Here is a 72,089-nt window from a genome sequence, read left to right on the forward strand (position 1 = left end):
ATAAAATATTATTAAAAAACTCAATAATTGAAAGAAATATTATGATAAAAATTCAATACATACAAAAATCAATATTGATAAAAAATTAAAATAATTATAATTAAATTTATTTTTAATTAATACATAATTGTATTTTTATATATTTTTTTAATTATTATAATTGTATTAAAAAAAAATTGGCACATTTTTTTAATTAGAACGAATCTCCGATATGAATGGGCCGGCCCCGCAGATAAACACAAATGTATAATATATATATATATATATATATATATATATAAAAACTATCAAATGACACCAAGGTGTCAAATTTTTTAACATTACATTTCTAATAACTCTTAATCCTATATTCGTATAACAAATTCATTGTTAGATTGAAAGCTATTATCATATAGATCACTCATATAAAATTTTAGATTACTCATAAAATTTTAGATCAATCAAAAATCATTTGATATATTAAAGAGAATGATAAAAATTAACGATTTTTATAAAGTTTTATAAGACGTTAGTTTTTATATATTTCATTGACATGTTAAATGATTTTCTATTGATATTAAATTTTATAGACATTAACTATATGATAATAATTTTCAATTCAACAATGAATTTGTGTATACGAATGTGATGAATGTGATAAAGAGTTGAAGGAGGAGTCCTTTGTGAGCACTATCAATCACCCTGAACTCACGAGCCTCTAAAGAACTCCTAATTTCTTTGATTTTCATGATTTTCACATCTTTGGATTTTTAAATTGCCATCAATATAAAGTCAAATTTTAAGGTCATAGATCTCATATTTTTTAAACTATTTATTAATCAGAAATAACTTCATCACATGTCTTCATTTGATTCATCACTCTAATACACTTATAGAAGTACCCCCTTATCTTTTGCCCTTCTTAATTTCATATGCATATTGAAGCTTCACTTGCTTCACTTTTTCTCCACTATCATAATATTTCTCTAAAATATATCATGCCTATTTTTGATTTTGTCACCTTTGAGATTTTTTTTTCAAAATAAAGAATATCCACGTTTTGTTGAATATAGAATAAATATTTTCAATATTACTTCTTCAGATCTTTGAATGTAGCCCTTTATAGTTTATGCTTTCCGTTTTTCATAGTCATTTTCCACCATTTCAATTCAAGTACTTCTTAAACTCTAAAAAGTAATTTCATCAAAGCACTCGATCTTATCCAAGTTCTTTAATAAAAAACAAGATGTTGGATGAAAAACCACCCTTTGTATTCATGATTGTTGAGCAAGAACACTAAATTCACACACCTCATAGTGTGCTTTCCAATTTAATGATCTCTCACAAATCTCTCGTCTTTCCCTAGTATCAAAAACTATTTCTCTCTTTAGTTTGGAACCAATTTTCTCTTGTATTGAAACCAATTTCCTAGTATCAACCTAGTCTCTCGATGTCAATTAACATTTATAAAATACAAATTCTGACACGAACACCGAGACACGACACAAACATTCAGAGACACTGATAATACTAAAATTTAGGACACCGACATCATTGTATATAAGAGAATATTTAAGCTATGATTTAAAAAGTTGAAAATATTCTGATCAAAATTAATGTATTTAATTCTTTATTGATAATATTTTTTAAATATATATGTAACATTTTTAAATTTGTTTGAAATTTGTCCAAAACATATATAAAAGTGTGTTGAAGCAAAGAAAAAAATAAAATTTTGTTTGAAACATTAGGACATATATGTTATGTGTATCGTAGGAGTGTTAACTATGGATTCGAAGAGTGTCGAAGTAAAGAAAAAATCATTTTTAGTGGACATTTGTACGACTTTTCCGACACTTCTTTGACTTTTCGACACGTGTCGTACGAGTGTCGTACAAGTATCGAACACCGATGCGTATCAGACATCGCAACACGCATACTCCTAGAGGTGTCTCTGCTTCATAGATTAGTGCAACTCTTTTAGTTTCTTGCAGTGCAAGCAATCAAATACATACACAATGATGAACAAGATGTATGCAGAATGTGTATAGATTGTGATTGAATGTAAACTGAAATTAGAAACAACTTTTATAGCTTAACCAACCCAAATAAATTTCAGGTGTTTCTCTCTCTGATCATCCATTGAGATTGTTTTAAATTAATGCATGTATAAATTTACTCAAATTACTCAAACCAAATATTCAAACAATTTTACACTAAAACAAAAAGGAACAAATAAAGTTCATTTCACACACCAACAACAGAACAGACGGAAATAAACTCCAAAGAAAAAGTAAAGGAAAAGAAATATGGTTAACTATTTCAGATCATTCATATGCAGTTGCCAAACATTGCCACTGCAACAAAAGCTGCTCCAATAGCCTTCAATGATGTTCCTTCAATACCAATTAAACTCACAGCTCCAGAACTTTTCTGATCTTGTGTTGTTGTCTCATCCTCATCTTCTGCCGAAGATGATTTCCCCTTACCAGCTTTAGGTGCTTTTGCCGCAACAGGAGCAGAAGCAGGAGCCTTAGTCCCAAAGAAATCAAGAGGAAGCAAAACTTTATCCAAACGATATATAGCAAGCTTGTTATCTTGATAAACTACACCAGTAACAGTAGCATTAACCACACCTGTTGAAATATTAACACTGTTACCCAACGATTCAAAATTCAATGGACGCTTTAAAGGGTCTTTCCCTGCCACTGTCTCAACAGGGTTACTAAGAGAATCAAAATTATTGCTATCAACAAACTGTGGAAGGATGTGGAACTGTAAGAGTTCGATTTTTTTGTTTTCGTTTAGAGAGTTCAAGAAACCTGCTTTGAGGTTTGAGAAAGCTGAGTCGTCAGGTGCAAGGATTGTTAGTCCTCCGCTTTTTCCTGTTATGAGCTGTGAGTTTATGCTGCTCATGATTTCTGTAGTTTTTAGGAGACGGGTTAGGATGTTGAATGTTTTGGCCTTTTTGAGGATTCTGGCTATGTCATCTGGGGTGGAGTCTGAGGTGTCCGGTGAATCAGGTAGTGTTGGGACTAAAGGTTTTGTTGATGTTGGTGATGCTGCTTTTGGTGCCAGGGCTTGTTTTGGTGATGCTGCAGACCCGGTTGCTGCTATATTGGGAGAATACAATGATGATAACATGAGTAGAAAAAGTGAGAAGGAAAAGAGAATTTGTTTCATGTCTGTTTTTGGTGATTGGACTGTGTTAATGGTTGTGGAGGAATTAATGTAAACGAATGGAACTTTTATTGATTTGTAAGTTGGATGAAGGAGGAGATGAATATATATATATATAGAGAGAGAGAGAGAGAGAGGCGAAGGAAATGATAGGTAGGTGTAATGTTATAGTTCTATAGTTAATCTGTCATGGAGACTGATTGAAGATCTCTTATCTTATTTTTATTGGCATGCCATCTTTTTTGATTAGATGAATTATGGTATGATGTTTTGATGTGGTGAGCCGTTAACTCTTAAATGATATTAGGATTATTGTTTCTGAATAGAGGTTTCATGAAATGTATAACTCACTAACAAATTACTATCATTACTTGCATTTGCAAATATTCTTTAAAAAATAAGTTTTTTTTTTTTTTACCATGCAGTCCCTATTTTGAAAATTTATTCTCAATCTATCATAGTTAAATTTTTTTTTTCGAGAATGTCCTATTTCTAGAATATTTTCGTCCAATGAATGGACGAGTCCGTGAAGGGATTTTTTCGAGTGTAGGAACTCGGCCAGTGGATGGCCGAGTGGTTGAAGGGTTTTTTTCGAGTGTAGAAACTCGGCCAATGAATGGCCGAGTGGTTGAAGCACATTTGTTTTTTAGTTTTTTTTTGTTTATTTTAAAAGTTTTAATTAATTACTATTATATTTAAATAATAATTTTATCACCCATGATATTCATGGACCCATGACATTCATTGATCGAGGGATGCCACTGTTAGTAGAGTCTCGACCAATGAATGACCATGTATTCACGTCTTAATTTTCTATAAGTGGCTTGAATTGCAGAAATGTAATTCAGGTCACATAGCAAATTGTTTTTGTAAGAATGTCTGTTTGGGGTCTTGTTTTATGAGCAAGACAAAAAAATCAGTGTCTGCCTAGATTCGCAATGGAATTTCAGAATACTGATTGCAGCCATCAACACTGGTTTTCGACAGTTCGGTGGGCGTCGTATGAAGGTGAGAAAAGTAGAGTATCATTGTCCATACATAAAGTTGACTGATGCAAGCCCTGATGGTACGTACATGTATTGCTTTGACCATATAGAAAATGATTTAGATGTTCAATGTATGTTTTCAGCACATAGTGGTGAAGTTAACAGATGAGTTAAAGGTCCAATTGTGTTGGTTGTTGTTGTTGATTAGTTAGTTAATAAGTTATATGAATTTAAGTTGTTGTGATTGTACTTTGTAATCATAAGTCTTTAATATTAAATATATTCCATAATGTTTGTTTCCAGAAGACATTAGAAATACATAAGGGTTGATAACATAATACATGCTTACAAGTTGATAATAAAAAAATAGCATAATCATCCAGAGGGTCCTGCAACAATTGGACATTTCCTACGCATTTGTCCTATTTCGCGACAAATCCTACACCTTCTCTTTTCCTTTTCAACGTTGTCCATTTCGGTTCTAATTGGGGTGTTGGTTGGGCTCTCTTTCTTCCTCCTTCTCATAGATTCATCATAGCAAAAAGTAAATCCTTCATATCGTGGTCAGTTCTCCTCATGAGGAAGTCCAAGGAAACTCTCCTTATCGATTCATGTATGTCTGATATAAGACACATATTTGGTTATGGAGTTACGTGTATTCTCGAATTCCTAAAAAAGAAACTCTAAGCATCATTTGTGTCACCTTCAACTAATTCGAAAGCTATTGGGAAAATGTTCTCGTTCCCATCCTGTTCCACATCCATTAATAAAGTTTCTATATAATTTCCATACTAATATGTTCCATCAACTGACACAATAGGTTTACAATAGGCGAAGCCACATATTCATGGTCGAAACGCCCAAAAGAGACGATGGAAGATCCTCTTGTCACCCAATTGGGATCCATCGTATGAAATCACAAGTAAGGCTTACAATTCTATAATAGTACCAGAAAGATATGTTTTCATACAGCGATTCTATTGCCTTATGTAGCGGTAAATTCATGATCATCAACCTATGGATAAGCAAGACATCAAATAACAAGAGTCGCCACTGCGCTTTTATTGTTTCCAAGGGAAAAGGGAAAAGGTACGAACAAAACCCAAAAAGTAAGAAGTTTTCAAATCAAAACTAATAAAATGTCAGAGATTACAGGTAAGGGGGTTGGTTACATAGAGGGAAGGTGTTAGCACCCAAAGTGTCCTAGGTACTCCTAGGGAGCCCTTTTTTGTGTGCATATGTATTTTGTACAAAGTGATGTTTACAAAAAAATAGAATGAGGGGATGAGAAAAGAATTCATTAATTATATTTTTTGTGTTTGACAAGACCTTCGGACTTGTGCCTACGTGCCAACATAAAAATGAGGGGTCAAAACCTCGTAGTTCGTGATATAAATTTCAAAGTGGATGCATTGTTTTTAACAAATATTAAGTTTGAAAGGCACAAAGGCCTAAAAATGGTTTGAATGAGTTAGTTCTTTTTGGGTTTTTTGAAAGTTTAAGTCAAGTATAATTAAGTTTATTTACAAGTTTGATTAAGAAAAGAAGTTTGAAAATGCAATGGCATAAGGCCAAATTTTCTAGTTTGCAAAGTGGTCAAAGTTTATAACAAAACTAGTTCAAGCAAAGAAGAATTTTTAAAAGGAGGGAGAGACTTTGAAATTAAAGAAGTGGGGAGGAGATGAAGAGACTAATCCTATGCACAAAATTAAAAGTTAAGAGTTGAAAAGATCTGACCAATGGATAGCAATCCAATAGACAAGAATGTCTTATAGAAATCCCAAATTCCTTTGGACATTAGAATAAAGCCACAAATAATGCATATAATATTATCTTGAATAGCAAGGCATCAAATAAAGATATCCCCATCCAAGCCTTAGCCACTCCATGATGTCTTTCAAATTAGCCCATGTAGCAGATGAATTCCACAAGTCACGGGTTCAAAATAACAGCTTCACAATGATCATGTTGCAGATGAACTCAGAGGGATCTTCAAAGATGTATCAGATGAAGTTTCAAATTACAAGCACTTGGTTACATGATAGTTGGCATTGGCCAAGTCCTTATTGCATAGGGATGTTGCCTAGATTCTAAGTCCAATTGTTCAAGATCAAGCCAACAGTCCACACAAAAGTTTTTTTAGGATTTTTGTTGTTATTATGTACATTAATGGTCAAAGACCACACAAACAAACAAAATATACACAATCAAGATATAGCACACAATATGGTCCAAATGGACAAAGGGAAAATGACATTAACATAAACAATTAGAATAGAATGAATAATGGTAAATGAATAGAACTTAAAAAAGTTAAAATGCATTAAAATAAAGGACTAGAAATTAAATGTTAGTTGTTAATAAGTTAGAAGTTGGTATTGTTTTGCTTTTTCTTTTTAAGTCATTCTTTGGAGAACACCCAACCCACTTATCACAAGCATGGATCCTTGAGCCAAGACATCTTCCTAAGGAAGGAAAAAATCCCAAGTTTCCACACAATACCATGAAAGAGGGGAGACTTACAATCTCACTAACTAGAATGTTTTGCCTTTTGTGTCAAAAATTTAGCACTATGTTAAGCAATCGTAATTGGACTTATGTAGAAGTCACAACTATTTGAGGTCGGGCAATAGAATTTTGGTGTTAATGCATGTTAGAGACATAGTATAACAGACTATGCTCATGAAATATACCACGCACAAAAAGAATATGCAAAATAGGTGGCCTAATCTCATCCATACTTATGTCAATTTTGCAATCAACTAGCCTTAGGATTTAGAGACATCATGGACCAAATGAGATGGATGCATAAAGAAGGGGAATTAGATGAAGAGGGAGGGGAATGGATCAAAACTCAAATTGATCAAAGGAGGACTTTTACCAAATTAATATCATTCATTCATTTTGGGAGATAGAATTAACCTAGCAAAGTCAAATCAACCTTGACCAAGGCCCAACAACACAAGTCAAACTTACACAAACCATCACAAGAGGTCAACACAATTATTTGGCACTTATTCAATTAAAAAATACTAAAATAATGCATTTAAATTAAATATGGTTTGTCAAATTCCTAAAACCTCATCAAAACACCAAAGAAATTGTCATGAGACTCATCATAGGTCAAACAAGGTCAAAGGGCCTTGGAGAAAAAAAATTCAGAATTTTTAAAGACTTAAAAGTATTTTTAAACAATTAAAAATAATCACAAAATCAATTAAATCATGAAAAATATTAATAATGATCCAAAAAATAATTTTAATTCAGAATATGAAAGAGGAATTTATTTAAATTTTTTTGGTGAAACTCTCATATTTTTTGGATCAATATTAAAATTAATATGAAGTAATGAAAATCAAATGAATTAAAACAAAAATCAAAAGATCAAAAAAACGTGAGCCACTTGATCTCCCTCATTAATTGAGGTGGCGGATCAAGTGGCTGAGCGTGCGCAATCCACCTTGCACTTGAGTCAACTAATCACACGCGTGGTAACCAGCATGTACGCTTAGGATTATAACATTTTGAATGGATCATGTGGCTGGGAGACATGCCAACGCACTTCCGGAGCCAGAGCTCCGGTCTTCTTCTCTGATGGACCTCACCGGACTGGTCCACCTCAACCATCACCAGAATAAAAAAGGAGGACATGGTCTGAAAGAAAAATGGCGTAGAGCACGAATCTGGCCTCAGTTTCAACCAACTCCAAATATATAAAAAGATATGAGGAGTTGGATTTTGAGGTGTGTTAACTGAGTTGCTTCGATTTGACCTCAAAGCAACTCAATCTTCTTGCCTACATTGGTAGGACTTCAGACAACCAAAGATTCAAGAGAATTGATGAGAATTGAGTGAGAATAGAAGAGAAGAAGTTTTCTGAAATTTACCTTCAACGTTGTGCAGAAATGGATCTTGCTTGCTTCAACCTTGATCTGATCACACTTGAGAAGCTTACATGAGAGGTTTGGCAATGGTACAAAGCTTTGGATCCTGGAGTTCTTGAATCTCCAAACAGTGAGATTCAAACTCAATTTTCAAGTTGAAAATTATCAGGTTTTCCTTTGAAATGTGAGGGTTTCAATTGGGGGGCAAACTGGCGCGCAAGGTGTGTTGGAATTGAGCTCCAAGGGCCTGTATCTATAGCAATTGGGACTGATATTTGCACAGTTGAAAAATTGCTAAATTTGGACATGGTGATGCACAAGCTTGCATGGGTGTGTACAGGCCCATGAAGAAATCCAATTTGGTCCACTTGCATATGTTCTAAGGTTCAAATCATGCTTGGATGTCAAGGCAATGTGAAATGTGATTTTTTGCATTTGATTTCTTCCATTCATGCAGCTCTGTTAAAGCCATGTGCAGACCTAGCAAACTTTGTCCAAAATGCATGAAATTGGGTTCTTTGGAAAGCTTAGATCAAGGGGAACAACTTTTATGTTGAACACTTTTTCATTTGGAACTTGGATCATGATGAATTTTGAGGTGGAAGTTTGGAAATTTCAACATGTTGAAATTTGTTTCTAAGTGTCAAGCCATATATCTCAATATTCCACCTTGCTTAACCTTTTATGTGAGCTTCAAATGAGAAAAATGTCTTTATAAAAGTTGTAAATCTTTCAAAGTCCTTCAAAATTGTCACCAATTTCATGTCATTTGGATTTAGAATGATAGAGTTATGCATTTTTGAAGTTTGGAAAAATCACTTGCTCAATGGTATAGGTCAAAAATGACCTATAATGTATCCTCATATCACATGCTCATAAAAGTTGAATTATATCTCACTCCAAACATAAAAGTTGAATTAGACATACTGAATTTGATTTTGCAACTTGGAAATATTTCATCTCATAAAAATTGAGAAAGTTATGGGCTTGGGAAGTTGACTTTCAAATTAGGGTTTAGACAAAATGACCTATAATGTTTCAACATAGAAAATGATTTTCCAAGAAAAACTAGCTCTAGGTATCAACATGAAAGTTGTTTGGAATGTCATTTAAAGTAACGTTTCTCTTGGAATCATTTTCATATAGTGACAATTGTAGGAGATAGAGTCTAGGGAGACCCAGTTTTGATAAGATGAATCCATCTGGCCAACCACCATCAACCAACTTGCTAGCCTTCAATTCTCTTGACTTTTTAGGCTCATGGTAGATCATATATGCATAATATGATTAATTTTGAAGTGTCCTTTGAGATATTTGATCAATTGGTGAGATAGCTTGTTGGAGAAGTTACTCAAGATACCCAATCAAACTAGGGTTTCAAAGGCAAATCACCTCCAAACTCTTGAAGAATACTTGATCAATATGACATGTAGAGATCATTGGGACTCATATATGATGATTATAGACATTGTGGATCAATCTTTGGTTGTGCTTTTTGTAGCCATGAGGGTCTTAAACCCTAGATATGAACTTGATGAATTTTGATGATCATGCCCTACCTACAAAAGAGTTAGGCAAATACAAAGACATATTTTTGGTATTTTGGTTAGTGAAATGATAAAATACAAGTATGATACAATCACATAATGCTTGGTGATCTCTCCCAAAATAAACCCAATGAAAGAGGGGTAAGGAGGATGCCAAGGTATGATCCCAATGCTAATGCATATGATGAAATTGCATGAGGGATCTTAGGGTCAAAATTGGGGTCTTACACCTTACACTTTGCAATCCATGCCTTTTTGTACGATACTATGTACCTATATTTTTATGCAATGTGAGTGATGATCACCTTCATCTTAAGAGAAGCCTCGCGATTAACAAGCTCCATTATGCTCTTACTAATAATTTCGGAATTAAGTTTTCTATGGTCTTGTGACATAGAAGTGGTTGTGCATGTGTGAGGCCCGCAAAGCTTACAAATCTTCCACTTTTAGTTCCCCTTATGCAAAGAAACCCTGCATTTGAATTTGCATTATGAATTCTTACACTTGATTATCTATCGTGCATTATCAGATTTAGTCACTGAATAATCAAGATTATGTTTTATATGCCAATGTTGTAACGCGACAACACAAGCTTCCTTGTTTTCAAACTCCATGTCCTCAGCATTGTGGTTTGATGTGAAACTTACAAAAACATAGATCCGTTAAACATCTTCCAAACTTATATTTTGCATGTGAATAGGTGGGTTGTACAAAGTAATCGGTTGAGCTCTTACTACTACGGTATGCGTGTCGATAAGGTCTCCATTTCCATCGTCATCGCTAGTACCAAATAGATCTTCAAAGCAGACCTCTTCTTGACCATCTTCACTGTCTTCACCAACCTCTTTATTGGGTATGAAAGATTCATTATTTTGAGTCGGTTCGTCGTCAGTGGTTTGAATCATTCCATACTATTGTGGTTGTATGGATTGAGTCTGATATGTTTCAAGATGTTCAAGTAGACGAACATATATCTCAATGGTGGATAATTGAGAAAATGTAATGTGACACTGAAACATTGATTTAACTTGTTTGTCATTATCAATAGGTGTCATTACGTAAAAGACGGTATCATCGTCTCCACTAATTAATGGATGGCGATAAATAATTTCTTCAACACGACTTTGCAACTTTTTTTCAATTCGATCTTTCAGATGAAGGATATCAGAATTGATATGGATTTTGAATAAATGGATATTTGTATTTCTAAATGAGAATCCCTCATAAATATCTGCGAAAATAGTTCCGTTATAGTGAATGGATACTACTAAATTTCTCTCAGCCATTTTGATGTTAGAAATGAATGAAGTGGTGGTGGAATGTGGAATGAGGATACTACTAAATACCTATTTTATAGTCAAAAAACGATTCCCAATGGATGGAACAAGACCAAATTCGGTCAAAGCATGAGAAACATCAAGGCTTAGCTCGGGAAATGGTTGGACGAGGCATAATATGTGTAGGCTTAACTCGGTCAATGGTTGGACGAGGCATAATACGTGTAGGTTTAACTCGTCCAATGCATGGCCGAGTTTGAAGAGGATAGATGTAGCTCGGTTAACCAATGGATGACCTATTTGTTTTGCATTGCAATGTCTCTTCACTCGGTGAATATTGCATGCAATGCTACAAGTCTAGGTTTGCATGCATGCATTGCTATGTTACATCAACATCAAACCATAATATCTTCTCCCCTTGATCCATGCATCCATGTATGAGAGTTTTACACTTTAAGGCTTGCTGCAAAATTTCTTAGAGAAAGACACACAAAAAACCATAATATCTTCCCTCCCTTTGTCATTAACAAAAAGGATGAGAAAAGGGTTAAAAGTTAAGCATTTTATCATAAACATAGCAAAACATAACCAACCAAGGCATGATGTAACCATAACATTTTTAACAAAACAAGACATAGCATAACACAATATAATAAACTAAGTTGTTAATCATGCAAACAAAACATTTAGACACACATTGTCTTAAAGGAACTACAACATAACAGAAACATAAACGAAATAGAGCATAAAAGAATTAGAACATCATATGAAAACAATGAAAATCATTTTAGTCACTTTCTTCCATCTCTTCATTCTCTTCATCCCCTTCTTCCTCTTCCTCTTCTTCTCCCTTACTATGATGTAGTTTTTGTTGCTTGAGAAAGTTTAAGTTGGAGCGCATGGATTGAAGTTTGGAAGAGTGATATATGTCCATTTCATGTATCTTGCTGTAGAGAAGCTCAAGTGTATATCCACCTTCGGGAGCGGGAGGAGGTGCATATACGTTTTCCGCATTTGTATGCTTGTAGGTTCCATCAATATCTTTAAAAAATTCCCATATTCTTTAAGCAAGTGTTGCTAGAGATCATGCTTGTCTTTCCCATATTCTTAGATGGTTCCCTACACAACTCAATCCCACAAGTTACCAAGATTTTTGTAATGGCTATCCCATAAGGAAAACCACTTGTCAACCCTTTTAAGTACTCCATATGACAAAGGATCACATACGCCCAATTTACCTTCATGTTTCTCTTCATAGCAAACATAAGTTGCATTTCAGTATTCCCAATTTTCGCGTAATTGTTACCTTTTGGAACAAGCACATATGCAAGGAAGTAATGAAGCATTCGGTCACTGAAGAACAAATTCTTGCTTGAAAGGAAAAACTTTATTGAGTTGGAGTGAGCATGACGTGCATAAAACTCTTGTTCAGAAATCCTACTCATACTGAAATAAAATCCCAAATTGTTGAAATTTTCCCAACCCTCAGTGTCGGGAGTAAAACCATGTGAAATTATTCTACCTTCAGATGGGATACCTAAACATGCACCAAAATCTTCCAAAGACATTGCAATTTCAATACCTCTAACCGTAGAACTAAAGGCACAACCCAGAAGTATCGTAAAATGAGCATAAAAGTCTCTAACCAAGTCTTGATAGTACATACCTGAATCCGACACAAAATCAGCAACCCATTGATATTCTAGCATAGCAGAAAATTAGAAACTAGAAGAGGGAAAAGATTCAAGTTTACCGAATTTTGAAAGGAGCACAATACATTGTCTGAAGCTTGTCATCACTCTCCTCTACTTCAAGGTGGGTTGACATTGTTCTGGGTCAGAGTCAGGGGCATTTGAGCCTTCACCCATCTTTCCTTTTCCTTTGGAGTTCTTAGGAGAAGCCATGGATGGAGTTAGGAGAAAGTTAGAGTTTATATAAGGATTTTAGGAATGCTTTTGGAGTGAGAAAAAGTGATTTTGAAAATAGATTATTTGGGTTTAGGTGTGAGAGTATTAATATATAGTGGGTTTATGATAGTGAGATTTAAAGTGGATTGTGTTGGTAAGTGGAGAGATTTGAGTGGGTAATAAGGGATAGGTTTGAATGAGATGGGTTCCCAAGGAGAGTAGGTGGAAGGGTTGAAGATGAGAGAGAGGAAAGTTTGACTATAATTGAAAATAACTCAAACAACTTAAATAAAAAAGCTGAAAACAAAACAAAACAAAAAAGCAGCAATACAAACAGGAAATCGATTTCTCCAGGAAGGGGAATCAATTTCTGGCCTGCGAATTAGAAATTCCAGAGGCCTATGAAGTTGAAATTTCGTTACGGAAATCGATTTCTAGGAATTGGGGAATCGATTTCTGATGGAATTTTTTTGCCAAATACCAAAAATAGTAACTATGGCACACGAAATTTAACAAAAGTAAACACATATAAAGACACATAACACATATATAACATGTTTAGGCATCATATGATCATACATTTTCATACAAAAACATATTATAACATAGTGTCACAAATGAGATTGTGAAAAAAACATGTAAAATTAAACATATAAATATGTGTACCATTCATTATATGTCTTTTTCATCCAAGATTCCCAATTATATTCGGATTTTATAGAATGATTCTCGTGCCAAGGGTTTTGTGAATATGTCAGAAAGTTGATTATGAGTATTCACAAATGTAAATTCTACATCTCTTTGAAGCACGTGATCACGAAGAAAATGGTGTTGTATGTTTGGTTCTTAAGTGCATAACCAGATTCTTTGTAATATTTATCAAACTTGTGTTGTCACAACATATAGGTATGCATCCAAGATCGAGTCCGTAGTCACGAAGTTGATGCTTAAGCCAAAGTATATGTGAAAAACAACTACCTATTGTTATGTATTCCGCTTCGGTCGTGCTAAGAGCAACGCATGCTTGTTTCTTGCGAGCCCAAGATACTAATGCATTTCCAAGAATGTGACATGTACCACCATTGCTTTTTCTATTGCTTTTACTTCCTGCATAATCCGCGTCAGAATAACCAACTAAATTGCAAATACTACCTTTAGGATACCATAGTCCAACATTTTTTGTCCCTTTGAGATACTTCATGATCCTTTTAACGATTGTGAGATGCGATTCCTTAGGATTTGCTTGAAAGCGAGCACATAGACACACATTAAACTTTATGTCAGGACGACTTGCCGTCAAATATAATAAAGAACCAATCATACCTCGATATTTAGTGATATCAACTGGAATACCGGATTCATCAATCTTAACATACGATCCCAAACCCATTGGAATGTCCATTTCTTTGCAATTATCCATATCAAATCTTTTCTACAATTCTTTGCAATACTTGGATTGGTCGATGAAGATACCATCCTTTAATTTCTTAATTTGGAGTCCAAGAAAGTACTTCATCTTGCCCATCATAGACATCTTGAATTTTCCTTGCATCATCGATGAAAATTCTTCACAAAGGTCTTTGTTTGTTGAACCAAATATGATGTCGTCAACGTAGACTTGAACCAATAAATTATTACCTTTGATATTCTTAATGAATAAGGTTTTATCAACTTTACCTTTTTCAAATCCTTTTTCGCATAGAAATTGCTAAGTCTATCATACCATGCTCTTGGTGCTTGCTTCAAGCCATAAAGATCTTTCTTCAACTTGAACACATGTGAAGGATTCTTGAAGTCTTCAAAATCGGGAGGTTGTTTGACATAGACTTCTTCATTGATGTAACCATTCAAGAAAGCGCTTTGACATCCATTTGGAAAAGTTGGAAATTTAGTGAATACGCATAAGCAAGTAATAAACTGATAGCTTCTAACCTTGCAACTAGAGTGAATTTTTCTTCAAAGTCGATTCCTTCTTCTTGATTATAACCTTTAGCTACCAAAATTGCTTTGTTTCAAACAATTATACCATTCTCATCAAGTTTGTTTTTAAACACCCATTTGGTACCTATAATGTGTTTGTCAGTTGACCTAGGAACAAGTTTCCAAACTTGATTTCTCTCGAATTGATTTAATTCCTCTTGGATAGAAATTAGCCATTGATCGTCTTCTAAGGCTTCATCAATCTTTGAGGTTTCTACTTGAGAAACAAATGCCATGTTCAAGCAAGCATCTTTGAGATTTAATCTTGTCGAAAATCCTTTGCTTATGTCACCAATTACTCTGTCTATTGGATGATCACGATGGGTTCTCCATTCTTGAGGAAGATCACTATGTTTAGAATCTTGTTCTAAAACTTCTTGTTGTTGTTCCGGTTGACTCACACTTTGATCATTAGAAACTTTTTCTGAGGGTAATTATAATATCATCATCATCTCAAACAACTATGTCCTCCTTCGAGGTGTTAGTCTCATCAAAGGAAACATGCATATATTCTTCAATAGTTAAAGTTCTTTTGTTATAGATTCTATAAGCTTTACGAGAGAAGGAATAACCAAGAAATATACCTTCGGCGGATTTCTCGTCAAACTTACCAAGATTTTCTTTATCATTGTTAAGGACAAAGCACTTGTATTCAAAGATGTGAAAGTGAGAAATATTTGGTTTTCTTCCTTTGAAGAGTTCATATGGAGTCTTTTTTAAGATAGATCTAATGATGACTCGATTTCCAACATAGCATCGTGTACTAACTACATCCGGCCAAAAGTATTTTGGTAGATTTGCGTCACTAAGCATTGTTCTTGCAAGTTATATTAGAAATTGATTTTTCCTTTCTACTACTCCATTTTGTTGTGGAGTCCTTGGTGATGAAAAATTATGAGAGATACCATGTTCTTCACAAAATTCTTCAAAACATGCTTTTTTGGAATTCTCCACCGTGATCACTTCTTATAGATACAATCTTTAATGACTTCTCATTTTGAATTTGCTTTGCATACTTCTTAAAAGCCTTGAAAGCATCACTTTTCTTTGAGTTTTACCTCATTGGTGACTTCATCTTAAATCAAACATTCATCTTTGGTGAACTTGATCTTGAAGCCTTTGTCACAAAGTTGACTTATGCTTAGAAGATTATACTTTAGTCCTTAAACATAAACTACATCTTCAATGGATGTGAAAGGTGGTGCTCCAAATTTGCCTTTGCCAAGAATCTTTCCTTTATTGCTGTCTCCATAGGTGACATATTCTTTGGCTTTAAGCACTAGATTTGAAAATTTGTTTATGTCTCTCGTCATATGCTTTGAACAACCACTATCGAGATACCATAGATTTGAAGTGGTCTTCAATCATACCTACAAAAAAAATTAGGTTTTGTTAGGTACCCAATGTGCCTTGGGTCCTTCATAATTAGTATCTTTCTTAACCCACATATAATGCCCACTTTCCACATTAAATTTTCCAACATAGCAATCATTAGGTGTATGGCCACTTATACCACAATAAAATCATGTAGGAACAAGATTACTTCTATACCTAGGTGTAAGACCCCAATTTTGACCCTAAGATCCCTCATGTAATTTTATCATAAGCATTAGCATTGGGATCATACCTTGGCATCCTCCTTACCCCTCTTTCATTGGGTTTGTTTTGGGAGAGATCACCAAGCACTTTGTGATTGTATCATACTTGTATTTTATCATTTCACTAACCAAAATACCAAAAATATGTCTTTGCATTTGCCTAACTCTTTTGTAGGTAGGGCATGATCTTCATTGATTTATCAAGTTCACATCTAGGGTTTGAGACCCTCATGACAAAGAGCACAACCATGAATTGATTCAAGAATGATTATGAGCATCATATATGAGTCCCAATTATTTCTACATGTTATATTGATCAAGTTTTCATCAAGAGTTTGAGGGTGATTTGCCTTGGAAACCCTAGTTTGACTGGGTATCTTGAGTAACTTCTCCAATAAGCTATCTCACCAATTGATCAAATTTCTCAAGGGACACTTCAAAATTCATCATATTATGCATATATGATATACCATGATCCTAGAAAGTCAAGAGAATTGAAGAGTAGCAAGTTGGTTGATGGTAGTTGGCTAGATGAATTCATCTGATCAAAACTGGGTCTCCCTAGACCCTATCTCCTACAATATTCACCATATGAAAATGATTCCAAGAGAAAACTTAATCTAAATGTCATTCCAAACAACTTTCATGTTGAGACCTAGAGCTAGTTTTTCTTGGAAAATCATTTTCTTTGTTGAAACATTATAGGTCATTTTGTCTAAACCCTAATTTGAAAGTCAACTTCCCAAGGCCATAACTTGCTCAATTTTTATGAGATGAAATATTTCAAAGTTTCAAAATCAAATTCAAGAGGTCTACTTAAAGTTTTATGTTTGTAGTTAGAGCTAATTAAACTTTTATGAGCATGTAATATGAGGTTACATTATAGGTCACTTTTGACCTATACCATTGATCAAGTAATTTTTCCAAACTTCAAAAATGCATAAATCTATCATTTCAAATCCAAATGACATGAAATTGGTGACCACTATGAAGGTCCTTGAAATAGATACAACTTTGATAAAGACACTTTTCTTATTTGAAGCTCACATGAAAAGTTAAGCAAGGTGGAATATTGAGACATATGGCTTGACACTTAGAAAAAATTTCAATATGTTAAAACTTCCAAACTTCCACCTCAAAATTCTTCAAGTTCCAAGCTCCAAATGGAAAAGTGTTGAACATGAAAGTTGTTCCTCTTGATCTAATCTTCCCAAAAAGTCCAAGTTCATTCATTTTGGACAAGAAATGAATAGGCTGAACATGGCTTGAACATGGTATCATCATTTAGCAAGATTGAACTTCAAACATCCATGCACAATTGCCTAGCATTCCAACATGACTTCATCCTTTCTTACACTCAATTATGGATCAGATAGAGTGATTTCATGGGCCTGCACACGCCCATGCACTCATGCATCACACATTGCTAATTTTGGAAGTTCACTTCAAGTGTGCAAATATCAATTGAATTGGCTATAAATAAAGCTCCATATGCTCAGAATTTCACACACATTCGCGTCAGCTTTGATCCCAAACCTCTAAACCTCTCATTCCAAAGGATAATTCTGAGAATTTCACTTGAAATTGAGTTTCAATTCTCACTGTTTTGAGATTCAAAATTCCAGGGATCCAAGACCTTTTGATCGTTCAATTTTTCTTCTGCAAGCATTTGGAGTGAGATCAAGCAAGAGCCAAGGCAAGAACAGCTGAATCCAGACCTACATTGAAGGTATTTTCCAGAAATTTTAATCTCTTCGATTCTCTCTCAATCTTGCTCATTTCTCTTGATTCTTCGGTTGTCTGAAGTCCTACCAATGTAGGCAAGAAGATTGAGTTGCTTTGAGGCCAAATCGAAGCAACTCAGTTCATGTACCTCAAATTTCAACTCCATGTATTTCTCAATATAATTGGAGTTAGGATAAATTGAGGGCAGATTCGTGCTCAGTGCCATTTTTACTTTGAAATCATGTCCTTCTTTTTAATTTTGGTGATGGTTATGATTGAACCAGTCCGGCGAGGCTCGCCTGACAAGGAGACCGGAGTTGTAGCTCCGGTGGTGAGTTGGCGTGTTCAGAGCCACGTGATCCATTTGAAATGAAATAATCTTGTGCGTTGGTTTGAATTACCTTTCCTGTGGCGCACTGACTCAGGCGTATCGTGGATTGCGCGCTTGTGACCACTTGATCTGCCACCTCAACTAATGAGGGAGATCAAGTGGTCCACGTTTTTTCTGATCATTTAATTTTCATTTTTATCCTTTTATTTTCATTAATTCATATTAATTAAAATATTGATCCAAAAAATATGGGAGTTTCACCAAAAAAAATTCAAATAATTTCCTCTTTCATATTCTGAATTAAAATTATTTTTTGGATCATTATTAATATTTTTCATGATTTAATTGATTTTTCATTTGTTTTTAATTGTTTAAAAATACTTTTAAATGTCCAAAAATTATGAAATTTTTTCTCCAAGGTCTTTTGACCTTGTTTGACCTATGATAAATCTCATGGCCATTTATTTGGTGTTTTGATGAGGTTTTAGGAATTGGACAAACCATATTTAATTTAAATGCCTTATTTTAGTAATTTTAATTTGAATAAATGCCAAATAAATTTTTTGACCAATTGTGATGACTTGTTTGAGTTTGATTATTGTTGTTGGGCCTTGGTCAAGGTTGATTTGACTTTGTCAAATTATCTCCCAAAATGAATGAATGATATTAATTTGGTAAAAGTCTTCCTTTGACCAATTTGTGTTTTCACCTATTCCCCTCCCACTTCATCTCATTCCCCTTCTTCATTCATTCATTCCATTTGACCTATGATATCTCAAAATCCTAAGGCTAGATGATTGAAAAATTAACATGAGTATGGATGAGATTAGGCCACACCTATTGCATATTCTTTTTGTGTGTTGTATGTTTCATGAGCATAGTCTATCATACTATGTCTCTAACATGCATTAACACCAAAATTCTATTGCCCGGCCTCAAATAGTTGTGACTTCTACATAAGTCCAATTATGATTGCTTAACATAGCGCTAAATTTGTGACATAAAAGGCATAGCGTTCTAGTTAGTGAGATTGTAAGTCTCCCCTCTTTCATGGTATTGTGTGGAAACTTGGCCTTTTTTCCTTCCTTTGGAAGATGTCTTAGTTCAAAGATCCATGCTTGTGATAAGTGGGTTAAGTGTTCTCCAAAGAATGTCTTAAAATGAAAAGCAAAAGAAAAACAATACTAACTTCTAACCTATTAACTACTAACTTTTAATTTCAAGCCCTTTACTTTAATACCATTTAATTCTAGCTTTTATACATTTGCCATTATTCATATCATTCTAATTGTTTATGTTAATGCAATTTTCACTTTGTCCACTTGGACCATATTATGTGATATATTTCGTTTGTGTATACTTTGTTTGTTTGTGTGGTCTTTGACCATTAATGTACATAATAACAACAAAAACCCTACAAAACTTTTGTGTGGACTGTTGGCTTGATCTTGGACAAATGGACTTAGAACTTAGGCAACATTCCTATGCTAAAGGACTTGGTCAATGCCAACTTATTGTGAAACCAAGTGCTTGCAATTTGAAACTTCATCTGATACATCATTCAAGATCCTTCTGAGTTCATCTGCAACATGATCATTGTGAAGTTGTTATTTTGAACCTGTGACTTATGAACTTCATCTGTTACATGGGCTATTTTGAAGAAGATCATAGAATGTATAAGCTTGGATGTGGCCATCTTTATTTGATGCCTTTGCTCTTCAAGATTAATATAATTGTGCATTTGTGTGTTGCTTGATTCTAAAAGTCCAAGAGAATTCTGGGTTTCTATTGACATTCTTATCTATTGGATTGCTACCCATTTGGTCAGATCTTTTCAACTCTAAACTTTTAATTTTGCACCTAGGATAATCTCTTCATATTCTCCCCACTTTCTTTAATTTCAAAATCTCTCCCTCTCTTTTTTCAAAACCTTCTTTGATTGAACTTATTTTGTTCTAAACTTTGACCACTTTTGCAAAAAAGATAGAAACTTTGGCCTTATGTCATTGCATTTTCAAACTTCTTTTCTAAATCAAACTTGTAAATAAACTTAACTATACTAGACTTAAACTTTCAAAAAGCCAAAAAGAACTAACTCATTCAAAACATTTTTAGGCCTTTGTGCCTTTCAAACTCATTTTTTGTTAAAAAGCAATGCATCCACTTTAAAATTTGTATCACGAACTACGAGGTTTTGATCCCTCATTTTTATGTTGGTACGTAGACACAAGACCGAAGGTCTTGTCAAACACAAAAATATAATTAATGAATTCTTTTCTCATCCCCCCATTCTGTTTGTTTGTAAACATCACTTTATACCAAGTACATATGCACACAAAAAGGGCTCCCTAGGAGTACCTAAGACACTTTGGGTGCTAACACCTTCCCTCTGTGTAACCAACCCCCTTACCTGTAATCTCTGACATTTTATTAGTTTTGATTTGAAAACTTCTTACTTTTGGGTTTTGTTCGTACTTTTTTCCCTTTTCCCGTGGAAACAATAAAAGCGCAATGGTGACTCTTGTTATTTGATCTCTAGCTTATCCATAGCTTGATGATCATGAATTTACCGCTACACTAGAAAATCTCTTCTTAGGATGTTGATGAACTTTTTGTGCTTTATTCACTTTTTCCTTGTTGGATTGGTCACTTGCCTTAACAAAGATGGTTTTATTAGTACTTGGTTTGTTGAACGTAGAATAACCAAGACCAATTTTATCATTTGAATACCTTTGTTGGCAAAGAATATTTTCCAATCCAACTTGTCCTTTTTCATGTCTTTCAAGAACTCTTTTCAATTGAACAATTTGGAAAGTAAGTGAATCACAATTTTTGTATGTAAGATTTTCTTTTTCTTTTTCAAGATGGTTTTGTTTTTCAACTTCAAAATTCTTTTCCATGGTGTCAATATTTTCTTTAAGAGATAAGATTTGTTTCTTTTGTGTTGACACCGTTTTATACAAAATCTTACATTCATTAAGAAGTTCATCAATAACACCTTGAGTATCATTATGAGAATATGTTTCATTACTAACCTCTTCTTCTTCATCATCGGAAAGGTGTGAAGCCATCAATGCAAGATTAACACATTCTTCCCTTTCAGAATCGGAAGATGAACTAACTTCATTATCTTCCCATGCAATGTAGGCTCTTTTAGATTTTGAATCCTTTCTTTTGTTGAAACTACTTTTCTTTGAGAGTTTTGGACAATCCGTCTTTATATATCCTTGCTTTCCACATTCATAGCAAGTGATGTTTTGAATAGACGTAGATGCTTCATTTTGATAAAATATTTCTTCTTTCTTGCAAAGTTAGAATTTTCGTTAGTACCAAAATATTTACCTAACCTTTTTACAAGAAGCATGAAGTTCTCGTCTTCCTCCGGATTGTCTTCTTTTTCAACTTCTTTATAATCGACTTTTAAGTAAATGCTTTTGGATTATTTTGAAGTCTACCAAGTTCCGTCTCACATCTTGGAGTTTACCAGACAATGTTGTGGACGTCATCATGGATAAATTTTTCTTTTCGGATATCACCATCACTTTAAGTTGTCATTCCTTGATTAAAGATCTGAATACTTTAAGATTAAGTTCATTATTAGTTAAATTCTTACTGAGCATTTTCAAGTGATTCGTCAAATGCACAAATATTTTTCTGCAAGCTGAGAATTGATTCTCAAGGCTGCATTCGGAATAACTCGTATTCTTGACTTAAAGTATTCAATCTTGATCTTTTAACTTCCGTTGTTTCTTCATGTGTTTCGACCAAAGTATCTCATATTTATTTTTTCGTTGTACATGTTGAAATGAGAAAGAACTCATCCATGCCAAGAGCACCTTGAAGAGGATTTATTGTTTTCTTGTCATAAAGAACCTTTTTCTCATCATCTTCATCCCATGATGCTTCAGGCTTAGGAGTGTCAATGCCATTAACAATCGTAGTAGGAACGAAAGGACCTTCTAGGACAGCTTTTAAAACATCTTTTCCTTGAGACTCTAGATGCGCCTTCATGCGTATTTTCCAAAAATCAAAGTATTCTCCACAAAACAGTGGGGGCTTGTTATTGTTACCACCGTCTCTAAAAATGGGATTTGAGTTTGTGGAAGCCATTCTGGATCTTTAGGAACATGTTAATTATAGCCTGCTCTGATGTCAATTGAAAGTTCATAGTGCACCTAGGAAGGTGGGGGGGGGGGGGGGGGATTAGGACCAATTAAAAGTTTTGGTTTTAGAGACAAGTTTGTTCTTATTTTTCTGGCTTAGTGATGAGTTTAGAAAGCGATAAAGTGCAGAAAAATAAAGAACACAAGGATGTATACTAGTTCCCTTCATAGTCTGAAGGTACGTCTAGTCCCCTTTCGACACGAAAGAGATTTCACTATTTGTTAGGACTTGTACAAGACCAACACAATCACCAAGAATAATCCTCTTGTGACTCACCAAGTTTATAAGAGAATAATCCTCTCAAACTCAACTCTATTGCTTCCAACAATCTTGGACAGCAAGGTGTTTACAACCAATTCTGGAAAATATTAAGCAAAGAAAGTATATCAAAATATATCAATCACTATGATTGATATTCTCTTCCAAACAGTCGATTTATAAGGATATGTTAGTGCTCAAGTGTTTATGAATATGAGAGGAATTTTCTGGACTGATATATGTGAACAATGTAGAAATTTTTTTAATGAAAGTTCAATGATTAAAACACTTGTTTGAAAATGAATGAGTATAAGACTTCAAATTGCAATGGAAGAGGTGGTTTTTGAATATATATATATATATATATATATATATATATATATATATATATATATATATATATATATATATATATATATATATATATCACTATGATTGATCTTCTCTTTCAAACAAGCAATTTATAAGGATATGTTAGTGCTCAAGTATTTATGAATATGAGAGAAATTTTCTGGACTGATATATGTGAACAATGCAGAAAAATTCTTAATGAAAGTTCAATGATTAAAACACTTGTTTGAATCATTTTCCATATACAGGATTGTCGAAAGGCAGTATAGGTTGAACAACTCTAAAAAAAACTCGTATTTTGTAAGTCCAAGATAAGTGAATTAATTGTGACATTCACATATATATATATATATATATATATATATATATATATATATATATATATATATATATATCACCTTAACACCTCTATGAATGAGTGTGATTCAATAAAGAGAAGCAATGATTAAGGGATGACATTTGAAAAACGTTCAGATCAAAAAACAGACTTGAAACAGCCACTGCTTCAGTGGAAATCGATTTCTGAAAAATGGGTAATCGGTTTCACTAAAGCGTTGCTTCTGAAAGTTCAAAATTTCGTGAGGGAAATCGATTTCTGAAAAGTGGGTAATCGATTTCCTTGCCTAAAAACTGAAATCTGGAAAACACATAAAAGGCAAGACACAAAATGGAAATCGATTTCTGATAAAGGGATAATTGATTTCCTGAACTGAAACTTGAAGAATATTTGAAATATAATATAAAAACAGTGTGACATTTGAGACACAATGGACCATGCATGCAAGAAATATTTGAAGTAATTTTGAGCACTAAGTTATCAATATATATTGCATGCTTGTACCTCAATAAATCAAGATCAAATATAGTCTTCAAAATATAAGTCTTGAATCCTTTGATGTTAACTTTCACATATGATGAATTTTGAGTACTTGATTTGATTAAATGCACTTGAAGCTGTTTCCATACTTTTGACATGATCATTTGATTTGTACTTTGTCTTCATAAAAACACATTGGATAGAGAGTCTTGACTTCACACAAAGCAACGGTGGTGGTACAGAAGGAGGAAGCACGATTTCTTTTGAGGAGAGGAGAGGTATGTTAGGATCTTTTTAGGGTTGATACCATGTAAGATAAATGAATTTTGTATGTATTTCTCATTACTGGCAAAGGTATATATAGTACATTGGGTTGACCTGATTTCCTTAATAGGAGCATAATTACATGTAAGCTAACAATTGCAAATTTATTACAAAATAAATACATAATAATTCTATCAAAATCCTCATCAGACAGTCAAAACGTGAATGCCACAATGATCCATCTTGGATGCAGATAATAATCAAATCAATTGCATTAGTACACCGCTATTCAATGGGATATGGATTGAAAGATAAGAAAAATGTTTCAAGATTGGTTGCTTAATGTAATTTTTCTCTTGTTGTTTATTTTGTTGTTGTTGAGATTTAATGTTTACAATTTTATTGATTTTGTTGTTCTTGAAATTTAATGTTTAACAATTCTAAGAATTTTCAACAAATTTGATATTTTGCAAATTGAACAGAAAAAAAAGTTAAAACAACAATTATATAAACAGAATAATTCACCTCCGGATATTAATTACAACCTAGAGAAGTGGTGCGCTTTTTCAATTTTGAAAATCCAAAAAAATATTATGGTTGAGAATCGAACTCATGATCAATATAACTTTTTCCCTTAGTGACACTTTAACCAAAGAAAAAAGTAAGACACTTTCATAACACCCTTCTTTACCCCAATCACCAAACCGAAATAAAACTCATCCTTCAACCAAATTAAAATCTGTTATCTGTATTAGCATCTCTTGCACTTTCACCTCACTCTGCTTATAATCACTAGTCTCACTATTTTATTTGGTGAGACTTTTAATAAAGATCTATAAGCAAATATTTCCAATAAGAAAAATGTGGATTCATTGTTTAAATAAAACTAAAACCTGTACAAAGCATTCAAGGAGTGAAGACTGCATTTTTATATCATGGATAGTTGGGCAGACATAAACAAGAGATGTTGTAATATATGGATGTTACTAATGGATAAAAACATTGCAGTGCACTATGTAATATATGGAATTCACCTTTACATTAAAACATTAAAGGGAAAAATAAGATACATTTTCCAAAACCTCTATGATTTCATAAACAATAATGTTAGTTTCATTTCAGAGTTAACGGTTCACCACATCAAAATTGCATACCATAAATCATGATCACCAAAAGAGATGTCACACCAATAAAAATAAGATAAAAGATCCTTAATCATTCTCTGACAGATTGATTATTTCACCAAAAAACACAACTAGAGAACTACTATAACATTACACCTACAAATCAGCATCTTGGCCTTCTATATAAATTCACCTCTCTCTACCCTCCAAATCACACATCCAACATACAAATCAACAAAAATTCCAATCATTTACTTTAATTCCTCCACCAAGCTAAACATGAAACAAATTCTCTTTTCCTTCTCACTATTTCTACTCATGTTATCATCATTGTATTCTCCCAATATAGCAGCAACCGGGCCTGCAGCATCACCAAAACAAGCCCTGGCACCAAAAGCAGCATCACCAACATCAACAAAACCTTTAGTCCCAACACTACCTGATTCACCGGACACTTCTGATTCCACCCCAGACGACATAACCAAAATCCTCAAAAAGGCCAAAACATTCAACATCCTAACCCGCCTCCTAAAAACTACAGAAATCATGAGCAGCATAAACTCACAGCTCATAACAGGAAAAAGCGGAGGACTAACAATCCTTGCACCTGACGACTCAGCTTTCTCAAACCTCAAAGCAGGTTTCTTGAACTCTCTAAACGAAAACAAAAAAATCGAACTCTTACAGTTCCACATCCTTCCACAGTTTGTTGATAGCAATAATTTTGATTCTCTTAGTAACCCTGTTGAGACAGTGGCAGGGAAAGACCCTTTAAAGCGTCCATTGAATTTTGAATCGTTGGGTAACAGTGTTAATATTTCAACAGGTGTGGTTAATGCTACTGTTACAGGTGTAGTTTATCAAGATAACAAGCTTGCTATATATCGTTTGGACAAAGTTTTGCTTCCTCTTGATTTCTTTGGGACTAAGGCACCTGCTTCTGCTCCTGTTGCGGCAAAAGCACCTAAAGCTGATAAGGGGAAATCATCTTCTGCAGAAGATGAGGATGAGACAACAACACAGGATCAGAAAAGTTCTGGAGCAGTGAGTTTAATTGGAACTGAAGGAACAGCGTTGAAGGCTATTGGGGCAGCTTTTGTTGCAGTGGCAATGTTTGGCAACTGCATATGAATTATATGAAACAGTTAACCATGTTTCTTTTCTTTTACTTTTTCTTTGAACTTTGTTTATGTCTGTTCTGTCATTTTTGTTTCTTTCTCTATTTCTTAACAATGTATTCAGTTTTGAAGGCTTTCTTTCTTTTCTGGTTTATTAATTGTCATTCCTTCTAAAAGTATCTTTTGGTTTATAAACAATTATGACAAAATAATGGGCAATTATGAGCCGTATTTGGAAGAAAGGAAATTGCATATTACCAAAGCATGGAGCGGCGAACAAAACTGTGAATATAGGAGAAAAATGGCATGTGATTTTATTGCGACAAAACTGTGAAGGAGATGCAAGTCTAACATTGGAGAATAGGTTTTCCGCTATTAGGCCTCAATTGCAATTTTATCCCAAAATAGAATTAACCAAAAACAAAAATATTGGGGCTTAAGTGTTGGAGGCACAATAGACAAAGCCCAATCTATTGGGGAAAATTTTACCTTGTGGCGATTAAGAGAATGTGACTATATTTATAAGGCAACAAAATTGATATCGGAGGGGTTGCTAATGATGTGGAACGCAAAATATTCACAATGCAAGCCAAATTGTTAGGTGATCATTTCGTAGGGGTGGAAGATTATAGGGACTTGAGGGGTTCCAACTATCTATCATGAATGTATATGCTCCGTGTGACACCCGTTGGAAAACTTATGACATTTTATAAAAATCAAAACCACGGGCAAAGTGGTGTGTGTTGGGCGATTTCAACACAATTAGAATGGAGTCGGAAATGAAAGGTGTAAGAGTGTTTCTAGAATGAATGAGATTGTACATTTTGAGTAGTTTATTTCAAAATCGTAGCTAATAAATTTACTGCTAAAAGGTAGGCGCATCACTTGGTCTAATTTAGGTGGATCTTTAAAGAGTCGAATTGATAGTTTTTTATTATCATAAAGTTGGCTCTCCCATCGGCCATGTTCTTTGCAGTGGTGCCTAGATAAGGGACTTTCCAATCATTGCCCTATTTTGTTCTGTATGGCCATGTGTTGCAGAGAGATATAAGGTTATCACAAGTTTATGTAAGAAACATGGAAGAATTTAGAAGTCCGAGGTGGGGCGGATACATTTTGAAAGAGATGATCTAGAGATATATTTGTCGCATCTCGAAAAATATGATCCCACGCGATGGTCGCGGAAAAAATTAGTTCGGACAGAGTCGCCACCGAACTTTATTTATTCCAGTGAAAGAATAGGAAAATATCGATAAAACCTCTAGAAAATAGAATAATGATCGTCGCAACCATATTCGGGTTCGGGAGTCGATTACGTAAGGGGAAGGTATTAGCACCCCTCACGTTCGTTGTAACCAACGGGAACCTTTTAGTTTAATTTGTGATTTGAATGTTATTTAATGTTGTTTATTTTCTTCAAGTGAATAAAAGATTAAAAGTAGAGATGGATGGAAACCTCGGAAGGGGAAATTGGAGGTTTTTTATTAGTGTGCTCGCGAAGATCTAGCAATTTCCTGCCTACGTATCCTTATGGTGTAATAAGGAAAACAGAGCATTCGTAGTTCAGAGAACTACAGTTTGTTGGTGTCTTTTATGAACGACTGTTTAGATCGTGTTATAAAGGCTAAACGTTGGTTTGTCTACTCTCGGCGGAGGCTTAAGCACTAGTTTGTTGTGCGCGTTAGAAAGGATTAAATAGTCTACTTTTTTAAAAGAGTTTCGATCGCACGGGGGCGATTAAAGAGGTTTGATAAGTTGGATGTGTTTTAATGAACAAGTGTTTAGATCGCATTCTAACGGTTAAATGTTGGCTTGCATGCTCACGGTGGAGACTTAAGCGCTAGTTTGTGTACGCACTAGAAAGGATTAAGCAATGTTCTTGCTGAAAAGAGTTAAGTTGTTGGTCGCACGGGGGTGAGAAATTTGGTTTAATGTATTTGGTATTTTGAAGAAACGACAAAAGATTGAGCAATATGGTGCACACCAATCATTCAATCTTTCGAGGAATAACAAGGCGAACGCCTCCTATTTCCTTTTTCGTTCAAATTATTATCGAAAGTTGTTTGTGGAAATCAAATATGCGTGGTAGTGAGGCGAATCCCTCCCACTTTCTTATTCGAGGAATAATGAGGCGTGCGCCACTTATTCCTTTATCCAAGTTCATTTAGTGTGCTCTAATCGGAAGACGGTAATTTGAGCAATATGGCGAGCGTCAATCATTCAAATATTTGAGAGATAGTGAAGCGATCGCCTCCTATACTCTTTTTCATCCAAAGTTTATTTAAGGTGTTTTAATCGGACGAAAAGAATTCGAGCAATGTGGCGAGCGTCAATCATTCGAATACTCGAGAGGTAGTGAAGCGAACGCCTCCTATACTCTTTTTCATCCAAAGTTTACGTTATAAAAATGTTCTTTTAGAAGTTATATTGATTGAAAAAAAATGATTTGAATTCGAATTTATAGAATTAATCGGGTCTATATAGAAATACTTGGTGTATCAATCATCTAACTGATTTAATTGTAATCGAGTAGGTCTCATTGTAAGAAAGCCCAAGAGTAAGCTATGTGAGGTTGATGGCGATGCTTAAAAGCGATCGACCTATAAAGGTATTCGAAAATGGGCTCGACATTGAATCGAGAGTTGTGTGATTTTAGTTGTTTATCATAGCTTTGAATCAATGAGATTGAAACGGTTGTGAAAGAAGTCGATCAACATTTAATTATCAAAATTAATTGATTAAAGTTCGATTGAATCGATTAATTAAATTAATTAAGATTAATTATCAAAATTAAGAGAGAAAATCTTCCAGCTGGCCCCTTTTCATTTTTGTCTGTTTCTCCTTAATGGGTTAGCGCTTCCTGCATATGAGTGGGTGAGTGAGCATTGGATCCCATTTTTGCTAGTTGTCCAAACATGATACTGAATTTTGAGAGAGGAGTTTGACGCCAAGTGTCCTCTTTCTGTTGGCAAATTATTCTCTCTCTCTCTCTCTCTTTTATTTCTTCTATTTCTTTTATTATTTGAATGTTTTAAAAATGATTTTTTGATAATTAGCTTAAACAAACTAAAATAAATATAAATAAAATAACCAAATAACTCTATTATTTTGACACAAGGATTAAAATAAAATGATTGATTATGAATAAAAGTCAGGTGTAAATATGCTCGAAAAATTAAATCGAATGCACTAAATTGATCAGTGCGAAATAAACTTATTGGAAAAATACAGCGTTTCTTTTAATTCTAAAATAACTTTTCACCGGTTAAAAGGTTCATACGCATCAAAATGCAACTGAAAAAAGTCGTCGAAAAATATAACGAGCACACCAGGTTAAACTACGTGAACCGTAGATTAATAATACTGACGCCTGCAAGCTTAATTTCAAAACTTTTTACCCGATGATTTTGCACGTACTTGAGGAATGATTTAACCAATTTGTCTGTATATTCAAGAATTTATTCTGACTGATATTTTAGATATTATTCATAATAAAATGCATGTCATGTTATACATATGATGCAAACTGAAATTAAAATCGAATTCATGAAAAATTTAAAATGTCCGGACAAAATTGGGGTATGACAATATCAAAGACTAGACCAAGAGTCATGTAGAAAATTTTGATGGAAAGATTAAAGAGGCAAAAAAGATAGTTTATAAACTAGATTTAAAAAGTGAAGTATCAGTACTAACCGCGGATTAAATTGTATCTAAAAGGGAGGCGTCGGCTCAACTTTTTTCTCTTTCAAGAATGAAGGGTAGAATTTTGTGACAAAAGACGCTTTTGAAATGTCTAAAAGATGGTGATGCTATTACAAAATAATTTCATTGGTGTGTGGTAAGTAGAATAAAAATAAACAAGATCACTTGTATTGAGACTCAAAATGCAAAATTAACAGAAGTTTTGGAGGTAAAACAGTATATTTTAAAACACTTCTCAGAGGTGTTCAAAAATAGAATGTTGAGAAGACCGGTTCTTTGAGGGTTTGAGTTTAGAAATATCAGTAGGGAGGATAACGGTGGTCTCAAATCTTAATTTTCAAAGGAGGAGATAAGAAGAATAGTATGGGAATGTGATAGCTCAAATAATCTTGGCCTCGATGGTATCAATTTTGGCTTTATCAAAGAGTTTTGAGAGGTGATTAAAGAAGAATTCATTAGATTCATTGCAGAATTTCATTCAAATGGGCGACTGGTTTGGGGAGCAATAATTCTTTCATAACTCTAATTCCATAAGTTAAGAATTTAGTGAAGTTAAATGAGTTTAAACCTATGCCGCTAATTGGTATCATGTATAAAGTGTTAGCAAAACTTCTACCAGACAAATTAAAGAAAGTGATCTATAAAGTAATATTAGAATCTTAATTTGCATTTCTTGGAGGTTCGCAAAATTTGAGATCGTACTCTTATAGCGAATGAGGTAGTGGATGAAGCTAACACGAGGGGGTAAAGAAGTGTTGTTTTTAAATCTAGTTTTGAAAAGGCATATGATTCGGTGGATTCAAATTTTCTTGATTACATGATGGAAAGAATGGAATTCAATGAAAAATGGAGAGCTTGGATCTCAGAATGCTTGCAAACTACATTAGTATCAATGTTGGTAAATGGGAGTCCTACAAAAGAATCATCGGTGGATAAAGGGTTGAGGCAAGGGAACCCCTTATCCCCCTTCCTATTTTTTTAGTGGCAGAAGGTCTCAATGTAATGTTGGTAAAAAGCATTCAAATGATATTTTTTGACGCATATTAGTTTGGCAAGGGTGAGGTGAAATTGTTTCACATCCAATACGCAAACGACACAATTGTAGTGGGTAAGAGAAGTTTGAAGAATATTTGGGCGATTAAGGAAATTCTTCAACTCTTCGAGTTAATATCCGGCTTGAAAGAGAATTTTAATAAGATCTCACTAATTAGTGTTAATATTCTTCAATCCTGGTTGGAGAAGGCCACAGAGCTCCTAAATTACAAGGCTGACGTAGCCTCGTTCAAGTATTTGGTTCTCCCGGTCAAATGTAATCATCAGAGGGAGGGATAGGAAACTGGTAGTTGATACAATGATAAGTAGGTTGGCTCATTGGCACAATAATCACTTATCGTTTGGCGGTCGAGACATTCTCTTGAAGTATTACCTATACGTCTTACCTGTCTATTACCTTTCCTTCTTCAAGGCTCCATCAGATATTATCTATAAACTAGAATCTCTCTTTTAAAAATAATTATGTGATGGGGGAGTGGATATGAGAAAAGTTAATTGGGTTCAATTTGATAAGGTTCTTTGGAATAAGGAAGAAGTAGGGTTAGCGTCGTACCTCGAAAAATGAGATAACGACGCTCCCAAAGCGCAATCGCACGCTCGCTGGATACATTGAATAGAGTCACCACCTAACTTTATTTATTCCCAAAGAGGGAAAGAAAAAATATCGATAAAACCCATAAAAGAAAAACTATGATATGGTCTTCGCAACCAAATTAGGGTTTGGGAGTCGATACGCAAGGGGAAGGTATTAGCCCACCTCACGTCTATTATACTCAAGGGGGACCATTTGGTTAGTTGTGCGCGTTAATGTTAGCTTTGAAATGTTAGGCTTATAAAGTTATTAAAAGGTAAAAAGAATAGGGATAAAAGGTTTATTTTTTATTAGGGTGCCTGACGAGAACTTGAATCTCGATTCTACGTATCTCCGTGTGCAATATAAAACTCAAGGCTTACGTAGTTCTGGGTAAAAAAATGTTTGTTTTTCGATTTTAGTGAAAGCTATATTATATCAATCAACGAAAAACATTGTTTTACCCAAAACAAATGAGGAGCGGGCTTTTGCATCACATTGAATAGATTTATAGATATCAACATTCACGGGAAAACGTCACTTATCTCAACTTAACAGTTGTGGATGAAGCATTTCTTTGCATCATCTTGAGACAAAATATCTTTCATTTTTTGAAAATATTTTGAGCCAAGGGGCAAACAAGTTTGAATGTGTTTGATGTATTTTTGGGTTTGAAAGACGAGGATTTATGACTTGCAAGCTCTTATAACTTGGGTCTAATACTCGAGACTATGACTAGACCTTTCACCCAGGTAGTCTTTTTCTTCCAATTTTGTTATGAAAAGGGTTTTAATATTTACAAGTTTTTGAATAGAAGACGAACACTTATGGCTTGCAAGCTCTTACAACTTGGGCCAAGTATTCGGGACTATGACTGGACATTTCACCTAGGTAGTCTTTTTCTTCCAATTTATGAAGAAAGAGAGACGTATTTGAAATTTTTAGCGAAAGACAAGTGTTTATAACTTACAAGCTCTTACAACTTGGATCTAACACTTGGGACTACGACTGGACCTTTCACTCAGGTAGTCTTTTTATTTCAATTTTGAAATGGTCAAAGTTATTATTTGGTCATTTTGAATTTATTTGGAAAATGGCTTGACGTTTGGATCAAGTGTTTTATAGTGTTGCGAATGATTGAAACTGATTGATTGTTTGGAAAATGGTTTGAAATTATTTTGAAATTGATTAAAAGTGTTAGTAAGGTTAGTGTGAAATTGAAATGTTAGTAAGATGTTGAGCATGATTATTTACATGTGTGAGAGTATGAACATGGACTATCTAATTTTGATCTTAGAACTTGGATCTAACACATATTTGTCGCAATGCGAAAAACAACCGACGGAAAAAAAAAACAGAGCCGCCACCGTGCGTTATTTATCCCAAAGGAGGGAAAGGAAACGCTCGAAGTAAACCTGAAAAAGGGAAAGGAATGGTCTTACGACCAGAGATTACAAGGTACGGGAGTCTGTTACGCAAGGGGAAGGTATTAGCACCCCTCACGTCCGTCGTACTCGACGGGATCCACGCTCAAAAGAATAGAAAAAGGTTGCTAATAAACTGCTCAAAGAATGCACACACACTAGAATGAACAAGCAGGTGAAAGAAGATGGGGTAAGTGGACTCGGCAGGATATCGCATCCTGGGCCTACGTAGTTTGTCAGAAACAAACATCAGAGTCAACGTAGTTCGGGGAAAAGGAAAGCATGCTTGCTAGGATATCGCATCCTATGCCTACGTATCTTCTCTATCCAGAGAAGAATCAGAACACTCGTAGTTCGGCTAACGCACACCGAAAGGAGACGCTGAGACGTCAAAAGAAAAACCCAATAAGGAAACAGACTTCCAATAGTTGGACTTACATCCGACTCCAAACAAACAAAAAGGAAACAGAATGCCAATAGATGGGCTTACATCCGAATCCACACAAACAAATAGGAAACAGAATGCCAATAGATGGTCTTACATCCGACTCCAAACCAGCAACAATCGCTAACCAGTAAACACCAAAGAAGAAAGTTATTGGATCGTCAAACTAAAAGGGAGTCTGGAACTCGAGCCTAATAATTGTCACACAAACACCAAGAAGACGCTGAGACGTCAAAGGTTAAACGCACAGACTAAAAGGGAGTCGGGAACTCGGACCTGATAGCTGTCAAACACACACACACACAAAAAGAAAAGGGTGCCCGGAGAGACCTCGCACGATCTCCTGCCTACGAATCTCATCTGGTATGAGAATCAAGGCGACATAGTTCCCCTTAACAGGGGAGAAACTCTCCTAACCAGAGACCAAGGGAATAACGAACTAAAAGGGAGACTGACTCGAGCCTAATAGTCGTCATGCAAATTATAACCCTAGATTGAGGTCTCTAACAAAAGTTTGACACACACAGGAAGTGAGTCAACTCAAGTCTATCTCTACATACGTTTAACTTCCTCGAAAGTTGATCATACGACTCCTACAGAAAAGGAGGTGAGGAGTGGAAAGCAGATAAACATATCAAAAGCAATCATCACACTCTATATACAAATAAGAGGCTCAGACAAAAAAGGTGGGCTTTAGTCAAGGGGTCATATCAACCTCGACAAACAAGCCAGAATGCAAAGGTAAACAGGAGCTCTTAACCACTGACATTGAACGTCAGGGTGAGCAGATCAAAATGGTACTGAGGATGAGACCTCAGGCTCTTAACCCTGGCCAGGGTGAGCTCAAATCAATGAAAGCGTGGGGGTCCAGAAAGAGGGACCCTATTCCACTTGACTGACTCTATACAAGGATCTTGGGTTAGGTTATTCAAAAGCATCAGCACGTAGTGCGAGCACAATGAACGACTCAACGACTAACAGGGGACTGGCTACAAGTCCCTTCTATCTGTCAATTGCCTCTTCACTTAGGAGGACTTAACAAGTAACATGCCTCGACAAGGAGGTCTTTAGCACAAATATAAACAATCACAGTCATTGCCTCTTAAGGAGGACTTCAGCCAAATGCCTGCCAAAAGAAACGACAGGGCTTCTAGACTACATGGAGTTAGAGAATGATTACCTAGGTGGTATACCAACCACAACCAAATCAAAGCTCAAGCAAGAGCTAATAGCGGCTAATGTACCTGTATAAAAGTCAAACAAGTCAATATTGTATTCAGACAAACTAAACTGACAATCATAGTGGTTTTCCTCTAATATGTACACAATACAAGTCCTATGTGTAAACAACTCAAGTCAGTTCATCACCAAGGGACCTACAACACAACAAAGGTTAGTGGAAAAAGTAATTTGCATCTCAAGTAATGAGATCACATCAACCACTAGAGCTAGATGCTTGAACCTGAAATACAAAGCTCAAAAGGTGAGTACAAACCACTAGTACCAAGACTAGGGTCAAAGGCAAAGCAAATAGTCAAAACAGAAGTTTACATTCCACATGAAGCACATTTAATCAAGCAAGAACATGTCCTAAAAAGGATCAAAGCCAAATCATAAGGCAAAGCCAACAATTAATCAAGCTAAGGCAAAGGCAATCAATGGTGACCGCAATTGGACATCAAGAATAGAAAATCCACATTAAAACAGAAATGAATCCAATGATCATGAAATTTTATATATAAGCTCAACATGTTAAACATAAGCATCATGCAAAAAATTAGGTCCAGTAGGTATCAAATGGCATGTAAATGAAAATGGACAAGAGCAACATCCAAATGTGTGACACAAATTGTCACACCCAAAGCTCATGTGTCTAAAACAGAGATGGAATGTGCTAAAATTGCCAAACAAAAACCAAAACATCATGTCACATGTTATGAATAAGAATGTCAAATTTCAAGGCAATTGGACAAACAATGAGCATTTCACAAAACAATTGGCACAACATATCAAATAGGGCATCATGTTCAAACAATCAATCACAACCAAAAATCCAGAAGTGTAAAAATCAGGAAATGAACATCAACAAATAATATACATTGAAACAAACACATGGAAAAAAATTTGAATTAATTTGGATTTGTTTGCTATTTTTAGTGATTTTTAGAATTTGAAGAAAATAAGACGAAATATCATGAAATAATGTGGAAGTGGTAATGAAATGAAAATCATCAACATACACCAGCAAGAATCGAACCAAGGCATGTATAGTCATAGGCGCTCCATGAAAAAACAAATGGAATTAGGAAAATGCACTCACTAGGGAATCGAACTCAGGTTCAGGCAGCCACATGAGCGCTCAAGCAAAACAATTAAAAATAGAAGAAATGCGCCTGGCCAGGTTCGAACAGAGGAACAGGCGGTCACCAGCGCGTTTAAGCAAAACGTTGTGTTCCAATGTTACTGGGAAATTAAATGGATTATTCAAAATGCACATGCCAGGGAATCGAACCATGGACTCAAAGGCTGCAAGGCGCTACAGTGCAAACCCTAGCTCATTATTACAGACGGCGGAGGACGGTGGTTTCCACCGTCTTCCCCGATGAGTCCGGCGGCGATGCATGAACAAATTTCCCAGAAATCAGCATAGCATATATGGTTGGAAAGAACTCTTAACGTAGAACACGAATCTACCAATAATTAAGCCTAACTCTCTATAAATCAAGCGGATCGATCAAAAACATCTTGAGCATACAAACTTCAACTCATCGTATCTCTCTCAAAACTTAGCCAAATTCAATAATATTCATATCAGAATCATCAGTGGAGCATGCACTACAAGATCATGGCAATGAATTGGCAAATAATGAGATTCGAATTTTCACCAACCTGTTATGCAGTGTGATGAAACAGTGTGTTCAAGGCCTCAAATGCTCCAGATCTCCTCTATCAACCTCGTGGTGAAGCTTTATGCACGAAATATCAGCTGAAATGGTTTGGATCTTGCTAAATTTCAGAACACCATCTTCATCTTCAAGCTTTGTGTATGCACGTTTTTGCACCAATTTCTTCAAACCAAGCCTTGATTTGTACTCAATGATGCTCAATGAACACGATTATGCAAGAAAAATGATGTGTTATGTGAAGAATTTGGAAGTTTGAATTGAGAGAAAATTTAGAGGGAAAAATGGATTCTAGATCTAGAATTGTGATTATGGCAAATTCTGTTATGATTATCTATTTATATGGTTCACTAATCCTGCTGAAAATGAGATTAGGCCTTGGCTAATGAAAAATTAAAGAAATATGAGGTGTGATCCAAAATTGGTAAATGCACCCTTGCATGGTTAAAGTGCACGTGAACAGTGCCATATTAGGGTTCAATTCCACTTAAAATCAGCTCATGAACATGATAGGATTGGTATTTGGCTCATGTGATCAACCAATTTCAAATTATGCATTTTCCCTCCAAAATGCACTTGAATGAACAAGTGGTCATATGATCCTCTTTCATGCAAGGCAATGGATGATTTGAAAAATATTGGTCAAGACAGGCATTTTGCAAAAAGAGTGGACCAATTTGGAGTTTTGGATCAAAAGTTATGCCCCATTGAAATTCCATGTACACTTTGTGATCATTTGTTCATATCTTCTCAACCATTCATCAGATCGACATGATCTTGGACTTTTTGAAAAGGGGAGAAAAAGATATTCAACTTTCATGTTCACCGAAAATCCATTTGAAGCTTCTTTGATGTTGGAAAGTCAAGTTGAATGTGGACCAAAAACTTGCCATTTTTGGAAACTTTCAATTACATGTCACTTTCCATTTTTGGAAACTTTTGATTTGACTTCAAAATCCTCAAGATATATGTTTATAATGACAAATGAACCTCTTTTGAACATGAATGAGGTGTCTCAACTCATCTCCCCACCTCATAGCCCTCAGCTCTTGCATAATTGACTATATAGGTCCTCAGATGACCTTGACATGCTCTGATCAGCTTGAACCTCTACCATTTGAGGGAATGACTCAAAAATGAAACCCTAGCCCATATAAGCTCCTCATGATAACCATGTGATCTCCATCTCAATAGAATTCCTCATCTCCTTGAGAAACTCTGGCTGGAAGAATACATTGATTAGGGTTGACCAGAGGTCAAAACCCTAATCCAAAGGGACCTGAGCCTGAATCATGAAGCCCTTGATGATGACATAACCATGATGATGATAACATATCCTTGCACACAAGATAATACTCAACCTCCTTGAAGAACCAAGAAAACCCTAACTAAAGTGCAAACCCTTAGATGGTTGATGATCAATTCATAGAAACCCTCAGGCTTGAATCATATAACTTCTCCATCTTCTGAAAAGACTTTGGAGGATGGCTTCTTATTTTCAGATGATATGCAAAAAATGCAATGCCTATTGTCCTAAAATGAAATGCAATGTGTCAAACTAATCCCAAGAAGAGGAGGGCAAATTTTGAGGTGTTACAGTTGCCCCTATTCAATCCACTATGAACCTGTCGATATGAATAGCCTCGGCTTTCAGATGATCAGAGTGAAGAGTGGTTGAATACCAAGAACAGACGAACAATTTGCGCTCCGCTGGGGATTATTATCTTTTGCTTTTCTTGAACCCCAAAACTTTCTGATTGATTTTTTTCTCTTTTTCTTGAACCCCACAATTTCACGTCACTCTTGCTGCCAAACAATGAACCTCGTTCTCCATTTTCCCCATGCTAATTCCGTTGGCAATGCCGGAAATAACACCAACCATCACTCTAATGGCGACATATCAGAGGGTACACGACCAGACATTTATCGATGACTGGGAAGGAACTTGACATTTACTGACATCGAACAATGATGTTTGCCGACACCAAAGAAAGGATACACGACCAGATATTTACCGATGACTGGGAAGAAACTCGACGTTTACCGAAATCGAACAATGATGTTTACCGACACCAAAGAAAGGATACACGACCAGACATTAACCAATGACTGGGAAGAAACTCGACGTTTACTGACATCGAACAATGATGTTTACCGACACCAAAGAAAACAGACGACCAGACATTTACCGATGACTGGGAAGGAACTCGACGTTTACTGACATCGAACAATGATGTTTACCGACACCAAAGAAAACAGACGACCAGACATTTACCGATGACTGGAAAGGAACTCGACGTTTACTGACATCGAACAATGATGTTTACCGACACCAAAGAAAACAGACGACCAGACATTTACCGATGACTGGGAAGGAACTCGACGTTTACTGACATCGAACAATGATGTTTACCGACACCAAAGAAAACAGACGACCAGACATTTACCGATGACTGGAAAGGAACTCAACGTTTACTGACATCAAACAATGATGTTTACCGACACCAAAGAAAACAGACGACCAGACATTTACCGATGACTGGGAAGGAACTCGACGTTTACTGACATCGAACAATGATGTTTACCGACACCAAAGAAAACAGACATCACGGGGATCAACACGACACTTACCTGGTATCGCAGGGATGACATCTACATATGTCAAAACAAGGCAGACGCTTGTCAGGGACTAACTGGGGAGTACTGTTGAACCAACGTCACGATGCCGAACTCCTCAGAGTAACATCTTCACCATCAGGCGAAACCAATCCTCAAGCGGTAACCACGACTTGAGTCGCGCTGATCCAGCGTCATAATGCTAAACTCCTCGGAGTAACATCTTCACCATCCGGCGAAACCAATCCTCAAACGGTAACCACGACTTGAGTCTAGCTGATGCTTGCAATGCTGATGCTGATCTTCCAACCAGCGAAACCAATTCTCAAACGGTAACCACGGCTTGAGACTAGTTGATGCTTGCAATGCAGATGCATGATTTTTTTTACAGCGTAATGCTCCATAACCATGGAAATGCTACGCAATTTAGGTATGCAATATGCTATGCTTATCTACATGATGAATGCATAAAAAGTATCCCCCTCAAGGGACTCTACTGGGGAGCTCGAGGAACTCTGCTGAGGAGCTTGATTCCACATCCATCTCCACCCTGCTGGGGAATAGCACTGTTGCCGGGGAAAGGACAACTCTCACCAGGGATGACCTCCACTGAACTCGATCCGCTTGGGGACTTCGCTGGGGAAGAAACCACCAATGCACACCTCTGCTGGGGAAACAACAATCTTCAACTTGCTGGGGAAATAACAATCTCAACCCTGCTAGGGGAAACAACAACCTTCAGGCCTGGTTGCCAAAGAAATACTGATCTCGAACCTGCTGGGGAGATACGACACATTTAACATGGAACACCTGTCGACTCGTCGAACACCGGCATTCACCATCTAATCACAGTGTCAATTTTTCACTTTTGAGGGCTCCCAGACTCATCCGGTCTCTTCTGATTCATCACCTTGTATTCTCGACTTCTCTCTACTTCGAGACAATCGATCTCCTCAGATCTGGGCCAACTCTCTAGTCCTCAGACTTTGAAGAGTCTTCTTGATTAACCCTCAAGGATCGTCGCCATTCCTTCGTCGTCTTTTCACCGTTCTTCTATTTCTCGTCCCTGATTGGACTCCACGGGGATCTTTCGTCAAAAGGCTTCACATCACAACCTGCTAGTGAGTGAAAATATCTAACAGCACCTGCAAAAGAGATCGTTAGATAAAAACGTGCCCCAGGCGTGCCAAAATTTCAACACCTGGGTCACTCAACCTTCCGAATAAGATTTCAAATTTTCAATCCTATAAACATGCATTGGAAGGGATCTCCATATCTCAAAATGCAAAGATTCTTATCAAAATAAACTGATGTTTTTGCAATCAAAGCGGTAATGAAAATAAAAACAAAATTATTTGACTGAATAATGCATTTTATTGATTGAAAAGGTGGCTCATAACTGAGCAATACACAGGAAGCAATCCCTGAAAAGAGGTAATTGCGCACAAAAGGAAAATCTATTCTAATGGCAATGTGAACCCGTGATCTCATCGAGTTCCAACTCGGTTACACCCCATATGTCCTCAAGACTCTCCGTGCTTTCTGCCTTTTGAACAAGACGCTTCCGATCGATCCCTGCTGGGGATTATCCAGGTGTCTTAACCAAAGTACAAACGATCATGCTAGACGCAGTTGTTCGTTTCATTCCCTCTTTTTCCTGGACCGTCCTTTCGGGTTTTCGGTCCACCGGGATACCCTTTTTTTCCCAAGCCGCCCTTGTGGGGTTTTCGACTTGCCGGGTGTACAGTTTTTTCTCTTTTTATCCCTAATTTTTGCCCGAACCTTTTTTCATTTTTTCTGGTTCGCCGGGATGCCCCTTTTTGCCTGGATTATTTTATTCTTTTCGTCCAGCGGGTCTCTTATACGAAGTATTTTTTAACTGCGTCCGCATTTACAAGGGATGGAAAATCCTCACCATCCATGGTCGTCAACAATAAGGCTTCGCCAGAGAAAACCTTCTTGACCACGAATGGACCTTCATAATTGGGTGTCCACTTGCCCCGACGATCGTTCTGAGGAGGAAGGATCCTTTTCACCACCATATCTCCCACGTGATACACACGAGGTCGCACCTTCCGGTCAAAAGCACGCTTCATTCGCTGCTGGTACAACTGCCCATGACAAATGGCCGCCAGCCTCTTTTCCTCAATCAGGCTCAACTCTTCGTATCGAGTCCTTACCCATTCAGCCTCTTCCAACTTTATGTCCATCAGGACTCTCAACGACGGAATCTGAGCCTCAACTGGTAGCACGGCTTCCATCCCATACACAAGTGAAAAAGGCATTGCCCCAGTAGATGTACGCACCGAGGTTCGATACCCAGGATACAAGCTTCGTATTCAGCCACGTTGTTGGTGCATTCAAACGTTAGCCGGGCAGCAAAAGGAATATGGGATCCTTTCGGCGTAACCAAAACAACACCAACTCCACTACCATTCACGTTAACGGCCCCATCAAACATCAGAGTCCATTCGGACTCATGGTCAGGCCCCTCCTCCGGGATCGGTTCCTCACAATCTTTCGATTTGAGAAACATGATGTCCTCATCAGGGAACTCAAACTTCATCGGTTGATAATCCTCAATGGGTTGTTGGGCGAAGTAATCAAACAATACACTCCCCTTGATTGCTTTCTGAGAGGTGTACTGGATATCGTATTCAGTCAAGATCATTTTCCATCTCGCAACCCGTCCGGTCAATGCTGGCTTCTCAAATATATACTTGATCGGATCCATCTTGGAAATCAACAAAGTGGTATGAACCAGCATATACTGTCTCAGTCGGCGAGCAACCCATACCAAAGCACATCAAGTCTTCTCGAGCAGTGAATATCTTGTTTCACAGTCGGTAAACTTTTTGCTAAGGTAGTAAATTGCATGCTCTTTTCGACCAGACTCGTCATGCTGCCCCAGTACACACCCCATAGACCCCTCGAGGACCGTCAAGTACATAATTAACGGTCGTCCCTCCACAGGAGGCATCAGAATCGGAGGCTCCTGCAAATATTCTTTTATCTTTTCAAATGTCGCTTGGCAATCATTATTCCACCTGACCGTTTGATCTTTTCTCAACAACTTGAATATGGGTTCACACGTGGCTGTTAGATGAGATATGAACCGTGAAATGTAGTTCAATCTACCTAAGAAACCACGAACCTCCTTTTCTGTTCTCGGTTCAGGCATTTCTTGTATTGCTTTTACCTTAGCAGGATCAACCTCGATTCCTCTTTCACTTACAATAAACCCCATCAACTTACCGGACCGTACCCCGAAAGTGCACTTGTTCGGATTCAACCTCAATCTGAATTATCTCAACCGGTCAAACAACTTGGCCAGATCTACCAGATGCCCCTCTTCTGTTTGGGACTTTGCCATCATGTCATCAACATAGCATTCAATTTCATGATGAATCATATCATGAAACAAAGTCACCATAGCCCTCTGATACGTGGCACCGGCATTCTTGAGACCGAATGGCATCACCTTATAGCAGAAAGTGCCCCACAGTGTGATGAACGTTGTTTTCTCCATATCATCTGGCGACATTTTGATTTGATTATAGCCAGAAAAGCCATCCATGAAGGAAAACACCGAGAATTGAGTTGCATTATCTACCAACACATCGATGTGAGGTAATGGGAAATCATCTTTCGGGCTAGCTCTGTTCAAATCCCGGTAGTCCACACACATCCTCACCTTTCCATCCTTCTTCGGGACTGGCACAATGTTCGCGACCCAAGGCGGATAATTAGTAATAGCTAGGAAACCAACATCCAAATGCTTCTGCACTTCCTCTTTAATTTTCATGGCCATCTCGAGTCGAGTTCTGCGCAACTTCTGCTTCACTGGAGGACAATCTGCTCTCAATGGCAACCTGTGTACAACGATATCGGTATCCAACCCTGGCATATCCTGATAAGACCAGGCGAAGATATCAACATATTCTTTCAACAAGGCTACCATTCTGCTCTTGACATTTACCTCCAAAGTGGCCCCGACTTTCACTTCCTTTCTGACCTCCTCGGTGCCCAGATTCACAACCTCGACTTGCTCCTCGTGCGGTTGAATCACCTTCTCCTCTTGTTTCAACAACCTGGCTAATTCCTCCGGTAGTTCACAACCTTCTTCGCCTTCCTCTTCGGCATGATAGATCGGATTGTCGAAGTCATATGAGGGTGTAACAGGATTTTTATCAATGAGATCCAGAGAATGATCGCATCTGCATGAATGTTGATTCATGCATTGCTTTAGAACCGGAGCGAAGCAAATTAAAAGGAAGAAAAATGAAAAACATTGCCATTTTTTTATTTTTCTTAAACTGCAAAAATAAATGAAAAACAGGTGTATCACCTCAAATTTGCACCTCCCATTTGTACATACATTTTCATGATTAGGTCATTAACATTACATGGTCCACTGCATAGCATTGCATTGTCCCATTGCCCAAGTGCAAGTCATCAGTCAAGACTGGTTAGGAGGATCAGTCAAGCAAGCAAGCAAGTGCATTTCCTATTGAAGCAAATCCCTATGGTTAGTTCAACAAGTTTATATGACCTAGGGATCATTTTGAAGTGGTTTGGCCAAGGATTGGATGTTCAGAGCTCAACAGTCAAGCTGAATATCATCTGAAACCCTAGAAAGTCAACTATGGTCAACTGTGCATGAAATCATGGATTTGAAGGTGGGAGATGGTTTGAGAGGCCTCATTCATGTCCATACAAGTCTCATTTGACATGTCAAAGATCAATATTGAAGAATTTGAGGTCAGATGAAAAGTTTCCAAAAATAGTAAGTGACCTATAATTTCAAACTGCCAAAAATGGAAAGGTCTTCTCCTCAAATTTACATCATCATACAAGCTTCAAATGAAATTTTGTCCAACATGAAAGTTGAAGGTCTTGCTCTCACCTTTCCAAAAAGTCCAAGAACATGCATTTCTCATTTGTGGTTGGCAAGATATGATCAAATTATTGTCAAGAATTTTTGAACTTCAAAGTGGGATAACTTTTGCACCAATTGGCCAAATCATGTGGGGTTTTTTGCTACAATCTCCTTTTAGCATGCTCTATCCAAATCATTCATTACATTTCATCAAAAATCATCATACAAAAATGGCATTTTTCACTTGGCTTGAATTTGAATTTGGAGGGAAAAATATCAATTTCAAAAATATGCATTTTCCACACTTCCAATCACTTGAATTTGATCTAAAACAACATTTGGAGGGTGTTTGGCTAATTTTTCGTGCACTGTAGCAGCATTTCATGCATGCAAGGTCACTTTGGCCATTTTGCCTAAAATTGCATTTTACTTAATCACTTTGGTTTTGGCTAATTGGGATTAAGGAAATGATTAGCAGCATGGTATATAAGGCTAATTCTAACTGAATTTGGGATTAACAATCATTCATCTCAGATCTAGATCAAAAAAATCACCAATTCTCTCAACTTTTCCTCTTCATTTTTTTTGAAAATTCTTCATGGAACTTGCATGGATCTTCACTGAACCATCATCCACCACCATTTCTGAAGAGAATTGAAGCAAGAAATCACCACTATTGAGCTGTTTCTTGGACTGTTAGATCAAGCTTCTTCAATGGCAGCTGCACATTTGAGCAAGATCCAAGACAATTGAGCTTCGATTCTTCATTCTTTCATCTTCCTAATCATTATTAAGCTTCTATTTCAACCTCACAAGGCCAGAAAATCACAAATCCAACTCTGCATTCCAACTCAGGTCAAAATTCGATACTCTCGATTCATGAAATTATGCTATGGTTTTTGTAGATCTTGTATCCACGAGCATGCTGCACTTTATAGTTTTGATTTTCATTAAGAATTGAGTGAGATATTGTGAATCTAAGTTTGAGATGCAAAACTTATTTTGCTCGATCTGGATTTGTTAGCACGAATTAGGTTTGATGGATATTAGATTATTGATGTGCATTAGAAGATGAATACAATGGTATGCTGTTTGTTGATTTTGGTGACAAAGTGTTCACATGCTGGAAATTTGATGAAGAACATGTTGAATGTGTTCAAGAACCCTAACCATAACGCGTTTGATCCACTGGCCGTGTGTTTGCATGATTTTCCTTGTTTTTGCTCCATGCACCAATCAAACCGTGACACCTCCTTTAGTGAAACGCGCCAGATTTGAATTGGAACGCAGCTCGATTCCGGGCGATGGCATTTTCCTTTTGGCTTTGGCAATTTTTTCTTCATTCATGCTTCCATGTTTCACATGCCTTGTTCATCATTTTTTCATTTTTTCTCCACATTAGAAAATTCATAACTCACAAAATATTTGTCCAATTGATGTGAGATTTTTTGTGCCATGATCCTTGCCATGTCTACTATTTTATGATGATTTTTATGAAAATTGTGCACGTGTGGAATCTGTTTGAGCTTAGGGTTTATGTGAACATATGTTTTGTTGCACCTTGCTTTCTATTTTGATCATGAAACGATGATGCTTAATCCAATGAAGCTGAAATTTTATATGTGTAAACTAGACACCTTGAGGAGCATTTTGGTATAGAGTTTGTGATTTTTGCATTCCTGGTTTGTGAGATATGACCTGATCATTGGAGGTGTGACAATGTGTGTCACACCATTTCTTGTCCAACTTGTGGATTTTTGTTACCATGCCATATGAACTCAAAATGATCTGAATTTTTGCATGTTGAATCTTCTGGATGTTAAGTTTGAATGTGAATTTTTGTGGATGTTTTGAGTGCATTTCCAATTTGATTGAGATTTTCTTCCCTGTTTGATCAATTGTGGACCTTTTGTGAGTCATGATTTTATTTGATTTGTGGAATTCTTGATGTTTATTGGATGGACCTGAAATTTTTCACATGTATTCTAGACATCTTGAAGTGTGTCATGGCTTTGATTTGGTTCATTTATCTTATGCCAATTCTGTTTTATGCTTGCTTGAAGTTGATGCATGATTTGGTGCCTTGTATGAGCTTGTTTGAACATGCCTTGACTTGATGATTTTATTTGACATGCTTCCCTTTGTCCAAATGGCTTGAAATTTGGTGTGATGATCCTTTGATGAATGCTGTTTAGCCATGAATTTTTTGGGGATTTATTGAAATGTTTTTGAGTTGATGTGAATTGAATCTTTCTGTTTGGTTCTATGAGCTTTGAAATTGCATGCTTTGTACTCTTTGCCTTATGAAATGAAATTGGCTGATGATATGAATGTGAGACCACTTGGATTTGTTTCTTATTTGATTGAACTTGATTTTGGATAAGTTTCATGTTCTGTTTTGGGTTTATTTCTCCCATTTTGACCCTAGGCTTTGTCCTAGTGGTTAGTGTTTAATGTTTGAGCTTTGTTTCAGGACAAAGAGCACAATTGCTTATACTTGATGATGTGCACTCAATTGGAGTTGGTTTATTGCTTGTTTATGACTAACCTTGAGTTTGTTTTGTAGGCATTGAGACTTATGCTTAGGCCTTGTGGCTTGCACCTTTGTGCATTGATGCTTGTTATCTGTTTGTGCTGTGGACTTGTAATTGTCTGTTTGCTTTTTGTTTGAGTTGAGTACTGATTATGTTGGATTGTTTTCAGGTACCTTAGTTGCTATAGTTCCCTTGTGAACTTGCTTTTGCCTTTCTTGCTAGATTGAGCATTGAGGTATAATGTCTCTAACTCCATGTAGTCTGGAAGACCTGGCCTGTTACTTGGCCAGGCACCTGTCTGAAGTCCTCCTTAAGAGGCAATGCTTGTGCTTGTTTATCTTTGTCCCCAAGCAGGAAAAGACCTTTGATAAGGCAATTGGCAGATACAAGAGATGTGCAATCCATCTCCTGCTATTCTTGTTGAGTCATCCCTTTGCTCACACAACTGGTGTTGATGCATTGTGGACATTAACCCAAGATCCTTGTACAGTTGTACAGTTGAGTCAGTGTCATAAGTGTATAAGGGTTCCCACTTTCTGAACCCACACTTCATTGTCTGAAGCTCTCCCAGGCCAGGGATAAGAGCTGTGAAGTCTTATCTTCACTTCCCATTTCATCTGCTTCACCCTAACTCTCAATGTTAGGGTTAAGAGCTAACATCACCCTGATACAGTTGGCTTGCCTTTGCAGCCTAACCCTTGTGTGAGCCCACTTTGTGTGTATATAGTGTGTGTTATTTGTGCGTTTGTTTTGCTTTGCCTGTGCTGAATAGGATAGCTTGCTCCCTGTGCAAGTTAGCTAGAAACCTTAACTTAGGGATGATTTGCATGATAACATCTAGGCTTGAGTTAGTCTCCCTAGTTGTGTCTCCCTCTGTTATCTGGTTAGGCTAGTACTTTGTCCCTGCGTAGGGGAACTACGTCGCCCTGATCCTCATACCAGATGAGGTACGTAGGCAGGAGATGAGCAGATCTCTCCAGGCGCCCGTTTTGTTTTGTCTTTGTGTATGTTAGGAGATGGATGTAAGACCGTCGATTGGCATTCCGTATCCTTTTGTCGTGTGCTTGGAGTCCGATGTAAGTCCAGCGATTGGCATTTGGTTTCCAGTGTGGGTGTGTTTGGTTCGGAGTCTGATGTAAGTCCAGTAATTGGCATTCAGATTCCATGTTTGCCTGTGTCTGTTGTGTTTGGTGTGCGTGAGTCGAGCTACGGATGCTCTGATTCTTCTTAGTCCAAGAAGATACGTATGCATAGGATGCGACATCCTAGCGAGCATGTTCCCCCCCCCCCCCCCCCCCCCCCCCCCCCCGTCCGAACTACTTCGACTCTGATGTCTATGCCTGATAGACTAAGTAGGCCCAGGATGCGATATCCTGCCGAGTCAGTTTCGTTTGTTTTCTTGTGTCTCTCTTAGCCAGTGTTTGTTTGTTTGTGAGCAGTGTTTTAGCAACCATATTCCTTCCTTTAGTGCGTGGATCCCGTCGAGTAAGACAGATGCGTAGGGGTGCTAATACCTTCCCTTCGCATAACCGACTCCCGATCCCATTCTCTTTGGTCGCGAGACCATGTCTTTTCCAGGTTTACTTCGAGCGTTTCCTTTCCCTCTCTTGGGATAAATAACGCACGGTGGCGGCTCTGTTGTTCTGTTTTCGAGCCGGTTTTTCGCGTAATGCGACAGCTGGCGACTCTGCTGGGGACAAATAGAAGTTGACCTCTTGCTGGTCCATCTTCCCTAAGCGAGTCTCTCCTAGCGCTCTCTAGGTTAGGGTTTTGGTTGCTGTTTGCTGTTATTTATTACATTCATTCATTTATTGTTTGCATTTATGTGTGCATTAATGTTTGCATTCATTCATATTCATCTGTGCTGGCTGTGTTGTGTTCTCTCTGTTTGGGGTGGGAGTTACTCGAGGTAAAAGGCCCAATACCCAGGCTATGAGTGAAATCTAGGAAACCTAGGAATAAAGTGATTCATGGGAAGCGGGTGGTATGCGCCACTTAGCGGAACATTGATATCACGAGCAGTTCAGATCCTGGTGGGGTATTATCGTTACATACTTCGGGTGTGTATATGATGATATTCTGCGAAAGGTTATTTATGTTGCGTTTCTCTCGACCTTACCCTAGCCTAGATGACACCCGTGAGTGAGGAGGGAATGATCATTATTACAGGTACAGTTGGTGACTTGTCGGTGACTTGTTGGTGACTTGTGATCCTGTTGGTGACTCGGTTCCTCAGATTGGGTTCAGATGACAGTTTATCAGATGACTTTGGGTTTCAGATGAATTGTGGTTCCGAGTTCGAGCCGAAGCTTTGATCCTGTGCTCTAAGATGCACAGCCTGCCAGTCTTGGCTCCATCATTTGCATCATAGCATGTTTATTTTTCAAAAAAAATAAGAATGCATGAAAAAAACAAGAAAAAAGTTAACTCGCATACGCATATCCTTCTTAGGATCATTCATGACAAAATAACATCTGCATCATGCATATCATGCACATATCATCCTGGCATCGCAAACATGTTTGGGAGAGACTTCTCACTTTGGTTCTTGACTGAGACAGGATAGCTGATCAGAGACCGCATCGTTACTCAACCAGACTCAATCATTAGAGAATTATGGACCAAGTTCAGACGGAGTTGGCTGAGATGAGGGCGAACATGGCCCAGTTTATGACGATGATGCAAGGGGTTACGCAAGGTCAAGAAGAACTTCGAGCCTTGGTTCAGAGACAAGAGACAGTGGTTCCGCAGTCCAACCGAGCGTCGCCGGTGGGCGTGCCGGCTCATGAGAACGTTAATGTTGCTGCTCCCGCCAATGACTATGCCATGGGTGATGAGTTAAGGGGGATCGGAATTAACGGACAACCTCTTGCTGCAGAGACTGTCAATGCCAAAGCTACCCGGGCTCCTGTTCGTCATCCTACTCCGATTGTTGATAGACAAGAGGACATGTTCACTCTGCTCAGTGAAGATGATGAAGTTGTGAGAACTGAAGAGAGAGATAGAAAAGTGGATGCCCTTGCTGAGAAAATCCGTGCCATGGAGTGTCAGAACTCTCTGGGGTTCGATGTAACTGATATGGGTCTGGTTGATGGGCTGAGTATCCCCTACAAATTCAAGGCACCGTCCTTTGACAAATATAATGGCACTTCCTGTCCTCGCACTCATGTGCAGGCTTACTACAGGAAAATCTCAGCATACACTGATGATGAGAAGATGTGGATGTACTTTTCCCAAGACAGTTTGTCTGGAGCGTCTTTGGACTGGTACATGGATCTGAAGAAAGAATCAGTCAGAAGCTGGAAAGATCTGGGTGAAGCCTTTCTGAGGCAGTACAAGCACAACATGGATATGGCTCCGAGCCGAACCCAACTGCAGAGTCTGTGTCAGAAGACTGGTGAGAGCTTCAAAGAGTACGCCCAGAGGTGGCGTGAGCTCGCCGCAAGAGTGCAACCTCCGATGTTGGAGAGAGAGCTGACTGACATGTTCATCGGGACCTTGCAGGGTGTGTTCATGGATCGCATGGGTAGTTGCCCATTCAGTAGCTTTTCTGATGTTGTTGTCTGTGGGGAGAGGACCGAGAGTCTCATCAAAGCAGGAAAGATACAAGATCCTGGCTCTTCAAGTTCGTCGAGTTCTAAGAAGACATACTCTGAGGCACCCAAAAGGGGAGAGAGTGAAACGAATGTTGTGCACCGTCGGAGGAGTGTGAACAGAGGACAGTATCGTCAGGCTGCTGCTGTGACTATTCCAGCTACTCAACCCCAACAGCAGAGAAGGCCAACTCAGCAATATCAGCATCAACAACATCGTCCTCAGCAGCAGGCTTCCCAGCCTCACAATGGTAATCAAGCTAGTACAAGTAATGAGGGGAAGAAGATCATTTTTGATCCAATCCCTATGTCCTACATAGAGTTGTATCCCTCTTTGATAGAGCGGAACTTGATTACTCCCAGAGACCCGCCGGCTATACCTGTCAACCCTCGGTGGTGGTATAGGCCTGATCAACATTGTGTGTATCATTCGGGTGCTCCTGGTCATGATGTGGAAAGCTGCTTTCAGCTGAAGAATAAGGTGCAGGACCTTGTGAGATCAGGAATTCTGAGCTTTGAGGACTTAGGTCCCAGGGTTAATCAAGCTTGAAGATAACAAGTCCCGGGCTGGCGGTGGCTTTTCTTCTGATGTCTTCAACGAAGAGGGTTGTTCAAAAGCAGAAGCTGCTGATGCAAAGGATTCTGACATTTGTCATCCCTAGAGGGATCTATCACAATTGGGTCACTGTGGGCGTTCCTACAGTTGTTCGTAAGTCAGAGTAATAATCACTTTGTTTAAAAACCCTTCTCCCATGCCAAAAGGAGAAGTGATGACATTGTTGGCAACATTTTGTGCAATGATATTTTCATTCAAATAAAAGCATGTTAAAACATTTGTTTTTCCATTTGTTTTCACTTTTTGCTTTTTGCATGAACTTGGTGATCACAAAAAACCTAAAAACAGGAATAAAAGCAATCTTTTCATCTGCATAATGGTTGCCTTGTTTGTTTTCCAAAAAGCTTTTCATATCAAAATCATTATGCAGGTTGTTTCTTAAACCCATTGAACATAATGATCCGACGTCATCTCCCAATTTTGAGTTCCCTGTATTCGAAGCGGAAGAAGATGATGTTGAAGGGATTCCTTACGAGATTTCCCGATTTCTTGAGCAAGAAAAGAAGATCACTCAGTTGCATCTCGAGAATCAGCAGAACAGCCAACTGGGGCATAAAAAAAACAAAAACAAAAAAAAAAACAAAAAAGAAAAAAGAAAGAGGAGGGTGCAAAATCAAAAGAGATCAAAATCAAAAGAAAGAAAAAGAAAGAAAGAAACAAAAGGAAAAAAGCACCCTCAAAGTCCCAAGTTGGCTGATGTTGAATGGATTCAGAGTCATTCCGACCAAGCGAATCTGATCGAAAAGAAGAGATTAACTGCCATGTGTCATGATCAGTTACATCAGCAGAGAGTGAAGAAAGCATTCGACAAGAAGTTCAAGCCTCGTGTGTTCCGAGAAGGTGACCTTGTGCTCAAGAAAGTCTTGTCTTTCGTGCCCGATTCCAGGGGCAAGTGAACCCCAAATCATGAATGTCCATATGTTGACAAGAGAGCCTTTTTCAGGCAGTGCTTTGACACTTACAACAATGGATGGACAAGTTCACTCGTCCTGTGAATTCCGATGCAGTCAAGAAATACTTCGCCTAAAAAAAAAAAGCAAAACAACTCGCTAAGTCGAACACCCTAAAGGGCGACTTAGGCAAAAAGGAGCGTCTCGGTGGATTGAAAACCCGAAAGGGCGATCCAGGCAAAAGTTAGAGACAGTGAAAAAAGAATTTGCATCCCGCTAGATTGAGCACCTCACACTGGGGCAATCTAGGCAAAAATTAGGGATTTGGCAAGTAACTGCATCTTGACAAGACTGTGTTCTATATCTGTCATCCGTCCGGGATTCTCGATTCATCGTCGATTGAAGCTTTGAATACATCGAAAATTCGGAATGGTAGAGGAAAGGTCATTATGTTCAATGTAGCCCCCCTCCAATATATATCACCGATTTCAAACTTGTACAGATCTATGGAGTCTTGCCATTTGCAGGCTACCATTCCATCACATCAATTTGAGCTTTTATCCAATTATTTGCACTCTTATTTGGTTCGACTCAACAAATGTTTTGCATGTTTTAATTGATAAAGTATCATTGTTTTCAAAATAAACAAAATTTTCACGAATTGTTCTTAAATAAAGTGAACATTCACCATGATGGAAGGATACTTAGGAGATCCGCAGTGCTCTCCCAAGGGTGGTATGATTACCAACAGGTAAGACATTTGTTCGTATCTCGAGCGTCGAGCATAACTGTCTTTTCCCTGTAGAACCTCTTATTGGTTTCTCCTCAGCGAGGTTGCTCAGTGCAGTGTTGGTTGAAGTTGTTCATCTTCATGTCCCCGGCAGTGCACCATTCTTCCTCCAAGATTCCTGTTAGCCATATTGTGGGGCATCCCCAGTAGAGTGCTGTTTGAACCCTATTGTGGGGAATTCCCAGCAAGGTTGCTGTTGGAACACTTTTATGGGGCAGTTCCCAAGAAGAAGGTGTACTGAAGACTTCAACTTTCGTCTCTCCAGCAGAGCAGTCTTCTCCTCTCCCCGACATGGGTGCTTGTCTTTGGAAGATTCGGTATTTGGTGGATTGACATCCCAGTAATCCGGCATTCCCTCAGATAGATCCCTCAGCGGAGCTGTTGGCATGATGAGCTTTATCAATGCCTATCTTTCTTCAGCAGAGATCTGGTTGCTTCTTGGTATCTCTGATCTCCAGCACAAGTTATTGTGGCGTGTCTGCCTGTATATTGAACTCTTTCATCCGGTTGTGATTGATGATCCCTCCGGAAGCCTCTTGTGGCCTTCCTCCCCTGCAGGATGGTGTTGTTCCCTGATATCCCAGTTTCCAGCAGATCGCGTTTGCTCTCTGGTGATCTTTGGCTTCCCCTCTGGAAGGGTAGTACCGGGTGGTTGATTCCTGGACCCGTGTGTTTACATGTCTGTTTGTCAGCATTCATCATACATTCATCATGCATAATGCATACCTGCATAATCATAGCATTCAGGTACTCATGGGGAATCTTGGCCGTGTATCTGTTGATGGTTGTCTCCTGCTAAGTGGTGATGCAGATCTCCCCAGTGAATCTATTCCCCTAGCCGATGTGGGTGTGTCTGATCTCTCCATATAGAGTTGACCCCTTAAGCAGAAAGTGTCTGTCGTTTCCTTCTGCAGCTCCCCACTGAGTTATATCCTCGTGGATGACGGTTGTTTCCGTTCCCTCCCCGCACATAATGGGATGGGTTTTCCCTATTGAGTTCTTTCCTCATTAGGATGTCTTGATTCAGTGTGCCTTTTTGGATTGATCCTAAACTGGCTTCCTTGTGGCTGTCTCTTGTGCTTCCCTGTGGTATAAATGAATGGCTGCTCACTAACCGACATTCATTCATCTTATCCTCAGCGGAATTTTTGGCCTCTACCTACTAACCGGTAGTTGTAAGTCCTATCTTTGTGGTCTTCTGCCTACTAACTGGTAGATGTGAATCCTCTGTTCTCCCCGTGGTGGAGTTAACACTTGTGCTCATCCTAGTGATGACGGTTATTTTGTGTGGTCTTCTACCTACTAACCGGTAGATGTAATCCCCTCTATGTGGTTATCATTATCTAGTTTCGGTATTGATATGCCTTTCACCTTTCGGATGTTTGCTTTGATCAAGCACTCTTATCCCCAGCGGGTTTTCCCCTTCCTTTTGATTGGTCATTTTTGCATACCTAGTCCTGGTATCCCGATGCCTTTCTTTTCGGTCGATTTATCCATTTAATAACCTACAACCTGGTTATGGGTAATCTTCCATGCGAGGTTATTATCTATGTTTTGACGGCTATAGATAATATATCTCATGCGCTCTTTGGTCAATCGTTTGATTGTTTTCACCATCAGAGTAAGATTCGTATTCCTTGTGGAATCGAATGCCCATCCTTTAACAAGTTTGCCTTCGCTCTCTTCAGGATGTTGAGTGTTTTGGAACACACACCAATTCACGTTTTCGGTCGATCTATCCTTTAATAACCTACAACCCGGTTAGGATAATCTTCCTTGCGAGTATGTTATCTACATTTTGACGGCTATAGATAATATATCTCATGCGCTCGTTGGTCGAAGTGTCGTCCCTCCCAATCGAGTAAGATTCGTATTCCTTGTGGAATCGAATGTCCATCCTTTAACAAGTTTGCTTTCGCTCTCTTCAGGATGATGTCGGTCGATTTATCCATTTGTCAACCTACCAACCCGGTTATGGATAATCTTCCATGCGAGTGTATTATCTACGTTTTGACGGCTATAGATAATATATCTGATGCGCTCTTTGGTCAATATTTTGATTGTTTTCACCATCAGAGTAAGATTCGTATTCCTTTGTTCGGAATCGAATGTCCATCCTTTAACAAGATTGCTTTTCTAGCTCTCTTCAGGATGATGAGTGTTTTGGAACACAAACCAATTCACGTTTTGGTCGCCACCTTTCTCATGCTTACAACCTGGCATCCTTGGTGTTCCTTCCTGTCTGCTCCCTGTCGTGACCTTGATCCCCAGTGAGCTATCTCTCCGTTGGTTTCGATAAACGTCGAGTTTTTCCTAGTTATCCGTTGATATCTAGTTGTATCTCCTTTCCGGGTCATCCGTTGATGTCTGTTCACCTCTCCGTTGGTGTCGATAAACGTCGAGTTTTTCCCGATCATCCGTTGATGATTTGGTTGTGTTCATTATCCCCAATAAGGGTTACCTCTCCGTTGGTTTCGGTAAACGTTGAGTTTTTCCTATGCGTCCGATGACGTATAGTTGCTTATTCCCCACAGATCATTAGTTAATGGTTGTTGATTCCCCCCAGAGTTACCTCTCCGTTGGTTTCGATAAACATCGAGTTTTTCCCGATCGTCTATTGACGGTTGTTGGTGATATATTTCCCCATGCAAAGTTACCCCTCCGTTGGTCTCGGTAAACGTTGAGTTTTTCTCATTCGTCCGTTGACGTCTGATTGTGTATCCTATTCCCCAGTCATTCGTTAATGTCTGGTTGATTCCCATCCTGAATCCCCAGTAGAGTTGTCGGTGGACGTCCTATTCAGTTTCCGGTTGTTATACCCCTGCCTTAGTGAAGTGGCTTCTCCTTCTCCGTTGGTGTCGATAAACGTCGAGCTTCTTCCGTTCGTCCGTTGACGTCTGGTCGAGTCTTTCCCATTCATCCGTTGATGTAGGGTTACTTCTCCGCTGGTGTCGATAAACGTCGAGCTTCTCCCGTTCGTCCGTTGACGTCTGGTCGAGTTTTCTCCTTCTCCGTTGGTGTCGATAAACGTCGAGCTTCTCCCGTTCGTCCGTTGACGTCTGGTCGAGTTTTCTCCTTCTCCGTTGGTGTCGATAAATGTCGAGCTTCTCCCGTTCGTCCGTTGACGTCTGGTCGAGCCTTTCCCATTCATCCGTTGATGTAGGGTTACCTCTCCGTTGGTCTTGGTAAACGTCGAGTTTTTCCTGGTCGTCCCCAGTAGAGTTACCTCTCCGTTCGTTTTGGTAAACGATGAGTTTTTCCCACTACGTCCGTTGACGTATGGTTGTATCTTTCCCAGTTCATTCGTTAATGTCTGGTTACCTCTTCGTTGGTCTCGGTAAACGTTGAGTTTTTCCTAGTCGTCCGTTGACGTCTAGTTGTGATTTCTGTTCCCATTCATCGTCTTGAGATGTCTGGAGGTGGTTGTACCCTTGAGAGAAAAACCAAAAAAATCAAAATCCCCAGTAATAAATATCAGATCCCAGTGGACGTTTCCGTTGGTGGATCCCCGCAGTGTGCAAATTTCTACGGTTCTTCGGTATTCAATCCCTATTTACCCTGAAAGTCTGACAGTCGTTGCTCTCATCCGTTCGGGTTCCCAGTTGATTGAATAGGGGCAGCTGTAGCACCTCAAATTTGAACCTCCCATTTGTACATACATTTTCATGATTAGGTCATTAACATTACATGTTCCACTGCATAGCATTGCATTGTCCCATTGCCCAAGTGCAAGTCATCAGTCAAGACTGGTTAGGAGGATCAGTCAAGCAAGCAAGCAAGTGCATTTCCTATTGAAGCAAAGCCCTATGGTTAGTTCAACAAGTTTATATTGACCTAGGGATCATTTTGAAGTGGTTTGGCCAAGGATTGGATGTTCAGAGCTCAACAGTCAAGCTGAATATCATCTGAAACCCTAGAAAGTCAACTGTGGTCAACTGTGCATGAAATCATGGATTTAAAGGTGGGAGATGGTTTGAGAGGCCTCATTCATGTCCATACAAGTCTCATTTGACATGTCAAAGATCAAGATTGAAGAATTTGAGGTCAGAAGAAAAGTTTCCAAAAATAGTAAGTGACCTATAATTTCAAACTGCCAAAAATGGAAAGGTCTTCTCCTCAAATTTACATCATCATACAAGCTTCAAATGAAATTTTGTCCAACATGAAAGTTGAAGGTATTGCTCTCAGCTTTCCAAAAAGTCCAAGAACATGCATTTCTCATTTGTGGTTGGCAAGATATGATCAAATCATTGTCAAGAACTTTTGAACTTCAAAGTGGGATAACTTTTGCACCAATTGGCCAAATCATGTGGGGTTTTTTGCTACAATCTCCTTTTAGCATGCTCTATCCAAATCATTCATTACATTTCATCAAAAATCATCATACAAAAATGGCATTTTTCACTTGGCTTGAATTTGAATTTGGAGGGAAAAATATCAATTTCAAAAATATGCATTTTCCACACTTCCAATCACTTGAATTTGATCTAAAACAACATTTGGAGGGTGTTTGGCTAATTTTTCATGCACTGTAGCAGCATTTCATGCATGCAAGGTCACTTTGGCCATTTTGCCTAAAATTGCATTTTACTTAATCACTTTGGTTTTGGCTAATTGGGATTAAGAAAATGATTAGCAGCATGGTATATAAGGCTAATTCTAACTGAATTTGGGATTAACAATCATTCATCTCAGATCTAGATTTAAAAAATCACCAATTCTCTCAACTTTTCCTCTTCATTTTTTCTGAAAATTCTTCATGGAACTTGCATGGATCTTCACTGAACCATCATCCACCACCATTTCTGAAGAGAATTGAAGCAAGAAATCACCACTATTGAGCTGTTTCTTGGACTGTTAGATCAAGCTTCTTCAATGGCAGCTGCACATTTGAGCAAGATCCAAGACAATTGAGCTTCGATTCTTCATTCTTTCATCTTCCTAATCATTATTAAGCTTCTGTTTCAACCTCACAAGGCCAGAAAATCACAAATCCAACTCTGCATTCCAACTCAGGTCAAAATTCGATACTCTCGATTCATGAAATTATGCTATGGTTTTTGTAGATCTTGTATCCACGAGCATGCTGCACTTTATAGTTTTGATTTTCATTAAGAATTGAGTGAGATATTGTGAATCTAAGTTTGAGATGCAAAACTTATTTTGCTCGATCTGGATTTGTTAGCACGAATTAGGTTTGATGGATATTAGATTATTGATGTGCATTAGAAGATGAATACAATGGTATGCTGTTTGTTGATTTTGGTGACAAAGTGTTCACATGCTGGAAATTTGATGAAGAACATGTTGAATGTGTTCAAGAACCCTAACCATAACGCGTTTGATCCACTGGCCGTGTGTTTGCATGATTTTCCTTGTTTTTGCTCCATGCACCAATCAAACCGTGACACCTCCTTTAGTGAAATGCGGCGTTTCACTTGAAACGCGCCAGATTTGAATTGGAACGCAGCTCGATTCCGGGCGATGGCATTTTCCTTTTGGCTTTGGCAATTTTTTCTTCATTCATGCTTCCATGTTTCACATGCCTTGTTCATCATTTTTTCATTTTTTCTCCACATTAGAAAATTCATAACTCACAAAATATTTGTCCAATTGATGTGAGATTTTTTGTGCCATGATCCTTGCCATGTCTACTATTTTATGATGATTTTTATAAAAATTGTGCACGTGTGGAATCTGTTTGGGCTTAGGGTTTATGTGAACATATGTTTTGTTGCACCTTGCTTTCTATTTTGATCATGAAATGATGATGCTTAATCCAATGGAGCTGAAATTTTATATGTGTAAACTAGACACCTTGAGGAGCATTTTGGTATAGAGTTTGTGATTTTTGCATTCCTGGTTTGTGAGATATGACCTGATCATTGGAGGTGTGACAATGTGTGTCACACCATTTCTTGTCCAACTTGTGGATTTTCGTTACCATGCCATATGAACTCAAAATGATCTGAATTTTTGCATGTTGAATCTTCTGGATGTTAAGTTTGAATGTGAATTTTTGTGGATGTTTTGAGTGCATTTCCAATTTGATTGAGATTTTCTTCCCTGTTTGACCAATTGTGGACCTTTTGTGAGTCATGATTTTATTTGATTTGTGGAATTCTTGATGTTTATTGGATGGACCTGAAAATTTGCACATGTATTCTAGACATCTTGAAGTGTGTCATGGCTTTGATTTGGTTCATTTATCTTATGCCAATTCTTTTTTATGCTTGCTTGAAGTTGATGCATGATTTGGTGCCTTGTATGAGCTTGTTTGAACATGCCTTGACTTGATGATTTTATTTGACATGCTTCCCTTTGTCCAAATGGCTTGAAATTTGGTGTGATGATCCTTTGATGAATGCTGTTTAGCCATGAATATTTTGGGGATTTATTGAAATGTTTTTGAGTTGATGTGAATTGAATCTTTCTGTTTGGTTCTATGAGCTTCGAAATTGCATGCTTTGTACTCTTTGCCTTATGAAATGAAATTGGCTGATGATATGAATGTGAGACCACTTGGATTTGTTTCTTATTTGATTGAACTTGATTTTGGATAAGTTTCATGTTCTGTTTTAGGTTTATTTCTCCCATTTTGACCCTAGGCTTTGTCCTAGTGGTTAGTGCTTAATGTCTGAGCTTTGTTTCAGGACAAAGAGCACAATTGCTTATACTTGATGATGTGCACTCAATTGGAGTTGGTTTATTGCTTGTTTATGACTAACCTTGAGTTTGTTTTGTAGGCATTGAGACTTATGCTTAGGCCTTGTGGCTTGCACCTTTGTGCATTGATGCTTGTTATCTGTTTGTGCTGTGGACTTGTAATTGTCTGTTTGCTTTTTGTTTGAGTTGAGTACTGATTATGTTGGATTGTTTTCAGGTACCTTAGTTGCTATAGTTCCCTTGTGAACTTGCTTTTGCTTTGCTTGCTAGCTTGAGCATTGAGGTATAATGTCTCTAACTCCATGTAGTCTGGAAGACCTGGCCTGTTACTTGGCCAGGCACCTGTCTGAAGTCCTCCTTAAGAGGCAATGCTTGTGCTTGTTTATCTTTGTCCCCAAGCAGGAAAAGACCTTTGATAAGGCAATTGGCAGATACAAGAGATGTGCAATCCATCTCCTGCTATTCTTGTTGAGTCATCCCTTTGCTCACACAACTGGTGTTGATGCATTGTGGACATTAACCCAAGATCCTTGTACAGTTGTACAGTTGAGTCAGTGTCATAAGTGTAGAAGGGTTCCCACTTTCTGAACCCACACTTCATTGTCTGAAGCTCTCCCAGGCCAGGGATAAGAGCTGTGAAGTCTTATCTTCACTTCCCATTTCATCTGCTTCACCCTAACTCTCAATGTTAGGGTTAAGAGCTAACATCACCCTGATACAGTTGGCTTGCCTTTGCAGCCTAACCCTTGTGTGAGCCCACTTTGTGTGTATATAGTGTGTGCTATTTGTGCGTTTGTTTTGCTTTGCCTGTGCTGAATAGGATAGCTTGCTCCCTGTGCAAGTTAGCTAGAAACCTTAACTTAGGGATGATTTGCATGATAACATCTAGGCTCGAGTTAGTCTCCCTAGTTGTGTCTCCCTCTGTTATCTGGTTAGGCTAGTACTTTGTCCCTGCCTAGGGGAACTACGTCGCCCTGATCCTCATACCAGATGAGGTACGTAGGCAGGAGATGAGCAGATCTCTCCGGGCGCCCGTTTTGTTTTGTCTTTGTGTATGTTAGGAGATGGATGTAAGACCATCGATTGGCATTCCGTATCCTTTTGTCGTGTGCTTGGAGTCCGATGTAAGTCCAGCGATTGGCATTTGGTTTCCAGTGTGGGTGTGTTTGGTTCGGAGTCTGATGTAAGTCCAGTAATTGGCATTCGGATTCCATGTTTGCCTGTGTCTGTTGTGTTTGGTGTGCGTGAGCTGAGCTACGGATGCTCTGATTCTTCTTAGTCCAAGAAGATATGTATGCATAGGATGCGACATCCTAGCGAGCATGTTCCCCCCCCCCCCCCCCGTCCGAACTACTTCGACTCTGATGTCTATGCCTGATAGACTAAGTAGGCCCAGGATGCGATATCCTGCCGAGTCAATTTCGTTTGTTTTCTTGTGTCTCTCTTAGCCAGTGTTTGTTTGTTTGTGAGCAGTGTTTTAGCAACCATATTCCTTCCTTTAGTGCGTGGATCCCGTCGAGTAAGACGGATGCGTAGGGGTGCTAATACCTTCCCTTCGCATAATCGACTCCCGATCCCATTCTCTTTGGTCGCGAGACCATGTCTTTTCCAGGTTTACTTCGAGCGTTTCCTTTCCCTCTCTTGGGATAAATAACGCACGGTGGCGGCTCTGTTGTTCTGTTTTCGAGCCGGTTTTTCGCGTAATGCGACAACAGGGAACACCGCTTTTAGTGAAAAAACATCCTTTTATTGATGATGCAATCAATGCAAAATGAAACACATGAGGTGGCCCTTACAATGAACCATTACGTTTCGGGCAAAACGTATGGCTTTCATGCAGACAAAATTGAAAAACAGAAATATTACTCTTCACGTAGAGTGACAGTGATGATCTTTTCGGCCTTCCAGTTCTGGATCTCCATCCCTGGTACGCACGGTTTTATCCACGAGTCGAGCTCGCAGTCACTGTCAATTTCCTCACCCACCGCACAGACGTGATCTGCATCCTCAGAAATTGCATTCACCCCCATAGGACCATGCATCGGCATGGGGTTAGCATTAACATTCGGCGATGGTGCAAAATTAATGGCCTTGGAGTCTACCAAATCCTGGACCACATGCTTGAAGGCTTTACAATTCTCAACATTGTGTCCAGGGGCACCAGAATGGAACTCGCATTTGACGTTCTCATCGTAACCTGCAAGCCTTTGATCTGGTCCTACCGGAGCCAACGTCCTTGGCTGAACCAACCCAAGATCCTTCAACCTCTTAAACAGAAAGGTATACGTCACGGGTGGCCTATCAAACCGACGATCTGTCATCCTTCTTCTTACTTGGCACCCAGCTCTCTGTGTTCTCTGTTGAGGTGACTGTTGTTGTTGTTGTACAGATTGATTACCAGCAGGAATCGTTACTGTAACAGCATACGGGTGGTAACGATCCCTACCGTGTCCCCTTTGGGCATACACATCACTCGATTCACCCTCCTTCCTGCCCTGACCATTACCAAAGGACTTCTTTACTTCAGACAACAGAGCATTTCCCTGTATTTTCCCCATTCTCAGCCAACTTTCAATTCTCTCACCAGCCACTACTATGTCTGCAAAGCCAGTGATGGGACAACCCACCATCCTTTCAGCAAAAATCCCCTACAGGGTACCCATGAACAAATCAGACATCTCTCGATCCACCAGCGGAGGTTAAACTCTGGCAGCCAACTCCCTCCACCTTTGTGCATATTCTTTAAACCCTTCGTTCGGCTTCTGAGACATACCCTGCAACTGGGTACGGCTAGGAGCCATGTCAGCATTGAATTGGTACTGTTTAAAGAAAGCATCTCCCAAATCCTGCCAAATCTTGATGTCCAATGATCTCAGCTTGGTATACCATTCCAGAGACCCACCAGACAAACTGTCCTGGAAGAAGTACATCCATAGCTTTTGGTCCATTGTATAGGCAGATATCTTTCGGACAAAGGCCTGGAGATGAGTTTTCGGGCAAGAACTCCCATTGTATTTATCAAACGTGGGCACTTTAAACTTTTGTGGGATCACAATCCCCTCAACTAGCCCCATGTTTATCATATTGATAACCCCAGGAGTAGCATGGCTTTCCAGAGCCCTGATCTTCTCTGCCAGCACCTGAATTTCTTTGTTTGGTGACGGAACACCGTACTGACCAAATTGCTCATTTAGCACAGAGAACTGGTCTTCCTCTCTATCCTCCTCAACCCCAAAGAAAGGAGGAAACTGATCATCCTTTAGATTATTGCCCATAGGACCTGGTACACCGCCTGCAGCGAAACCAAAACCTCCCCCATTGTTGATCACTACACCAACAGTAGTCGCCTTCCTTCTGGGATGACCACCATCCCTAGAACCACCGAGACCGTTGTTGGAGACACCCTCTAGATTATTACCACTGTTGGCAGCAAAAGTCCGCTCAAGCTTATCCACCTTCTCAACGAGTGCCTTCTGTCCCAAGGCGAACCCTTGCATAACATTGATCAGCTCTCCCATCTTCTCTTTCAGCTCGAGAATGTCTGCGTTGGACGTATCCATCAGTTTGGATTTGTTGCGCCTGGTAGGGTATCTGTGCGGACGGGCTACGTGCAGAGGAATAACTCGGTGTGTACGAGCAATGATTCCTAGGTCAATCAAACAGGTTAGAAACTGACACCTGCAAAACAGAAGACAGGTTATTATGACTCACGCATGAATGCAATGTCTATCCGTATGAGGAACATTATGTCCTTTGATTCTGGCTTCATCGAGACGGATAATAATTCGACAATAACATTCTGACATCATGATGTCTCTCAACCAGAATCTCAATCGAGAATGTACCCTGAGTATGGATAGACATGAGTTAGATGCGTATGAATGCAAAATGGGAATGATGTAGATGCATGAATGCAAGTCACTGTGCCATCCTCCAAGTCATTTGAGCATCAACTGTACTAGATTCCGGTCTCTGAACTGATCACAACCATCTGAGGGACTAAGTAACCATAAATCCAATTCGGGAATTCCGAAATAAACGGAATCTGAGGATATATCACCATCACCATAGATAAATCACTGACCATCTGGACAAGCAACCCCAAATTCAACCCGGGGATCCGAAATAAACGGAACCCGCTGATAAACCCCACAGACAGAACTCCGGCGTCTCAGCAATAAATATCCATGAATCCAACTCATAAATAGGACCCAGATCAAGAACTGAACCATTAGTCACCATCAGAGAGTCACCAACAGAACCTGTATCTGTAAGAATCAAACCCTCCCCTCACATGTGAATTCTAGCAAGGTCATCCTAAGGCGGATAATGGTCTCGACAATCGGATAAGATACTCAACGGGTTTGCCCTTTCGGGTGTGCAGTTGCAGCTCTCATAAGATCATCTAAACCAAAGATCCGGGAAATAACGGTCACCGAAGTCAACAGCTCAAAAGAGGTAACCCAACCAAAGTGGACTACTCCACCCGGAAGAGCTCTCTCAGATGAACCTCGTCCGGCTGTGGTATGTCACGTTGCCAAAAACATGTTGACCTAACATGAGAGGCAACATGAGACTACGCTAATCCTAGGTGTATACTCGGGCCTGGGTTTTAGCCCCACTCAGAACACCCACCCCAAATCAAAGGAACCAACTTGTCCAGAATCCAACATAATGATAATATGATGCATGCAAACATATATGCAAATATATATAGTCATAGTATAATAATCATAAACATAATAAATAAAGCAGCAAAAGCAACCAAAACTACCCTAGAGAGCGCTAGGATTGACTCGCTTAGGGAAGATGGACCAGCAAGAGGTCAACTTCTATGTCCCCAGCAGAGTCGTCAGCTGTCGCAACGCGAAAAACAACCGGCGGAAAAAAAATAGAGCCGCCACCGTGCGTTATTTATCCCAAAGGAGGGAAAGGAAACGCTCGAAGTAAACCTGAAAAAGGGAAAGGAATGGTCTTACGACCAGAGATTATAAGGTACGGGAGTCGGTTACGCAAGGGGAAGGTACTAGCACCCCTCACGTCCGCCGTACTCGACGGGATCCACGCTCAAAAGAATAGAAAAAGGTTGTTGATAAATTGCTCAAAGAATGCACACACACTAGAATGAACAAGCAGGTGAAAGAAGATGGGGTAAGTGGACTCGGCAGGATATCGCATCCTGGGCCTACGTAGTTTGTCAGAAACAAACATCAGAGTCAACGTAGTTCGGGGAAAAGGAAAGCATGCTCGCTAGGATATTGCAACCTATGCCTACGTATCTTCTCTATCCAGAGAAAAATCGGAACACTCGTAGTTCGGCTAACGCACGCCGAAACAAAACACCGAAAGGAGACGCTGAGACGTCAAAAGAAAAACCCAATAAGGAAACAAACTGCCAATAGCTAGACTTACATCCGACTCCAAACAAACAAAAAGGAAACAGAATGCCAATAGATGGGCTTACATCCGACTCCACATAAACAAACAAGAAACAAAATGCCAATAGATGGTCTTACATCCGACTCCAAACCAGCAACAATCGCTAACCAGCGAACACCAAAGAAGAAAGTTATCGGATCGTCAAACTAAAAGGGAGTCTGGAACTCGAGCCTAATAGCTGTCACACAAACACCAAGAAGACGCTGAGACGTCAAAGGTTAAACGCACAGACTAAAAGGGAGTCGGGAACTCGGACCTAATAGCTGTCAAACACACACACAAAAAAGGGTGCCCGGAGAGACCTCGCACGATCTCCTGCCTACGTATCTCATCTGGTATGAGAATCAGGGCGACGTAGTTCCCCTTAACAGGGGAGAAACTCTCCTAACCAGAGACTAAGGGAATAACGAACTAAAAGGGAGACTGACTTGAGCCTAATAGTCGTCATGCAAATTATAACCCTAGATTGAGGTCTCTAACAAATGTTTGACTCATACAGGAAGTGAGTCAACTCAAGTCTATCTCTACGTACGTTCAACTTCCTCGAAAGTTGATCATACGACTCCTACAGAAAAGGAGGTGAGGAGTGGAAAGTAGATAAACATATCAAAAGCAATCATCACACTCTATATACAAAAGCATTAGCACGTAGTGCGAGCACAATGAACGACTCAACGACTAACAGGGGATTGGCTACTAGTCCCTTCTATCTGTCAATTGCCTCTTCACTTAGGAGGACTTAACAAGTAACATGCCTCGACAAGGAGGTCTTTAGCACAAATATAAACAATCACAGTCATTGCCTCTTAAGGAGGACTTCAGCCAAATGCCTGCCAAAAGAAACGACAGGGCTTCCAGACTACATGGAGTTAGAGAATGATTACCTAGGTGGTATACCAACCACAACCAAAGCAAAGCTCAAGCAAGAGCTAAAAGCGACTAATGTACCTGTATAAAAGTCAAACAAGTCAATATTGTATTCAGACAAACTAAACAGACAATCACAGTGGTTTTCCTCTAATATGTACACAATACAAGTCCTATGTGTAAACAACTCAAGTGAGTTCATCACCAAGGGACCTACAACACAACAAAGGTCAGTGGACAAAGTAATTTGCATCTCAAGTAATGAGATCACATCAACCACTAGAGCTAGATGCTTGAACCTGAAATACAAAGCTCAAAAGGTGAGTACAAACCACTAGTACCAAGACTAGGGTCAAAGGCAAAGCAAATAGTCAAAACAGAAGTTGACATTCCACATGAAGCACATTTAATCAAGCAAGAACATGTCCTAAAAAGGATCAAAGCCAAATCATAAGACAAAGCCAACAATTAATCAAGCTAAGGCAAATGCAATCAATGGTGACCGCAATTGCACATCAAGAATAGAAAATCCACATTAAAACAGAAATGAATCCAATGATCATGAAATTTTATATACAAGCTTAACATGTTAAGCACAAGCGTCATGCAAAAAATTAGGTCCAGTAGGTATCAAATGGCATGTAAATGAAAATGGACAAGAGCAACATCCAAATGTGTGACACAAATTGTCACACCCAAAGTTCATGTGTCTAAAACAGAGATGGAATGTGCCAAAATTGCCAAACAAAAACCAAAACATCATTTCACATGTTATGAATAAGCATGTCAAATTTCAAGGCAATTGGACAAACAATGAGCATTTCACAAAACAATTGGCACAACATATCAAATAGGGCATCATGTTCAAACAATCAATCACAACCAAAAATCCAGAAGTGTAAAAATCAGGAAATGAACATCAACAAATAATAGACATTGAAACAAACACATGGAAAAAAATTTGAATTAATTTGGATTTGTTTGCTATTTTTAGTGATTTTCAGAAATTGAAGAAAATAAGATGAAATATCATGAAATAATGTGGAAGTGGTAATGAAATGAAAATCATCAACATACACCAGCAAGAATCGAACCAAGGCATGTATAGTCATAGGCGCTCCATGAAAAAACAAATGGAATTAGGAAAATGCACTCACTAGGTAATCGAACTCAGGTTCAGGCAGCCACATGAGCGCTCAAGCAAAACAATTAAAAATAGAAGAAATGCGCCTGGCCAGGTTCGAACAGAGGAACAGGCGGTCACCAGCGCGTTTAAGCAAAACGTTGCGTTCCAATGTTACTGGGAAATTAAATGGATTGTTCAAAATGCTCATGCCAGGGAATCGAACCATGGACTCAAAGGCTACAAGGCGCTACAGTGTAAACCCTAGCTCATTATTACAGACGGCGGAGGACGGTGGTTTCCACCGTCTTCCCCGATGAGTCCGGCGGCGATGCATGAACAAATTTCCCAAAAATCAGCATAGCATATATGGTTGGAAAGAACTCTTAACGTAGAACACGAATCTACCAATAATTAAGCCTAACTCTCCATAAATCAAGCGGATCGATCAAAAACATCTTGAGCATACAAACTTCAACTCATCGTATCTCTCTCAAAACTTAGCCAAATTCAATAATATTCATATCAGAATCATCAGTGGAGCACGCACTACAAGATCATGGCAATGAATTGGCAAATAATGAGATTCGAATTTTCACCAACCTGTTATGCAGTGTGATGAAATAGTGTGTTCAAGGCCTCAAATGTTCCAGATCTCCTCTATCAACCTCGTGGTGAAGCTTTATGCACGAAATATCAGCTGAAATGGTTTGGATCTTGCTAAATTTCAGAACACCATCTTCATCTTCAAGCTTTGTGTATGCACGATTTTGCACCAATTTCTTCAAACCAAGCCTTGATTTGTACTTAATGATGCTCAATGAACACGATTATGCAAGAAAAATGATGTGTTATGTGAAGAATTTGGAAGTTTGAATTGAGAGAAAATTTAGAGGGGAAAATGGATTCTAGATCTAGAGTTGTGATTATGGCAAATTCTGTTATGATTATCTATTTATATCGTTCACTAATCCTGCTGAAAATGAGATTAGGCCTTGGCTAATGAAAAATTAAGGAAATATGAGGTGTGATCCAAAATTGGTAAATGCACCCTGGCATGGTTAAAGTGCACGTGAACAGTGCCATATTAGGGTTCAATTCCACTTAAAATCAGCTCATGAACATGATAGGATTGGTATTTGGCTCATGTGATCAACCAATTTCAAATTATGCATTTTCCCTCCAAAATGCACTTGAATGAACAAGTGGTCATGTGATCCTCTTTCATGCAAGGCAATGGATGATTTGAAAAATATTGGTCAAGACAAGCATTTTGCAAAAAGAGTGGACCAATTTGGAGTTTTGGATCAAAAGTTATTCCCCCTTGAAATTCCATGTACACTTTGTGATCATTTGTTCATATCTTCTCAACCATTCATCAGATGGACATGATCTTGGACTTTTTGAAAAGGGGAGAAAAAGATATTCAACTTTCATGTTCACCAAAAATCCATTTTAAGCTTCTTTGATGTTGGAAAGTCAAGTTGAATGTGGACCAAAAACTTGCCATTTTTGGAAACTTTCAATTACAGGTCACTTTCCATTTTTGGAAACTTTTGATTTGACTTCAAAATCCTCAAGATATATGTTTATAATGACAAATGAACCTCTTTTGAACATGAATGAGGTGTCTCAACTCATCTCCCCACCTCATAGCCCTCAGCTCTTGCATAATTGACTGTATAGGTCCTCAGATGACCTTGACGTGCTCTGATCAGCTTGAACCTCTACCATTTGAGGGAATGACTCAGAAATGAAACCCTAGCCCATATAAGCTCATCATGATAACCATGTGATCTCCATCTCAATAGAATGCCTCATCTCCTTGAGAAACCCTGGCTAGAAGAATACATTGATTAGGATTGACCAGAGGTCAAAACCCTAATCCAAAGGGACCTGAGCCTGAATCATGAAGCCCTTGATGATGACATAACCATGATGATGATAACATATCCTTGCACACAAGATAATACTCAACCTCCTTGAAGAACCAAGAAAACCCTAACTGAAGTGCAAACCCTCAGATGGTTGATGATCAATTCATAGAAACCCTCAGGCTTGAATCATATAACTTCTCCATCTTCTGAAAAGACTTTGGAGGATGGCTTCTTATTTTCAGATGATATGCAAAAAATGCAATGCCTACTGTCCTAAAATGAAATGCAATGTGTCAAACTAGTCCCAAGAAGAGGAGGGCAAATTTTGAAGTGTTACAATATTCTGATAGAAGATATGTATAATTTAGCCTCTATAGGCCTATGTTCACACCATTTTGAGCCATTATCTGTTTAGCAATGGTTGCAAGGTAATTTTCTTCCAACAAATTTCCTTGTCGAACTTCGTGAACAACTTGATCAGCGTCTTGGTTTCGATTAACCATTATGATAGGTTGACGCTAAACTTCCCTATGCATATCTTGCTCGACTACCTGAGGTACAAATTACTGCCCTGATTTACCATGTTTTCCTCCAAGTCTATCCTTCATTTAGAACTTGTCTAACAACTTGAGGTTCTACAACGGGTCGAACTTGCACTGGGGGAGCGCCAAAAAAATCAGCAATTCAATTCATTTGAGTTTCCAACTATTAGTAACTCTGATTCGTATTTTGAATCAATGGGTGAAATATATATCCCATTTGTTGGGTAAGAGTATTGGTCACATCATGGTTACTCTCGTGCATCTGTTGTCGCATTGCCATTACAAAATTAGACGTAAATGTTGGCATTTCCTAGGAACCAAATCCCAATCCCATCTGGGGGGGTATAGTTCGACCATGGTTACCCATGGATGACCCAGACGCCAATATTGGTGAATATGTATTTGCAACATTATCTGAAAACATTGAAGGATTATTCACGCCCCAACATGGGCATTGTAAAACATGTGGTGAAAGGCCTATATTTTGTCGCCATAACTGGTCTAGGAGTCACTAGGTGACCCTGGGTGACTAAAGGGGGAAAGTTGTCCCTTCTTGCACGATTAGTGGTGTAACTGTAGTTGACGGTATGGCTTTTGTGCTAGCAATCGAGGGGATTGGCTCAGCCGACTTCGCAATCACTACGCCTACCCTAGTACTATTAGAGGGTTATTCTCCATTGTTGTTTCTGGGAATAGCCATTCTTCTAACATATTTTTCCTCGAAGGTTTCCTAACTTCTCTATTGGTTATCCTTCCACTCCTCAATCTCATGCACACTTACAAAATGAGAAGTCAATAAAATGAAGAACTTAAAAATGATAGTTTTTGAAATGAAAAGTAGAAATTCACAGAAAAATGGTCCCACTAGGTGTGTCAATTGGTTTACTGGTGAATTTGATAAACAAAACAAATTTCTATTAATACCTAAAGGATCAAACTCGAAAATATCTTGGAACATATTTGTGTGAATTATGACTTTTAAACATATTGCTATCGAAATCAAAATGTAATGTTTGAGAGATAATAATCTGAACTTGAATAAAATCGAAATGTAAAGGCTTTAAAATGAAGTGATTGAAATCGAAATGTACAGACTTTGAAAGTAAAATGAATGAAAATAACTTAAAATGCAGGAATGAACTTAATGTAATATGTTTGAAATTTATAAATGTGGAACGTATACGTACATTTACTCACTCGTTTCTCAATACGCAGATACTTTGAGTTTGCAGGATTTTTAGTACAATTATGGACCCTTACAACATAAGCAAATGTCTACTTATATACTAGAACCTTAATTAAATCAATAGAACTTTCTTCTTCAAGCTCTGCTCAGAAAGGGCTAGATTCCTATTTTGTATATGTCATACCCCAATTTTGTCAGGGCATTTGAAACTTTCATGCATCCAACTTTACTTTGCTTTGCTTAGAATAAAATTTTAATTTTACAGACAGATCGGTTGATCGATTTCTTGACCGCACGTAAAATCAATAAACAGTTTTTTAGGTTTCGGTCTAGAACTGTCTGTTTTATTGATCTACATTACACGTAGTTTAATTGGTTCGTCGGACATGCCTGTTTTATCCGCACTTTTTTCGCGGGGCGAATCAAGGTTTTAGACTCACACTCTTAAATGTGTCTTCCCCGCGTCGCCCCATTTTTTTGTTGGCTTTTGCTGGCATGGGTTTTAATATACAATTTTGTAATTTTTAAGCCTAAAAGGTTCAATACACACGGGCTCGCTCCGCCCCGTCTTGACTTTTATGCAGGATGAGACAAAACTTTAGGTTCGTACTCTCAAATATGTTTGTCCCGCCCCGTTCCATATTTTTACGAGTTTTTACGGGACGGACTTAAATGAGACGGGAATGGCGTCAACCCTACATTTTACAAATCACTTCTTTTTTTTCTCCACCCAATGTCTCTCACTCAGAGTGTGAATATGAAGATGGAAAAAAAAAGCTAAAATAAACACATAAACCAACACATCTTTAGCCCCTCTCTCGGTCCAAATAGAACAATCCAAAAAAAATGAAAAAAGAGGAGTGAGCTAACTAATTACCACCTTCTTCTCCATCTCAGTACCCTCTCTCTTCCTGAAACGTCAATCTCCACCACCACGACCTGCCTACACTGCGCCAACCACCACAAAACGTTTCTCTCATTAACGTAACATCACCGCCACCGGCGGAAACTCCATCTTCATAACCATTGTTTCCATCTCCGAACTACACAAACATGTTTGGCCCACTAAATGATTAAGCATTTATTTTTCTCATTTTATTTCATTTCCACTTTTTACGCAAGTTTGTTATGATCCACATCTTATATGATGTACTTTAGAACCATATGTCGTCATGTAAAATGATAAAAAAAAATCTATTTTCCTTAAAAATCTTTCTTTCTAAATCTCTAGGAGTTCTCTCTACTTGCATACAATCTGAAATTGTGCATGTTCTATCAATTATCTCCATGTTAAGAGAGCTCATTTTACCTATACAAAATTGCTCATTTGCGCGCACACAAAAAATAATGTGCTCATTTTCGATTTTAGTGAAAGCTATATTATATCAATCAATGGAAAACGTTGTTTTACCCAAAACAAATGAGGAGCGGACTTTTGCATCACATTGAGTAGATTTCTAAATATCAACATTCACGGGAAAATGTCACTTATCTCAACTTAACGGTTGTGGATGAATCATTTATTTGTATCATCTCGAGACAAAATATCTTTCGTTTTTTGAAAATATTTTGAGCCAAGGGGCAAACAAGTTTGAATGTGTTTGATGTAATTTTGGGTTTGAAAGACGATGATTTATGACTTGCAAGCTCTTACAACTTGGGTCTAATACTCGAGACTATGATTGGACCTTTCACCCAGGTAGTCTTTTTCTTCCAATTTTGTTATGAAAAGGGTTTGAATATTTACAAGTTTTTGAATAGAAGACGAACACTTATGGCTTGCAAGCTCTTACAACTTGGGCCAAGTATTCGGGACTATGACTGGACATTTCACCTAGGTAGTCTTTTTCTTCCAATTTATGAAGAAAGAGAGACGCATT

The 72,089-nt window shown here is 38.2% G+C and overlaps 2 protein-coding genes across 2 annotated transcripts; one reads left to right on the forward strand and one right to left on the reverse strand.

Annotated features, from left to right (window-relative positions):
* Window positions 1-2,167: 2,167 nt before the first annotated feature.
* On the reverse strand, window positions 2,168-3,249 carry LOC127087026 (fasciclin-like arabinogalactan protein 11). The gene has a single exon (XM_051027862.1). It carries the CDS (start codon window positions 3,160-3,162, stop codon window positions 2,311-2,313), a length of 852 nt encoding a protein of 283 aa, XP_050883819.1. The 5' UTR covers window positions 3,163-3,249; the 3' UTR covers window positions 2,168-2,310.
* A 22,299-nt stretch (window positions 3,250-25,548) lies between these two features.
* LOC127087027 (fasciclin-like arabinogalactan protein 11) lies at window positions 25,549-26,644 on the forward strand. Its single transcript, XM_051027863.1, has one exon. The coding sequence runs from the start codon at window positions 25,652-25,654 to the stop codon at window positions 26,501-26,503; it is 852 nt and encodes a 283-aa protein (XP_050883820.1). The 5' UTR covers window positions 25,549-25,651; the 3' UTR covers window positions 26,504-26,644.
* Window positions 26,645-72,089: the final 45,445 nt, after the last annotated feature.

The sequence above is a fragment of the Lathyrus oleraceus genome, chromosome 5 (genome assembly GCF_024323335.1).
Source record: "Lathyrus oleraceus cultivar Zhongwan6 chromosome 5, CAAS_Psat_ZW6_1.0, whole genome shotgun sequence".
Lineage (NCBI taxonomy): Eukaryota > Viridiplantae > Streptophyta > Magnoliopsida > Fabales > Fabaceae > Lathyrus > Lathyrus oleraceus.

What these genes read in the sequence shown, in the direction of transcription:
- LOC127087027 (XM_051027863.1), top strand. Translation starts at nt 25,652, where the DNA reads ATGAAACAAATTCTCTTTTCCTTCTCACTATTTCTACTCATGTTATCA.
- LOC127087026 (XM_051027862.1), bottom strand. Translation starts at nt 3,162, where the DNA reads ATGAAACAAATTCTCTTTTCCTTCTCACTTTTTCTACTCATGTTATCA.